We start from the raw sequence: 72,089 nt of genomic DNA, 5'->3' as shown, positions 1-72,089 counted from the left end.
GTCATCAACAAACTATTAACTATTAAGTACTACTTCACAGATTGCGGTAGTGTGGCCGAGCGGTCTAAGGCGCTGCGTTCAGGTAGCAGTCTCCCCTGGAGGCGTGGGTTCAAATCCAAATCCAAAGCCAAATTCCAGTACTGAAACTTCAACACTAGCTCACTCCACTGCTGAGTTACCACTATAGGCATATTCTGTGCCTGTGGACATAATCCATCCTTCTGAATAGTTTAACTCTGGGAACACCAATCACTTTTCCTGACATCCTCCTCAATTGTGGCCTTCTCTGCTTTCCCTGCTTTGAGTTAAGAGCAAAGAGTAGGCATCAGCTAAACACAGTATTACCAGGTAGTGTGGCCGAGTGTCTGTTCACATGTCTGGGACTTCTGCAGATGCCCAAGAGCTAGTCATAAAGTAACTAACCTGAGTTCCTATGCTTTTTGGCCACTAGGGGGGCAAGAAAGAAAGTCACTAATCTCTGGAGATGAATTCACCGTAATATCAGTTTGGTATTCTAGTTCTCAGCACTTACTAACCACAACATTCTGATTAGGGTTAGGGTTAGGGGTGGGGGTTCTTGACATGAAAAAGGTTTGAGAACCACTGACATAGAAACATAGGTTTCTGAAAACTTTAAGAATTTAGAAGACATTTGTAGAATCTAGTGTCAGTCAGGTCTAAATGGGTTAAGTAAAAGTATAAATACTGCAATGTAGACGTACTCCGTTACAGGTAGAAGTAGAAGTATTCAAAGTGTGCTCGAGTAAAAGTACAACCGTATTGGCATCAAAATGTAGGCTACTTGAAGTACTAAAAGTAAAAGTATACTCATATTGCAGAATGGCCCATGTATGGAATGTGTACAATATAGCCGATCTACAAGCAATGAGTTGCATCACAACGTATTGTGAGCTGGTAGATCGGCTATTTGCCGAAATGTACGAAATGCACAAAAGATTATACACATGAGCTTATATAGACAGAAATATCACACCCATGTGAAGTGAGGGTCGCTAATATATTAAAGTCTAACTCATGTTGATTAGGTGACATTATGACGTACATTTTCCCTTCATTGTCAATGTCGTTTACAAAACAAACATTGAACTAAAGACAAACATTAAACCCTTGTGTCCCTATAGGAGGGGCTAGTGCCAAAATGTCCTCTCAGTACAGGGTTGTGTAGCATGGAATGGCCTTCCTCTGCGTATAAGGGATTGTGCTACATTTCCACCTTTTAAATTCAATCTGAAAAAATGGTTGCTTGAAAACCATAGCTGCAACCATTCATGATTATTTTAGGTGTATTTCTTTTATTATGCTGTGTTCCCTATGTAATGTTATGTAAATGTTTTCCACTGTTTGCCTGTCCTGTGTTTCTTGTGAGGACTGTGGATGAACATTAGCAACTGTGCTATATCCGGTGTATTTACATTCATGTGACGTCCATTAATATGCATTGTCCTGTCCAAAAAAATAAAGTAAAAGTAAAACATTGGGAGTACATTTTTTTGTGAAAAAATTAAGGTTTTATGAGTCAATGAAAATTGCAGTTTCATGAAAATTCTTCTTCTGCCCCTAATACATCCATGCAGAGTCAAGTGTTTATGAAACGTTGCAGTATATGGTGTAGAGGGTCATGCCAAATAACGCTGAAACAAGTCTTGTTCAGAAGCACTTCAAAATGAACCGCTTCAACCCTATTAGGTATTAAAATCCTGGCAAAAAACATCACGCAGCACCTTTCATATGTATGACGTCAGTTAAACCCTGCACCTAGTCACATAGCCCACACATTTTCCATTCCTGTTATTATTTCCCATAGATTAGTCATAGATGCATCACCAGTTAACAGCAAGCCTGTAGGAGCAACCCTCAGCAATATCACACCACTCATTTCATCCCACCAGCTGCACCCATCCCCAAACCATGTGCCCCCCAGATCCATTAAAATGGCCCTATTAAATGCACGCTCCATCACGCAAAAATCATTCCTCCTAAATGATTTTTTCACCACAAATAGCCTGGACATTTTTTGTATCACAGAAACCTGGCAGAGGGCAGAGGATTATACAGCATTAATTGAACTGTGCCCACCAAGCTGCTCTTTCATGTCCACCTCCAGGCCAGCCGGTGTGAGTACCGGATCTCTGTGGCTGCCAAATGTCTGTGGGTCCTTCGCGCAGGAGATCGACGTCATCACGTATCACGTACACTCAAAACAGCGTACAGCACACAGACGTAATGTTATGTTATGCTTTATGCAACATAATGACTAAACGGATGTATAATGTTGTGTGTTTAATAGGCTCTATATGTTATGTGTTCATCTGATGAAAGAAATAGGAGCTAATCTAGCCAAACAGATGTCGTTGGTTAGCCAAACAGAGCTAACCTGTTAGCTCTGCCTTGTCTACATCTTCTATATTTAGCATAATCATTTCAGGAATTTAACATCAAAATGCAACGTTTGGTACTCCGATATCATGTATTATTAGTCAGTTAAATTAACAATGATTTTACAATATAAATTGTGGTCTCAGAGATATAAATGCCATTAAATGGGGCTCCGTAGCCTGTTGCATGTCAAACTGGGGGTGCTTCTTTGAAATTAAACTGGTTGAGAATCACTGCTACAACTGTAAATATCTTCTCTTATGGGGGTCCCTGCAATATATTTTAAAAATGGGGGTCCGCATGAATGATAAGTTTGGGAATCACTGGTCTTGAGAACCTATTGAATATATTTTCCCATAAATTGGTTATTACTGGACACTGCCAGAAACTGTGGCTTTCTAAACATAATTGAGCTATAGATAGTCAGTCAGTCTGGTCAAGCTGGTCAGATAGACCTATTTGTTACAGCAGATCTGCTAGCTCACAATGTTGTGATCTTGTAGATCTGCTGATTTCATATAGGCAATGTATGTAGGGTAAAAGGTTAATAATTAGATGTCATACTGTGCAGATTGTAGATTGTACTGCTGATTGGACTGTAGGCCTATTCACATGCAAGTAACTTTAGGCAAAAGTGTCACAAAGCAACAAAAAAAAGCACTGGTGGTAGTACTATATCATACTGTATGATATACAGAGTGCAACTCTCTGCGATGCTCAACCTTGCTGTGTCACTTTAGTCCTGATGCATGTTAGTTTACATCAAACGTCAATCACAATTTCAATAAATTAGAATGTAAAGACGCTGTGTTGAGATTACAACTGTGATATATAATGTTTATTTTAGGTCAGACAGCCTGCTGCTGTGCATGGCAGCTGATCATTTTACATTGTATTGTATTCAAGCCTGAGGAAGGTCGCAAGGTCCGAAACGTTGCTCAATAAAATGCTCTGAACCAGCAAGTGGCAGTGTGCGGATGTCCCTCCTTTCACATTGTATTGTATGTCATTGATTTAGATAGATGTCTTGAAGAAGTCACTGTTTTGGACTCTGTTGCTTACTTATGCTGCATTTCTTTTTTCCCCATGAATTTTTATCCCACGATTTTGTAACCCATTTTTCACCCCTGTGTCGATTATCTAATGTGATCCTGGGATCTACACACCCTCCACCAACCTGTAGTCCACAGGCCAAATGCCTCATTATCGGTTATGTTCAAATGTGTCTTGGAATTGCTTATGTTGTGAGTGATTTGTAGATTTAGAGATGAATTATGGATCTGTCTGTCTGGGTGTCTGTCTGTCTGTCTGCCTGCCTGTCTGCCTGCCTGTCTGTCTGTCTGTCTGTCTGTCTGTCTGTCTGTCTGTCTGTCTGTCTGTCTGTCTGTCTGTCTGCCTGCCTGCCTGCCTGCCTGTCTGTCTGTCTGTCTGTCTGCCTGCCTGCCTGAGTGTCTGTCTGTCTGTCTGTCTGTCTGTCTGTCTGTCTGTCTGTCTGTCTGCCTGCCTGCCTGCCTGCCTGCCTGCCTGCCTGCCTGCCTGCCTGGTTGTCTGTCTGTCTGTCTGTCTGTCTGTCTGTCTGTCTGTCTGTCTGTCTGTCTGTCTGTCTGTCTGTCTGTCTGCCTGCCTGTCTTGTCTGCCTGCCAGCCTGTCTGCCTGCCTGGGTGTCTGTCTGTCTGTCTGTCTGTCTGCCTGCCTGCCTGCCTGCCTGTCTGTCTGTCTGTCTGTCTGTCTGTCTGTCTGTCTGTCTGTCTGTCTGTCTGTCTGTCTGTCTGTCTGCCTGCCTGCCTGGGTGTCTGTCTGTCTGTCTGTCTGTCTGTCTGTCTGTCTGTCTGTCTGTCTGTCTGTCTGTCTGTCTGCCTGCCTGCCTGCCTGCCTGGGTGTCTGTCTGTCTGTCTATGTGTGTGTCTGCCAAATAGGACCTCATGAGTGACAACATAAGAGAAGTGTATCAAATAGGACCTCATGAGTGACAACAAAAGATAAGTGGGCCCACAAGTGACAACCTTTACATTTTTTAAAGTGAAAGTGCCACTACACTCTCCAGTTGGCGGGTCAGCAGTGATTGGCCAAGTCAGCTGCCCCGGGCGCATTACACTTATTACACTACACTATTACACGTATTACACTATGCTATTACACTACGCTATTACACCACTACACTTATTACACTATGATATTACACTACGCTATTACACTACTACACTTATTACACTATGCTATTACACTACACTTATTACACTACGCTATTACACTACTACACTTATTACACTATGCTATTACACTACTACACTTATTACACTATGCTATTACACTACTACACTTATTACACTGTGCTATTACACTTATCATAGTTCATAGTATCATTACACATGTCATAGCAGCATCCACCCACCTGGGAGGTACCAACATGGATCATGAATCGTTCAATAAATGAACGATTAAATAAAAGAAGCAGAAAGCCTGCACCACTCCATGTGTTTGGAACCAACAATTGTGCCACAACATAGTGAAAACCTTTTTTATTTATGATGTGTTATGCCTCATTCATACTTTGTCACACCACAGCGGCGCATGGCGACAATAGCCAACCTACAAGCTCACAACACCTCCATTTGATATGCATTGTGAGTTTGAAGGTCTGTTATTTTTGCGTGCGACAGAATACATTAGGCAATTATTTTCAACAGAAATTCAAATACATATTCACAACCCCTCCAAAGAATCTTGTGGTAAAGAAATATATCAGGAGGGTTAAAGAAACCTTTTTCTTTTTAATTAGACCAAAAATAATAATCCTAGAGCTGTTCTCCTTCCCCAACAAAAGTAAACTAGCAAAACGAGAAACAAACTTAAGCTAAAGAAGCAGTACCAGAACTGTTGTGTGATGAAACCATAGGATTGAGGTCTCTCTATTCACTTGGTGTGAGCTTGGTTTACTGAACCGAACTATAAAAGGCAGTATATTGTTAATATGAGATTAAGATATCTTTAACCAATATAAAATGCTGTCTGCAGCCTTGAGTGATTGCAGAGCTGTATTAATAAAAGGCAACCATGAAAAAACAACTTCACAAACTTTTGAACTCAAAACATGACAAGTTTTTATTTGGCAAAATGTAACTGAAGTACTGTACGTACACGTAACAGTATACTGTATGAGAAACTATGTGTTATTCTAATAAAGGCCAGACAGCACCAACTAGTCACAACTCCTTGCAACAAAACTGTTTTAAGGCCAGTCAATGCAACTTCTTGCAAAGTGGCATCGGTGTGGACTGGCCTTATAACCTCAGACTTACAACAGTAAAGCTCCTTTAAAGGCACATTAAGAGTTTTGCAGAGGTAGCAGACAAACAGGTCAGGACCTAGATATGGTCACCTTAAATCTTAATGTATATTAAAATGCACCATTACATACAGTCATTTGCAGCAGTCTGGGATTTTGGATAACGATCTTAGATTGTGTTATAGAGATGCATGCGATTAACAATCCCAAAGAAAGTAAGGCATGTTATTCAGTGCACAAAAGCCCTTTTCAGTTCAGTTTATTTCAATAACATAGTAGACACACGAACATTCATGTTGTCGGAAACCTCTGACATAAAAACTTCCATGTCAGCAGGATTATGAAATCCAAATACGAACGGTTCTCTGATTTCGTCTTCCGATTCCCCATCATCCGATTCCCCATCATGAATAAACCTGTAGTAGGCTGTCAGGGCCACCAGAGCGTCCTCCCGCCACTTGTGCATTATAGAGGGTCGACAGACCGGCCCCTGGAACAGGTGCCCGTTCAAGTCCAGCCAAGTCCAGGCTTCTACAATTCTCTTCATCACAGGAGATTCCTATTGAGAATTGAAATGTTCAGTCAATCACCCATACCTATAACACATTCTGTTGTATGTTCTCTGTCTTGCTTTTCCTCCTATTCTATGTGCAGTAGGGGTGTAACAATACATTTTAACAACAATACGATACAACAACAGCAACACTAACCCACACTACATCCTCTCTGCACTTCTTTGCGTAGCAGTGTTCTTCTCCTGTTGTCTAACAAAATCTCAATGCAGTTTGAGATTTCTTAAGAAAAGTCAAAATGCAAGACCTGTCTGCAGCATTTCAGGCCAATTGAAGCCCAACACACACCGGGTGCGCAGCGACACGGCACAGGCGTTGCCGCGCGGTAACGCCTGGAAAATAGAACTGGTTTCTATCGGAGCGTCAGGCGAGGCATCAGCGCGCGTCGGACGCCGCCGGTGTGGGATAGCCAGGGGGTACCCAAGCTGCCAGGGGGCTAGTGAATCATGGTGTGTGTGTGTGTGTGTGATGTGAAATGTCCAGTACCTCCCCAGTGCCTCCCCAAGTGCCACCCCAGTGTCTGCCCAGTGCCTCCCCAGTGTCCGCCATGGTGCCTCCCCAGTGTCCTTTTAGTGGCATTGCAAAACAACACAATACAAAGTCAATGTTGAGGTCTACATTTCGATTCTTGAAATTAATAGATTTTTCGATGCAGTTACTATATCGTTACACCCTACAGTTTGAAAAAAAAACCCACAAAAACAAACAATACCTTCAACATTTCATCTGGACTCTGTCCTGGTGTGCTCTGCTGGGACAGCTTCAAACACTGCAGGACAACAGTATCAAACATCAATACAAAAACAGAAACAAAAGGAGCATAGCTACTGTGCTTCAGTAAACAAAGTATGCATTTAAAGATGAATAAAAACTTCAGCATAGACTGCCAGTTTTCTTTTTTTTCTTTTTTTACGTGTATATGACGAGCAAAGTGTGCCTGGAGGGTGAAGGAAGGGAGTCAAAAATAGAGCAGAAGAATGCTAATCTTTTGCTAACAACCTTGGCCTGAGAGTGGTCGAGTGGACAGGGTGAGTTGGCAGGGATCACAGGAACGTTGGTGACACACACACACACACACACACACACACACACACACACACACACACACACACACACACACACACACACACACATTAAACCCGTAGACTATCTTGCAAACCAATAAATTACATTTAAATACTTTTTTGGAATGTCAGTGTGTGTTGCATTTCTGCTCACCCTCTTTTCAGCCCTTGGGAGCCTGTATATTGGCTGCAGCAACCCCTGCAGCAAGGTTGTGGCCTCATCGGTCCAGTGAGCGAAGCGCTGTCCATGGCTTTTGAATGAGATATTGGTATCACAATTAAAAGTAAACTAAAGCCCTAACAAATGGTGTTTAGGAAGTACGGTACATTTACATTTGTCTTACCCATCAATCTGGAACCGTTCCATCAATCGAATGCACCACCATTTCCGGACATGTGGAATGTCCCCTAAATGAAATGGAAGATTTAAGTTGAGTTCATTTTAAGTCACAAATCAGTATGTAGCCGGCTGGAATTGAACCGTAGACTGGCTGCCCTGCCACTTCCTGGTTTTCAATCAGTGTTACTATTTAAAGGCCTTGTAGTCTACCAAACAATAGTCTGCTTGGTGGTTACATGGCTGTGGGTCCTGAGACCTGAGTCATACACTTGGTTTGCTGGTTTAATGCTGTTGCCAGAGTTGATCAGTACCAAACCATTGCTGTGGCGAGAGGGAGTGTTATGTACAGACAACTGAAGATGCCACTGCTGCTTTGTTTAGTTTGAGTTAATACGTTGATTTTATTGCTTTTAGTATTTTGAGCCATTCCTGTTTTTCTGTTTCTTTGAGCTGTTTTCATGTGTTAACTTGTTTGGTTTTAATAGTCTACCTGGGTTTTAACGATATTGATCGCATGATATATTATGATAAATGTTTTGTACTCTTATCTTTAAATGTTTAATACATTTCCTGTTTGTGGAACACCGTCTCAAGTCCTTATAAACAAACTTGCATTTTGTGGGGAACCCAGTTTACTGGTCTAGTTAAGTATTTGAGCTATCTCAAGGTGGCGTAGTCATACAAAAGTAATTCCTTTGGTACACTTGGTTACAATCTGTCGTAGTCGGCAGGACGGAATAAGGCACTTGAGACATTTGTTCATTTTTTTTTCTTTTTGTTGGAAATGGCTCAAATATTTTTTTTATTTTATGTATTAACAAAGCAGCAGTTGGTGCCCCGTGGGACCAGTTAACTACTCCCATCCCCTCCAGTGCTACAAACAGAAGTGCTGAGGAATAACCTGCCTGTATTGACTGTCTTTTGCAATGGCTAGTGAGCTCCAGGACTTGGCGCAGCAGCTACTGGTCGAAAAGGAGCAACTACAGAGCGAACGGGCAGAGGCTCGCCCTTCCCAGCCAGCACTTTGTCCAACATGTAACGGCAACAATATGGACTCATTACCTCCTGAATATCACTTGTATGTACCTAGAGAGAGGAAGTGTCCTGTCTTTAGAGGGACCTCTGGGATCCCAGTAGAGGATTGGGTGGAGGAGATAAGGGCTACGATTAGGGCTAGGCATCTTGGGCCCATTGATCAGGCATATGTCGTATATGATCATTTGGCTGGACAGGCACAAGATGAGATCCGGTATAGGCCCAGGGCAGACCGAGAAGACCCAGAACGTATAATTGCAATTCTCCAGGATTTGTATGGCTGTGATAAAACGTATGTCTCTCTTCAACATAGTTTCCTTTCCAGGAGGCAGCTGGAGGGAACATTACAGCAGTTTTCCCATGCCCTGTGTGCTTTAATGGAGAGAGTTGAACGTTCTGCCCCAGAGATGCCTACTTACGCCACCCTGCTGCGTGACCAGTTTGTGGAGAGTGTCCGTGACTCTCACTTACACAGGGAACTGAAGCGAGTGATACGGGAACATCCTAACTACTCTCTCCTACAGGTCAGGGCTGAGGCTATCCGTTGGGAGCGGGAGGGGTGGACAGATGAACATAGGGGTAAGAGTTACCCTGTCCCTGCTTTATGTGGCACCCAGCGTGTGGCTAATGTGCCACTTAGTAGCCCAGCCACTGCAGAGCTTGTGGAACTTAAACAATTGTTGCAGCAGCAGCAAGAACAGATTAACAAACTTTTGCAGGCCTGTACCAGAACCCCGCTACCGGGTGCTGTCCAGCGAACTGCACATGTGAGGCAGTTGGCAGCCACTTCCGCCATTCCAGAATGTTCAAATTCTGAACTGGCTGCACTACAGGCTACTGATCTCTCTATAGGGGCCTTAATCCCATTTTGGAAAGAACAACGGATGCCAGGGCGCATGGAGAAGCAGGGCCTCCCTTCCGAAACCCTGGGGCTACTGAAACAGTGGCATCGTCTCACCCTGCAGGACGGGATTCTGCACAGGGTGTATAGACGGTCAGATGGAGGCGGTAAAGTCTATCAACTGCTACTGCCAGAGTGTCTGAGGGAGGTCGTCTTCAACCGGTTACACAACCATGGACGCAAGGGTGCCGAGCGAACAACTGAGCTGATACGGCAGAGCTGTTACTGGCCAGGTATGGGGCAGACGATCCAGCGCTGGTGCCAGCTGTGCCAACGATGTACCTTCTTGAGAGACACTCAGCCATCGGAAAGGACACCTACACTCCATCAGGTCACCCGGACCCCTAGGTTAGGAGGCGGTATGTACAAGGCTGTGGCACAGGAAGACTCGTCTCATCTATGCCATGTACGACGCCCCATGCCAAAGCCAGTACCATGTGGCAATGCAGTTTCACCACCAAAAGGGTCTAACAGTCCGGGAGATACAGATGTGGAGGAAGAGAGCGGTGAGTTCTACATCTTGGTGGACCCTAGTCACCCTACTGCCGCCACAAGGTCCCATCCAGATGCCCTGGTAGCCTCAGTCATTTACACACCCTCTGACCCATCAGGGGCGATGAGCCCTCCACCAGCCCCTCCCTGTGAAGTGGTAAGAAGGTCTGCCCGTGAGACAGCTGGCAGACATTCAAATCCCCATCATCTACCAGTGAAGATAAGGGGAGGGGTGTCAAGTGTCAGCAGCTCCACATCAGCACGATTTAGGCGTTGGTGGTAGGCTAGGTTATTGTCGGGACGACAATAAAAAAAAAAAATGGGGGTGAATGTAGCCGGCTGGAATTGAGCCTTTTATTGCTTTTAGTATTTTGAGCCATTCCTGTTTTTCTGTTTCTTTGAGCTGTTTTCATGTGTTAACTTGTTTGGTTTTAATAGTCTACCGTAGGTTACGTAGGTAACCACGGTTATGTGAGCGATTGGATCACTCCAATATATGATAGTTCCGTCCGCAGGCGGAGCGTCGAGCGGACTTACCGATGATCCCGTGCTAACAGCCACGGGAAAATGACGTGTGAGTGAGGCACCGCCTCCCGAGGTTACTTTGCTCGCACACGTCATTTCCCCTTCCTCGTACCCTTTCCGAGGCGCGATAGATCACCGCAACTATAATTGGAGTGATCCAATCGCTCACATAACCGTGGTTACCTACGTAACCTACGTTATGTAGCGCTATATTGGATCACTCCAATATATGATAGTACACTACCAGATCAGTCGGGGACCTATCAATGAGAACAAGAGCCAGGCCCTCCCGGTGGGAGCGGCCAGCCCCAGCTCAATCACAAAGAGGGGCCCACTGTCTCCGAAGGAGCAGAGGCCACCCCTAAAACGGCTTGTTCCAACCGGTTCTCAGGGACCACGTCGACGCGGTAGAACCTGGTGAAGGTACTAGGCGACGTCCAGCTGGCTGAGGCACAGATGTCCGAAAGGGGGACACCCTTAAGCTGCGCCCAAGAAGTAGCCATGCCCCGAACCGAGTGCGCCACCACCGCGGGCGGCAGAACCTGCCCCGCCAAGTGGTAAGCACAGGCAATTGTATCAACAAGCCAATGTGAGAGTCTTTGCTTTGAGAGCCCTTGGCCCAAGACTCTATCACCATAGCATACGAAGAGCTGATCAGTCAGTCTGACCGCCTTCGTTCGCACGACGTAGGCGTCCAAAGCCCTCACCGGGCAGAGGACGTGAGGAGCCTCACCCGAGCCCTCCCCACTCAAGGGAGGGACATAGGCAGACAGGTGAAGATGTCCCACAGACAGAACCTTCGGCAGAAAGGAAGAATTGGGTCGCAAAGTAATACTCGATTTACCGGGACCCATCTGGAGACACTCTGCGCTCGTCGAGAGCGCATGGAGCTCCCCAACCCTCTTTGCAGAGGTGACTGCCAAGAGAAACGCAGTCTTCCATGAAAGGTGCTGAAGAGAGGCAGTATCCAGGGGCTCGAAGGGAGGCTTCCCGAGTGCTGAGAGCACCAAGCCATGGTCCCACGTGGGGACCTGAAGAGCCTTCACTGGGTGGAGGCGCCTTACTCCTTTCATAAAGCGTGACAGCAATGGATGGTTACCCAGCCGTCCGTCAAAGCCATCAGAATGGCATGCAGAGATAGCGGCCATATACACCTTTAGAGTGTTGGCCGCCCTGCCCTCGTCCAGCAGTGACTGCAGAAAGTGTAGCACAATCTGAACATCACAGTGCTCCGGGTCAGCACCACAGGTCGCGCACCAAGTGCGGAACCGGCGCCAACAAACCTGGTATGTTGCAACCGTAGACGGGGCTCTGGAACTCTGCAACTTATGTAGAACTCCCTCTGGGAGACCTAGACCCGACCACCTGCGCTTCTCAGGGGCCAAGCCCATAGCTGGAGGCGACCGGGCGGGGGTACCACAGGGCTCCCCGACTCTGCGAAGCAGGTCGGGCCCCTGGCAACTGCCATGGTGTCCCCACGACCAGAGACCGTAGCACCCTGAAACAAGGGCGTCTCGGTCAACGTGGGTCTATCAGAAGCAACCAATGACCCTCCATCTCGACTCTGTCCGGCGTTGCCTGGATCAGAGGAATGGGGGAAAGGCATAGAGCCGTGTCAGCGGCCAATCGTGTCTCAAGGCATCCAGACCCCGGAGAACTTGCCAGTGAAAGCCAACTGGGGCAGTGAGTGGTCTTCTGGGAGGCAAACAGGTCGACCTGTGCGCTCCGAACCCTGGCCCCCAGTAGTTGCCTGACCGGAGGGTGGAGACAATCCCCCCCTCTCGGTCCCTCTCTGGACAGCCTGTCCCCCGCGGAGTTCTGGACCCCCAGGACCTCCGCAGCCTGGAGAGATGTGAAGTGAGCATGAGCCCACACTAGAAGCTCCCGCGCCATCTCGTGGAGACGGCGGGATCTCAATCCACCTTGATGGTTGAAGGCCACCACGTAGTGTTGTCTGACCCGACCAACACATGCCGGCCTTCCAAACACTGAGGAAAATCCCATAGAGCTAGGCGCACAGCTCTGAGCTCTAGGACGTCGACGTGTCGGACCATCCGTCCCAGGTGGAACCGGTGGAGAAAGAACAGAATACTTTCACTGCTCTGTCTGTCCTGGCTTGGCCGGCACCTTGGAGCGTAAAGACCAAGTGTGCAACATAGGAGCCCAGCAGCATGGCTGCATTAAGGCGGGCCACAGCGGCCAGGACATTAACGTGCCGTTCAGGAGCTGGTGACTTGTCGACTCGTCGCAGGTCCCAGCAACCATCGTACTTCTCTACGGCGTCTGGCAGCCGGAGTGCCCACAGCCGGGAGACTGCCACGGCCGGTGGGCTCTTGCCCATAATCTTCCACACTCACAGGTGGGAAGCGGCCATCCCGGTGCCGCACCGTCCCAGATGGGGGAGGCGATTGTCACCAGGGAAGGAGCCTTGTGGGTCGACGGCCTCTAGCCAGGATGCATAAAGCGAGCCAATAGAGCCCGTCAGGTCGCAGGCTCGACAGCGCAAGGGGAAAGGTTGACTACCTAGTCACCTCCCTACTAAGTCACGCCTAAATGTCGTCGGGATCGGACTCGAGCCCGCGACACGCTGTCAGGCCGGGATACCAGCCTAGATGCCTGGACCACAAGGCCGGCCCAGGCCAGAGTCCTGCCACCACTGGGTGTGCATGCTCTAGACCCAGGCAACAAAGCAGACACAGTGCCCGATGGGCTGTGGCCAGCTCTAAGCTAACAAGCAGCGAAGGCTATCGCCAAAGCTAGACTGTATAAACCTGTATCACACGTCGTATATCAGCCTTCGGCTTATACGGGTGACAGGACAGAAATATAATATGTACAGTATATTATATATAGAGCGTTATCGCACTTATTCAGGCGATAGGACAGAAGTATAATATACACCGTCACTTGTGTATTAATATACTGGTAGCAAAAGGCATCACACACCGTACCTTGGCCGTTGGGACATACGGGTGATGGAATACAAACCGCAGTTTAAACTGTGCAACGTAAAGAAAATATATAAGGCCGTATCACACGCCGTATATCAGCCTCTGGCTTATACGGGCGACAGGCCAAAAATATATTATATACACCGTCACCGGTGTAATGTAACGTACACATACACATCAGACTTCACCACACACCGTATATCGGCCCTTGGCTTATACGGGTGACAGAAGCCAAATATATAGCATTTAAAGCTGCATCAAACACCGTATATCAACCCCTGGTGTATACGCATAATAGGGTAGAAGTATAATACATAGTTACTGTGTAACGTGCAATATACTGGCAAATAAACCTCAGCAACCACCGTATATTGGCCCTGGCCTATACGGGTGATAGTCTACAGACAACAGTCACCTGTCAGCTGTGCAACACAGGAACACATAAAGCTGTATCACGCACCGTACATTAGCCTGTGGCTTATACGGGTGATAAGACATTATATACCCGGTTACCTGTGTAACGTATATAATATACAATATATGCTATATCACACACCATATATTGGCCTAGCTTTAGCTCATATGGGTGACAGCACGGAAAGAGTTAAATATACAGATAAACAGTTACTATTGAACTCACAAATGTATAAAGCTTTATCACACCGTACGTTAGCCCGTGGCTTATACGGGTGACAATACAGAGAATATTATATACCCAGTTACCCTGTAACGTATATAATATACAACATATGCTATATCACACACCATATATTGGCCTAGCTTCAGCTCATATGGGTGACAGGCAGCACAGAGAGATAAATATACAGATGAACAGTTACTATTGAACTTACAAATGTATACATAAAGCTTTATCACACCGTATATTGGCCCTTGGCTCATACTGGTGACAGCACAGAAAATATTATATACGCAGACACCCGTGTACGTATAGAATATATAGTATAACCATATCACACACCGCATACTGGCCCTTGGCTCATACGGGTGATAGAATACCAACAAGAGTCAACTGTGCAACGTATAAATATACAAGGCTGTACCACACAGTATATTGGCCCTTGGCTCATACTGGTGACAGCACAGAAAACATCATATACGCAGACCTGTGTATATATATAGAATATACAGCGTAGCTATATCACACACCGTATACTGGCCGGCCTGGGCTCATACGGGTGATAGAATACCAACAAGAGTCAACTGTGCAACGTATAAATATACAAGGCTGTACCACACAGTATATTGGCCCTTGGCTCATACTGGTGACAGCACAGAAGACATTATATACGCGGACCCATGTAATGATGTACGTATAGAATACACAATATAACTATATCACACACCGTATACTGGCGCTTAGCTCATACGGGTGATAGAATACCAACAAGAGACAACTGTGCGATGTATAAATATACAAGGCTGTATCACACGCCGTATATTGGCCCTCGGCTCATATGGGTGACAGCACACAAAGAGTTAAATGTACAGTTTCCATGTTAACATCATAATATGTGTAAATAAGTATAATATACAGTCACTTAGTTGCCATGTATAGTATAGAGAAACTGTGTCACACCACTTAGTAGCCTTGGGCTTTACAGGGGTGACAGAATACAAATAACCAGTTGCTCATGAAACTTACAAATGTACAAAGCTTTATCACACATGATAAAAGCCATATGATATACAGACACTTGTGTTAATGATATAGTATAGGAAGACCTTATCACACACCGTTTATTAGCCTTTGGCTTTATACGGAGGGACAAGACAGGACAAACCAAGTAACAATACTTTGTGTAGTGCTTGTGCAACTGCAATGTGAATTAGCACCGCAGCCAACTGAGCTCTCGATCTCAGCTTTGTGCCTGGTGTACTGCGTCATGTGATGATGTGAGCGGTCGATTTAATACCCGCGCTATTCTGACGGATTTAAATCACCACAGCTCCTCACGGAGAGCGAGTCACAGTAACGAGACGGGGGGAGCAGAGAACGCGTGGCGTCTCCTTCTTCCCCTGGGAGACGAGTCACTATAGCTGCCCAGTGGGCTAGCGAGACACGCTGCGCACAGTCTATAGGGAAGGCGTCCGTTCCCGAAAGTGAGAGCCGGGAGGGTAGGGACCGGCAAAACAGACAGACAGTACAGTACAACGAAAGACAGCTAGTCCAACAAGGGCAACCTCCTGACGCCGCGGCACGGCCGGGCGACCGGCCCGTGCCACCGTAGCACGGTGGTGTTTTTAGCTTTAGCCTCAAACACACTGATACAAAGAAGGCAACTCAGAGAGGAGCCAAGCTGGCTGCTCAGAGGGAGTTATACGCTTCTTACGGTAAATACTTCAGTCCTTACCAACCGACTTACCGACGTCGCCGAGGAAAGAAAAGAGGAAGGGGAAATGACGTGTGCGAGCAAAGTAACCTCGGGAGGCGGTGCCTCACTCACACGTCATTTTCCCGTGGCTGTTAGCACGGGATCATCGGTAAGTCCGCTCGACGCTCCGCCTGCGGACGGAACTATCATATATTGGAGTGATCCAATATAGCGCTACATAACTGGGTTTTAACGATATTGATCGCATGATATATTATGATAAATGTTTTGTACTCTTATCTTTAAATGTTTAATAAATGTCCTGTTTGTGGAACACCGTCTCAAGTCCTTATAAACAAACTTGCATTTTGTGGGGAACCCAGTTTACTGGTCTAGTTAAGTCTTTGAGCTATCTCAAGGTGGCGTAGTCATACAAAAGTAAATCCTTTGGTACACTTGGTTACAAGTAGTTTACCATTTGTCTATATTTAAAAATGTCAGTATTATATGCATGTCAGTGTCTGCAATGCAGAAAGAAGAGTTATAAATACATGTTAAATAGACAAACACAATATAGTGGTGTGTGGTTAACACTAGAGTTTAATACACTTCTATATTCTTCTTACTTTCTTATGAATATTTTAATTACTGAAATTTAGAAAAGAAACACTACTGTGACGGTGGATTTTTTTTTGAAAGATACTGACCTCAGAATGCCAAAATGGGACGCCTGTGCTCAGGCTGAGTGCATACTGTGAATGGCAAAGATCAGTGAACTTATGAGTTTAAAATAAAATAATAACACTTTATAAAATAGACAAAAGAAAGTTATTTACCATCAGCATGAAGATGCCACAACTATTTCCACTCGTCTGGCGAGGGAAACCCTGTAAAATAATTGGGAACAGCAATGCAGCATTAGTTCTTTTTACTGTGATATTGAAATGTTATTTCTTTAAAAAAAGATTTCTATAATTTGTCTCCCACGATTTTGCAACCCAGTTTTTTCACCCAGGGCCAATTATCTAATGTAATCCTGGGCGCTACACTTCCTCTGCCTACCTGGGGGGGGGGGGGCAGCGGACTGACCTCAAGCCTCCTATGCATGAGGAGTCCACTCCAAGCTGCTTCTTTTCACCTGACAAGGGGGAATTTCCTTGGCCGGACGTAGCGCGTGGAAAGAACACGTTATTCCGACCAGTTCCTTTCCCCTCCATCAGGCTGGCCAGGGGGAGGCAGTTTAGAGACCAGGATTACTGCATGTTTTTGTGAGGGTACCTACCCTAGGGGACACGGGGAGAACATGCAAACTCCACACCTCGGGTATGGGGCACTGATGACGCGGAGGGAACACGCCCACAGCATCCCCAGCGGGAATCAAACCCAGGACCTTCTAGCTGCAAGGTGACTACCGACTGTGCCACCGTGCCCCTATTCTTTTATTTATTTACCTGTGAATTTTGTCATGTCTATGCAAGACATTCATTGCATAGGGCCTAAATGTAAGACAAGACAGCAAGGACTTTTTTGGTGCTATCCCTTTTGGAGTGTTTGACTGTACCCCGTTGCCGTTTTTACATTTCTGTCTAAAAAACAGATAGACAATTTAAAGTGGACAAGAAAGACGTGCATGCGAGATGCAAGAGAAATGTACCTGAATGTCTGTCCCAAACTTGGTCGTCCATTTGCCTGGAGCAATTCTTTGAGCTAGGTCACTGTTAAAAATAAATCAGAAAATACAAATTACCCACTGCAGTGGTTTCTGAAAAAAAAAGGTGTAAGGAAACCAAATGAAATCCACTATCTATATCTATCTGATTGATATGTCATTTATCACTCTGGCAATATAATTTGCAAGACTACAGTACTACTACTGCACAAGAGATTTCATAATATTTGGTTCCCTTACATTCAAAATAGTAGTTAGAACTAGGGATGCACTGATGTATCGAACAGGTATTGGCCGATATGTGCCGTTATCAGTCAATATCTGTATCTGCAAATAACCTGACATTAACTGATGGCAGTAGCCAATATTAATCTGTTGTTGATAAGCATACATTTTGTGTTGGCTATGTTGGTTATCTGCAGCCTACAGTTGTAGATTCTCAACAGTTATTTTTTGTATTCGTTTCCCTGTCACAAAAGGGGGGAAATCAGTATCGGCAAAGTTGTTATTTTAACATCGGTATCGGCCAAGAATTTCAATATCGGTGCATCCCTAGTTACAGCCATTGAACAAGGCTCAAAGAAAACAAATGGAAATTATTTTATGGCCACAGAACAACGCTTACGTTTAAAACAGCCTTTGAACAAGGCTTAGAGAACACAAACAAATTATTTTATAGACACAGAACAAGGCTTATGTTTAAAACAGCCTTTGAACAAGGCTTAAAGAACACAAACAAATTATTTTATAGACACAGAACAAGGCTTATGTTTAAAACAGCCTTTGAACAAGGCTTGTTTTGGCCTTCCTGCCTTTGATAGTATCAAGTGAAGATGGACAGTAATGGACAGAGGGAGAAAGAGAGAGACATGCAGCAAAGGTCTTCATGAACAGGACTTGAACACGCGACACGCTGTCAGGCCAAAGCATGCGCCTGTACCACTTAGGACTCGAACACGCGACACGCTGTCAGGCCAAAGCATGCGCCTGTACCACTTGGCCATCGGGCGCCCTCTTTGAACAAGGCTTAAAGAAAACATCAAATGACTTTAGCCATAGAACAAGGCTTACATTTAAAACAGCCTTTGAACAAGGCTTGATTTCACTCTTGTACAATTCATAGTATTCTGCTGCAGTCTTAGTTGTGGATGAACTGTTTTGTAAATTTGTCATTTGACAAACCGGACCAATGACCTGTTTTGCAGCATTAGAATTCTATGAATCATTTTGAATTCCCATATTGAACAAGCCACAGAACAGGGCTTTAGAACAGGGCTGAACACGCCACAGAACAGGGCTTAAGGGCCGATTCATACTCCTATTTTACCGCTGTTTCGGCGCTGTAGTGCCGAAATTATTTCGACTCGCCAGAAATTTTCAGTAGCACCGAAGAGACGACTTTAGGACGGTACCCGCCCCCCCGAACCTCAAATGACGTCAAATTGTAGGCTCTACAGCGCCGAACCGACTTTTATTCGGCTCTAAAATAGGAGTATGAATCGGCCCTTAGACCAGGGCTGAACACGCCACAGAACAGGGCTGAACTGAATGTTACTGTGTTACGGAACCTAAAGATGTCACGGTAACGGCTATCACCAAATCCATCAGGTGAGAGTGAGTCCAGCAAGAGAATCTCTCTCTTTGCTGGTTTCAGGACCTGTCAACCATTTCCAATATACATGATACATAAATTTTCAACATACATGAAATGAATGTTAATTTTTTCAGCATATTTTGATTTAGTCTTACTCTTTTGAATAACACACATTTAGTCTTTAGTCCCATTTAGTCTTCTGAAATTATTTTTAGTCTTTTAGTCTTAGCCTTGTTTTTTTACTCTTTTACTAAGCGGGGGGGGGGAGAGTCTTAGTCGACGAAATTAACACTGGCCTAGAACAAGAAAATAGATGCACAGCACAAACTCCGTTCAATATTTCTTAAGACTTTTGAGAGGATTTTAAATAGACTCACACGAAGCAAATAGTGATCAGCTTGCTCTGGCTGTCGACTCCAGGCATAACGATGACCAAATCCTTGGACGCGATGTCACCCTAGCATTTTGCAGTACTACGGCATCAATCTCAAACAACACAGACTGTCACAGAAAAAGAAACTTACGGGCAAAGCAGCCATAGGATCCACAGACCGGGTCTTCCACGTCGGTACCACATAGAGGTCCACAATGTCTACATCTATGCCCTATATTGACATATTACATAATCATGAAGATTACACAACTGTTGGTTTGCACCACTCAGAGGCTCAAAAGCCATACTTAGACTGGAGTGGATGACAGTGTATTGTTTTATGATTATGGATAAAGCCTCACATGTCTTTGAGCGGCTTCGCTCACAAGGGTGAGGCATGCATTTCCAATCTGCAATAGAGAAAGAAAAAAGGTAAGTAATGTGTGTGTGTAGTGTAATTTGTAGAACACACACACCAGCATACATGTATGGTACTCCACAATTATTGTGTGTCGTTAAGATGAGGGTAAGATGAAGACACACAGCGTAGGCTAATAGAGATTCCTAGAAGAAGCCATACCATAACAGAAAGCCAGCTTGACCATAACAGAAAGCCAGGAACATAACAGGAAATTCATACCAGCTGGTTCAGAGTAAACAGTGTGTAGCGCACACACATCTGCCACGCCATACATAGACATTTGCGTTTGCACGCGCACGTAAGTCACATGTAAGGAAGAGGCCCTAGCAAAGTATGGAACAACAGTGCTGTGATTCTATTGGGTAACTCTAAAAGTGAATAACAAGCTAGGTTCACGTGCGATAACAACTTTGGACAGGAACTCGACGCCCACATGGGGTGTCTCCCCAATAATATATATGCGCTATATGGCACAAAGAAAGTTTAGTGCTGGCAGGGAGTGCTAGTGCGAGAGAGTAGGCAGTGCTGGGAGAGTGCTGTAGTCGAACCTGGGTGCTCATCATGTCTTGTTCTCCTCTGTTCTCCCAATCCCCATCATGTACTTTGTAACTTACAATAAATATACCATGTTAAAACCTTGAACTGCGGTCTTCATCCAATCCGACGGACAGTGTGTCCCATCACATTATTCGACATGTGCATTCATTTTGAATGCAATGCAATCCAAAGCACCACAGCCTGTATACCTACATTTGAGTCCATCCATCGGGGAGAGCCCAATGTCCAAAAGTCAGAGCGATGAAGACAGACTTTGCCATCCTTCACGATGACCTCTTCATCCCTTTTGGAGGCATCCAGTACATAGTCCAGCTGAAACAGATTGGAAAAACAGTTAAAAACAAGATAGTCAAATTAAAAGAATGACCACAAGTGAGAATACAGTAGATATATTCCGACCAACCAGCATTTGTTGACGTGGTTGCACCAGTCTGCACCAGACCAGAATGGTCAATCAGCGAGTCAACTGTTAATTGAAGGAAAAGGGACATGCATATGGAGAGGCAATTCAATATTTTGGCTATATTCCTTACTACCACAGCTTCAGGCAAAACTGCATTTTAATGTACCTTGGAAGCTACTTGCTTGAGGGATGTCCATTCCTGACTCTATGGAGAAGACTATGGAATTATTCAGAAACTACATACTGTAGATAGTCTTTACCAGTCATAATTGTATTAACAGTACCTCTGATATCAGGCCTGATGAACGGCTTCAACTGAATAACATTCATTTTTGTTTTCAGCAGGGTGCCCGTCTATGGAGCCATTTCCGGGCCAAATGTTTTGATAATTTATTAAAAACAGTTGACGAAAAAACATTTAAATTGAAGTGGAAAAATAAGAATTGAAACCGAAAGTCTCACATTTGTATCTTGAACTTTGAAAAATAAAAAAACGTATTCAAACGTTTTTTTCAGTTCAAATGTATTTTTGATTCGCTTCTTCAACAGTTTTGAATAAATTATTTATTTTCGTTTTTCACTGTAAAATATATTTAGATTTTTGAGTAAATTATTTTTTTCAGTTTCAGATCTTATTTGTACGGATTCAAATCTTTTTTTTCGGCTTCAGATTTCTTTTTTCGCCTCTAACTTTTTTCACTTTCAGGTCGAAAAGTTTTACGTCTTGTTTTGGCCCTGAAGTTGCCTGGGGGCGCGGCCTCAACCGAGAGGGGCGTGGAATCCTGATTGACAGCCCCCCCCCCCCCCCCCCCTGTGACGTCATCACCAAGCGTTGCGGCACAGGCAGCTACTAGCTAGTTCTGAATCTAGCAGACGGTTCCACAGTTTAGTGTTTGTTTACAATGGCGCAAGCACCAGGAGGAGTAGTATGTGTTGGTACCAGTGCCAGCGTTCAGGTAATAATATTATTATTAATAATAATAATAATAATAATAATAATGATAATAATAAGTATACTCTAGGACAAACATTACCATTGGGCAGACCAATGGAAAGAGACATTTACACGTTGTTCATGTATCATGCATCTTCTTCAACGCCCCTTATGAGGATTCAATGTTTGAAACTGTACTTTAGTTATTTATTTATGTGTGTATTTATGTATTTAACACGACAAGAATTACTTTCGCATTCTTGTTGTTGGCTATCTCTGGGCACAGGTGGTTTAGGCAAAAGGCTACATGTTTGAATAATATATGAATATTCTTTGTTTACAACGGAAGTAACTCATAACTCTCTGATATTAAGGGAAAATACTTTAGTTGCAGCCTTGCTGGACATCGGGTTTAGACTAGGTTTATGGTTGCCCACTAGACACTGTTAATGTTAAATTGTATGCTTTTTGTTTGTCAAATGTACAGTATGTGTAACTTAAACAATGATATAAGTCAGTACAATAATGTGAAATTCTGTTTTGTTGTTCTAGGACCAACTGAAAGGAGACTTTCTTCAGAGGCTGCTCTCTAAAGTTTCCCATGTCATGCATAGACTGCCTCTAGATGTGGACTTTTTGAGATTCGTTGTCAACCAGGAGATGGTTATATTTAGATCATTGTTAGGCCAGGTTGAGATGCCACAGGATGTCATCAATGCGTTCACTGAACTGTCAACACTTCTCAATGTACAGGACATCACAAATGAGTCCCATAGTCAGGTGCCACTGCCAGCAGTGTCACAAGGAGAAATGGGACGCCCCAAATATGTTGTGTCTCCTCAGACACTGCAGAGCCTGATAGAAATGTCCCTACCAGTGTCATGCATTGCAAGAACTTTAGGTGTATCTGAAAGGACAGTGAAACGCCGCATGCATGATAATGGTCTTTCCATAGCCCGGTCTTACAGTCACCTAAGTGATGATCAACTAGATCATTTGGTGAGATCAGTGAAGGCCAGAACCCCACACGTGGGATACAGAATGATGAAAGGAATTCTGCGGTCCATGGGACACCGTGTCCAGTGGAAGAGAGTGTCTTCATCCATGCATCGTGTCGACCCAGTTGGCGTACTGTCAAGATTGACAACGATGGGGTGTGTTGCAAGGAGGACATATTCTGTTCCGGGTCCTCTTCACTTGGTACATATTGACACAAACCACAAACTCATCAGGTATGCCATACATTTAAAGCTGAATATTTTATTTATTATCGCCTATGATATTTTAACACCCTTGCTTTGCATCAAACTAATCTATACAGATAATTAATTAAAAGTGATTTTATTCTCTCCCCAAAATATATGGCCTTGTTAATTTTGGAGGGGTTGATGGCTTCTCACGAAAGGTAATGTATTTAATAACCATTAATCATACATTAATTGAGATGACAGTTGAAAATTATACGTCTACTGCTAAACTTGCTATAGGTAGGACATTCTAAAAGGAATAGGCCTATAGGCTACTGTATCTGTATGCATATTATATTATACCACATAACTTAATATGTGGTGCATAAAAGCATGGATTTACATTTACAGGTTTTAAAATTATTATATTGCTTTCCACTGAATTATAATATTGACTGCTCCAGATGTACCTGGGTGCAGCAGCCAACAATAAAGCTTCCACTGCACTTGATTTCTTCTCAGAGGCAGTGCAAAAATATGGCGTTCCATTAAGGTAATCCCAACAAATATGTGTGGCCCACCATGTTAGTTATTGCTAAATGATTTGTGCATTACTACACTAAGTTGATTAATTGCCAAATTAAGCAAATCGTATACTTAAATACATTTTCAACATAAATGCTGCTTAAATTTATAGTATACAATACTTAATCACTCCACCATCTATTCTGGTAAATAATTAGAATGATTTGGCTCATACTATTGGGTATTACTTTTGTCTAATGACTATGTATTTTGAAAGTTGTTAAAGTTGAGTGTTGAAAGTTAATGTATCATGTATCTTTTTGTTTTTACTTTTTATGTGTGATATAGGCCTATTCTCTTTTAGAGTAAGAGGTGACCAAGGAGTGGAACATGTTGCCATAGCGCGAATGATGTTCACCATCAGGGGCTGCGGCAGGGGCAGTTTCATGTCAGGAAAGAGTGTGCATAATCAAAGGTGTATATATAATATTCAGATGTTGCCTCAGTCAACCGGAGTCATAATTTATGAAAATGATATTTATGATATATTTGATCATGTATTTGATAGGCTAATCCTTTTCTTTTTTACAGAATCGAGCGTTTGTGGCGAGATGTTTGGAACGGCGTTACAAACGTGTACTACGAGATTCTTCACAGCCTTGAGGATGAAGGTGTGCTTGATCCTGATGATAGCATCCACCTGTACTGCGCCCAGTATGTATTTCTTCCACGTCTGCAGAACGATCTCAATGTCTTCAGGATGGGTTGGGATAATCACCCTCTAAGGACCGAGCACAACAGGTCTCCACAACAACTGTGGGCATTGGGACTCCTCCACAATCCTGTAGATCCTCCGCAACTGGCAGAGGTACCAATTCAAGTTTTCTTTTAAGCAAACATATGAGCATTTGCGCCTGTCGTAGACATGCGCAGAGCAAGTTCAGTCAGGGAACCTCAGTCAGCGCGCCGGCCGTTAATTGGGCCACCACAGCATCATCACATGATTCACTCAGCCAATCACAGCTCACCCCATCTCTCATACCGGCTACTTGAACCAGAGGTTTGCATTCCTCTGCCTTCTTGTTTGCCCACTGCTGCTGTATCGGCGTGCTGCTGTCATACAACTTGCGCTCATTCTGCTTGCTTACTTGCTAATGCTTATTGTATACTGTGCGCTGCTGTATACAAGTGCGTGCTCAATTCTACTGCTGCTATATGCCACCAGTCTTGCCCCTGCTACAAGTGGCGTCTGTCTGGGCGATTATGCACTAAACGTTGCTTTCACGGTTTTCATACAATCCTGGTAAGTCAGTGCAGTCTAATTGTTTGGAAGAACGTGCACTGCTTTTGTTCACCGACGGAAATAACCTAGATCAAGTTGAAGCTGCTGCTTAAATGTTTTTTTTTTTCTGTTGCCATTTTATCGTTGTGCCTCGATCACACCGAGATCGCATTTGTTAGCCAATGTATTTCACGTCGGGTCCTGTCCTGCTCACAACACTAGTCAAGGAAGCAGCTTACCTGCCGTCAGCTCTGCTTTCTGCCGTTCTTCACATGTAAATCCAGGCCAAAGTTTTATAATCCGTTTTTTGACAGTGGTCACGCTTGGGGCGCATTCTTGTCTTGGCTGCGTAGTAGTATGCTACTAGTCAATATGTGGACGTAATATAGATTCAAGGCAGCAGGATTAAAGTATACACTGCGACTAGTTGTCCACAGTGCAGAGTAGGAGAGTGGCGACACGCTTTGTATAGTTCCACACATTGTTCCTTTGGCTGGAACTATCACATTGAGATAGAACGAGCACTTCCGCATTCCATTGTTGCCACGGGAATCAACACTGTCGCCACTATTACTAGATTACTCTGAGTATGCCCGCATCGCTTCTGTCAAGCATGTTGCCACGTCTGCACATTATAAGCGTCTTGGGCTTGTTTTATTAAAGTCACTTGCCGGGTGAACGTTGTTTAAACCCACGGTGCATTTGAAGCACCCTCAGTTTAATATGATGATAAACTTATTTGACGTTGTTGGATTGTTTTCATAATGATTCAAGATAGTTTGTGTGGCTTGTTTTCACGGACCTGGCTGCTTATCTCTTCCAATATGGCAACACAGTTCTCTGATCAGAATGAAACGTCCAATGCAGCATCAGTCGGAAGTAAATGGAGTTGACCAGAGCAACTGAGGGAGCAGTGAGGTTGCTCTTGGTTGCATAGGCCCACCTGGGTCCCAAGGGATATTTCAGTGTGAATTGTACCGTATCATGCATCTAGTGTTGGGCAGAGCCATGCTGGATATTTATTTTTTATTTTTGGCTGGAGGAATCAGTATCATGCCAATTGATTCATGCTAACTATCTATAAACTAATTGATCCTGCTGTTTAAGTAAATGATTTACCTGGCTATAAGGTGGATGCTTGCACATTCAGGAATCTCAACAATTATTTTAATTGGTAGTCCTATTATGAGGTATTTAGGAGGCTAATTGATAGGGAAATTAATGATCTGGAATATGTGTTGCAACTATTACCAGTTGTCAAGCACAGTTCAATGTAAGCGGTCTGCAGCTAGAGGATTAAAAAATGCCCAGAAAGCACTTTGGCTCGGTTACATTGGGGTCCTCCTTTTCAATGAATCAGATGCAGTACTCTCGATGGTTAGAATGTGCTCATGCTCATGAATGGAGAAACAGTCTATGGTACGGACGCACGGGATATAGGCCCTATGCGGGTGCGTAAGTTCTTAGAACGGTAGTGGGTGCCCCCGCCCCGCCCCCAGTGCGGGAGCGCACTCGTCTATTTGTTTGCATTGCACAGTGTGCTCAGTGCGCTATTTCCGAACGCGCCCATTGTGTCAGTGGGTGCTTCAGGCCTCAAGCACCCCCGACTCGATGCCTATGCCTATGCTTGGAGAAATGGCGGCATGGGTTACAGCAGAGCCATCTAATACTAGAAGAGTTACGATGAGCGGGCAGAAACCAAGCACTGTTCATGCAGCCTGAAAGGCGGACAAGTGGAGTTTGAATACATTGTTTTCAACAAGGGCGGTGCAAATAAGAGCTATTTAGGCATGTGTGCAACATGACAAATGTTTTTAAAGTATTATTCAGTGACGACTAAAGTCTCTGTAATGTGTTTGTCGTACGATTACTACAAACAATCTAAAATAAGGGATTTAAGAATACTAAAGCTGGGCTGTTGCCTGGGTCCATGCATTTCTGCCTACTTCTGTCCTTCTACCCATTTGTAGAAGAAGAGCCGCGCCATTGAACTGGCCCCATGAAGTGAACGGAGTTTTCGTAACTCTGTCTTACTCTATGGGTCTGTTTTACAGGTAAGTACATATGGTGTGCCAGGGAAGTGTTTAACATTAAATAAAACGTACAGTCTGTCTTTAAAGACAGGAATTGGCTCATTGCTAACATTTCTGCTATGCTTAGCCCAGGAACAGAGGCGTGGTGTTTTTCCTATGCTCAGCCCAGGAAAAGAGATATGGCGTTACTGCGTTGCTAACACTGCTGCTAAATGATTGATTTGAATTCTATCAGCGTTACGGCTTAGATGATACTACACTGTGACTGAAGCTAACTTGCTTTAACGTCAACTTTAGCTATATCCATGTAATTTTAAAGCCATCATAGCCTGTTCTCATACTGCTTCTGTTTCCATTTCCTGAGCGACAGCCCTTTATACTGATGAGATGAACCTTGGATGCCGGGAAGGTCCTCCCTGTGGGTTGCCGCATACAGTCTTCATCGCAGCTGCAGCCATTATCGATAGGCTCACATTGGTGGTATACGTGGATCTGCTGCTACTGAAACCATGAGGCAGGTCATCAGTTAATCAATCTGCATCTTCACCTAGGCTGCATTTGTTCTATTAATTCTATTCACATTAGGGCTGTCAGTTCACCTCTATAATCCAATTCGAATTTCATTGCTTAATTATTTGTAATTTTCGAATATATTCGAATATTTACATTGTATTTTAGCTCATATTTAGCCTATAATAATACACAGAATAACAAGGTTTTGACGATGCACGTTCTGTCCACTAGAGGGCCCCCCCTTCCAAACGACAAAGCAGTACTTTTAGAACATGTAATAATGGTTTTCGGCACAAAATAGCGTTTAAACTGTTGTTTTATTGAGCACAGTGCACTCAGCACGGTAAGATTGTTGTCTGTCTATAGTGCAAATGCATTTTACAGTGAACGTTGTATACTTCTGATACAGTATAGTCTGAGTAGTGAGTAGGCTAGTCAGGAATCATGAACTTTTTCTTTTTTCTTTTTAAACGGAATGCTGTCACGATGAACAGGCCATCATTAGTAAATAGCAATGAAGATATATAGAGATGCCTATATTTTGCGCTAAAGTAATTGTTGAATAACACATAAATGTAGGTTTTAACGCTAGAATGGCATTGTAGTGGACTATAGTGAGAGGCGAGCTTGTCTTTCCTTCATTGCGGGACTGCAGGACTAGTCTGGAGATATAGTCGTGGATGATCAGCTTCAGACAGTCGGTGTTTTGGTTCGTACCTGGAGTTTTGCATTATCTCCGCTGTGCACAGCAGCACAGGGGAACTGTCTTTAATATATCCATGGTCGTTTTCAGTTGCTTTCCATGTGCAACACAAAAGTAGCCTACCATGTGTTTGTTTTGGTAATAGCCTACTGCAGGCGCAGCCATGCTGATTCACGTAATCGCGTAGGACAAAATGAAACCAGCCGGACCAACGTTAATGGTTTAATGTACGTAGGACCCGCATTTTCAAACTGTCCACAATATGCGACAGACTCGACGGTACTAATAAAACATGCGAGTGATTCTTCTTAGTTGCAGCGCGCTGTGCGACTGCGTGTGTGCATGCGTGCAGAGGAGGGAGGAGGTGACGAGGCGCGCGTGTGACCGTGTGTGCGTGCGTGCAGATGGGAGATTTCACAGCGGTAGATTCGTTACTCAATACATTTAGTGAGCGGATAAAATAACATAAAACAAAATAAAAATATTAAATAGAATTAATAAATGATAAAAGCTCCATTCGAATGGCAATTTTAGCTTTCGAATATATATATATTTTTTAATATTCGAATTTCTTTCATATTATGAAATTCGTTCTGACAGCCCTAATTCACATGCAGTCGCTCAGCCGCTTAAGTAGTGTTTCGGTTGAAACATCTGTATCCTTGATATGTTGACATGAACGCAGCTCCTTCTACGGTCTTGGGGGAAGAGTACGAAGGGAGATGAGTTGCAGATAAATGGCTGAATTTAATACTTGCCGACAGATGCAAGTCTTCCGTGTTATTTGAGATACCTTATAAGCAGCGGTGGCATGCTTTTAGTCGGATAAAACCTGGAATGGGAAACGGATCAGTCATAATGAAGGAATCTGCATCACCCATCAATAAGGACGCTCCTCTGTTCCATCTATCGACACGTTACTCAGTGGTATAACTATTGGACCTGTGTTATGGATTATTTCATTCTAAGAGCTGTTCTAATTCCAGGTTCGTCAACGTAGAGATGCTTGTCCTGTTTAATTTCATGTTCTAGCTCAGAGGCCATGCTGATGGTTTCGAAGTTGCCTGGAAACCTTCAATCAAACCATGCTAAATTATTCCTGCCTTCTCTTAATTGCAGCTGCAAGCTCATGAGGTTACAGTATGTTTGCCAAATCGTCTTAAAACCTATGACTCTGCAGGGTCCTATTCATCTTTCCAAGTTGCTTTCTGTGTATCCTATCATAGTAGTGCTTTTAGTTAATTGTTTTAAATCTCAAAAGGCATTATAACTGGCGTTCAGCTTTACTCCAGATCCTTCAGTGAGTAATCTACTGGCAATCCTATAATAGTTTTTTTTTTTTTTACTTCTATGTGGTGAATCCTATGCATGATATTTCCACTTCTGACTTTGCTTGGATGCCCACCATAAATCTCAAAACAACTAATTTCATTAAAGGGACACTTCACCCTTTTAGCAAAAAAATATATATCAATGACCTTTCTAAGATTTACTACACTTTCCTGGCGTTATTTTTTGTGTAATCTCTGGTTTTAGATATTTTAGATTATCCGACTGGCACTTACGTCAGATACAACGTTTTCACTACACGTCCGGACTACAGGGTGTTTCGTCAGACTGCAGTCTGACCAGCCCCCAAACACAGCCGTCACGTACACCGGGGTGTCCCTAATATTGTTCCACCTCCTACAACCTCTGATAACCCCACCCCTACCGCACCGCTGCATTCCTCGCATTGTTTACAACATGGCGTCTGCAGGAACACCAGAGAGTGAGCGCTCCATGGATGAAGAGGACTACTTTCAAGTCATTGTGGAATCGGAAGTACAGCAGGGTTATTTATTTGAACCCGTGTACACAGAGGAACAACTCCGGCGCAGAGACGAGGAGGAGGCAGCTGCTGCTGCAGCCAGGCAGGCAGCAGTAGTTGCTGGGACGGACGTGGAGGAGCAGCGCGTCGGGAATGATTCGTGGTGCCTGTGCACCAACTGCGTGCCCATGGACACTGAAATTGCTTCGCTGTGTTGTCACGAATTCCCCCGTGCACAATTCCTAATGGATGAACTGTTGGATGAGCGAGATGCCAGGGGGGGGGGGCACCAGGGCTGCCGATATGTGTCACTCTCCACGACAGCTTTGGGAGAGACAGCGAGATCAATTCGTGGCGGTGACGACTCGCCACGACCTATTTTTTTACGCCATGACGTATTCTTCATTATCCGCCATGGCAGAACAGAATCCGCCGTGGCGAGTACAGAATCCGCCGTGGCAGCGACTCGCCACGACCTATTTTTTAACGCCATGGCGTATTCTTCATTATCCGCCGTGGCGAGTACAGAATCCGCCATTGTTTATTATTTTTTTGCGTGCCGTGGTGCAGGTTTTATTGTCCTAGTAGTACTATTCTCGGAATTATTTCATCCTCTTGTAGCGTAACGGTGTGTGTGCGTGCGTGCGTGCTTCATCGTATTTATTATTATTACCTGCATATTAATAATAATAATAATAATAATAAATACGATGAAGCACGCACGCACACACACTGTATACGCACGCATACACGCACGCACACTGTATACGCACGCACGCACACACACTGTATGTACGGGTAAAAAAAAAACTTAAAAAAAAAAAACTTTGCTTTTTGCAAGAATCGAACCTGGGTCGGCACAGTGCCTTGACTATAGGGGCGAGAGCGCTAACCGTTACGCTACAAGAGGATGAAATAATTCCGAGAATAGTACTACTAGGACAATAAAACCTGCACCACCGCACGCAAAAAATAAATAAACAATGGCGGATTCTGTACTCGCCACGGCGGATGCGTGCGTATACAGTGTGTGTGTGCGTGCGTGCGTGCGTGCGTGCGTGCTTCATCGTATTTATTATTATTACCTGCATATTAATAATAATAATAAATACGATGAAGCACGCACGCACACACACACACACTGTATACGCACGCATACACGCACGCACACTGTATACGCACGCACGCACACACACTGTATGTACGGGTAAAAAAAAAACTTAAAAAAAAAAAACTTTGCTTTTTGCAAGAATCGAACCTGGGTCGGCACAGTGCCTTGACTATAGGGGCGAGAGCGCTAACCGTTACGCTACAAGAGGGTGAAATAATTCCGAGAATAGTACTACTAGGACAATAAAACCTGCACCACGGCACGCAAAAAAAGAATAAACAATGGCGGATTCTGTACTCGCCACGGCGGATAATGAAGAATACGCCATGGCGTAAAAAAATAGGTCGTGGCGAGTCGCTGCCACGGCGGATTCTGTACTCGCCACGGCGGATTCTGTACTCGCCACGGCGGATAATGAAGAATACGTCATGGCGTAAAAAAATAGGTCGTGGCGAGTCGCCGCCGCCACGAATTGATCTCGCTCCACCTGAGCTTTGGAGCGCAAATAGACATGTCCTGGAAACTTATTTCAGGATTCCCAAAAAAAACTGGGCGGAACAACCCGAACCAGCGGGTGTGGATGGACTGTTGACTCACGAGTAAGTTTATTGCTATTAAATAGAAATGTAGCATTGTAGCCGCTCTTCAACTTCTTACGTTGTGTCTTTTCGCTTTGGGTATGCTAAACCATGGAGCCAACTAGCCCTGGTCCAGTGTCTAACGCACTGGACCAGTGCTAGGAGGCAACACGAGTCCTGATCTGAGTGAATTAGCCTGTTTTCTAAATACAATATCCTACTTGAGCAACACAACAATATGGCATCAATCTATTTATTCTTGGATTTCTGGAGCCACAGGCAGCTGGAATTGTGTTATTGTTTGTCTGACTAGTGGTGGCTTGCATTCCTTCTTCTAGACCAGTGGTTCCCAAACTTTTTCATGTCAAGGACCCCCAGTTTGACATGCATTAGTCTATGGACCCCCATTTTAATGGCATTTATATCTCTGGAAACCCCCATTTATATTGTAAAATCAATGTTGTACACATGGAACAGTTACAGATCAAGGGTCCATTTGGTTCTAAACTATCATTTAGCCCCGGACCCTACCTTGGGAACCACTGTTCTCGTTTTACATGTCAATATAAGACTGTGTATATTTACTGTAAGCATTGAAAGTCAATTCTATTCAACTGCTATGTATTATTTTCGAGCTGTCATATTCCAGTCTGTGTCTGACATAGTTGTATCTAATCACTTATTGTTTTACTGTCAATTATATATTTCAGTCAATATCGCTTGGTAGCCTACAGGCATTTCTTGGAGTGGATCTTACAAGGCGAGAGACTTGGTGCTGACAACCGTATTGTCTTACCAGCTTGTGTCATAAAGGCCATCCGGTCCAAATTTCCCTCTCCAACGGGACAGTCAATAAAAATTTGAGCTTCACATTTTGGTTGCAATATTCATTGAATGTTTGCCTATAATAACACTGAACTTTGGGTGCAATATTGTAATAAGTAGGCTACTGTATTTATTACTTGACCAGTAATTCAACTGTTTCATAACCATTTGATAGCATTTCAGCTGTGACACTGTAAAGTGAAGGGTCCTTTTGAACATCATTAGAAATTGGCCCAGGATTTATTTGACAATGTCTGATAAAGAAGTATTGCTGTCCATTAGTCAGATAACAGTGAAAACTACCCAAGAACATGTGAAGAGTAAAAAACATAAGCAGAGAGCTTAGAGTGCTTTCTAAGCATTCAAGTCTACTACCCTAGTTCAATATGTATAATGTATCACTATTATCAACTTCAAAGGCTGACAAATAATAATTGCATCTTACATGACATAGCTTGGTATATGCTAACAATGGGAAAAGGACACAGTGATGCAGTAGTTTTTTTTAACTTCAACATCGGCACATACAAGAATGTTCTCTAAAACCAGGGCATTACAATTACAGTATGCAAAATCACATGCCCTCACGGGCCTCACTGCAATGAGACATTCCGTGCAGGGACCGGCCTCATCAGCCATCTTCGCACCCACAAGACGTGTAGTCAATTGGCCATCTTCGCTTGCGAAGGACGAACATGATGGATTGTTGCTGATTCAATAGGCACACCTTGATTGACAAATACATAAGCAATGAGAAACAGGTAAAAAGTTTGCATTGCTGCTTGATTCAATAGGCACACCTACTGTAGAAGTAATAGTAACATTGTATGCTTTGTGGTTCCTCAAATTGCATTCAGTAAGCTGTAGAATAAGCATGAATGCACACAGACATGTTCTGCCAAAACAGTATGGGTATCCAACACACTTTCCTTGTACTCCAAATATATAAATATGATATCTAGTCCAGTTATTGTCACAAGTTTAGAGGAGTGAAAATGTGTGAAATTATTTGCTTTTACAAAATATAGTAATACAGGAAGATAATTCCTGTTTGATGTGCCACATAGCCATGCAGCAGCAAGACTCAACACCCAGCTTGATGGATCATGGGAAGTGTTCTGCCTTTTTCAGCACATGCAGTTTGTGGACAATTTGGAGGTCCTCGTGATGTGTACTTGAACTTTGCCAAACTGCCATTTTCCATTTCCTGCAAATGAGAGCCATAGAAAACAAGAAAATGGTCAGATCAAATGTATATAGTTATATACACACACACACACACACAATACTGCAGGGTTCAAGTAATGACAATGGAATGAGGCAGCATGACAAGGAACTTGAAATTGCTGACCGTCTCCACTGCTGCAACACAGTAGATTCCCAGCCTCCTGTGGTCCATAATCAGCTCCTTGAGTGTCCTTCGTTGAGTTTGAGGTTGTCATGACACCACTGTACAGTCTTGCCGTCACTGAAGAAGCCCATCAACGTTGAGTGCTCTGCATGGTCCCCGGCAGCAACTGCATCAGGAGAGGAGAGGTGTCACGGTCACAATCAAGGAGAAGACTTTTGGTTTCTCATCATGTAGGACTTACCTGTTAGAGCCGACTCATATGCCTGGCCAGTAATTCCTGCAATGGAGGTGCAGGTGTCGGAGCAATGTTGGGGGGAAGATCTGGTTGAGGCTGATGGAGTGAGGATGTCGGGGCTTTGTAGCGCACATCTGGGTCCTGACGGCGCTCATACACCATGTCCATGAGCCGGTGTCTGAAGTTGGTGGTGCGACGCTTGTAGATCTTTTTCATGACCCATTTGCCTGAGCGCCTGCAGGCGACCCTCTTGTGACGTAGTGCACCTAAAATGAAGGAGAAAAGAGTTTTGAGAAGGACTCACCATTGCAATTATGCTGCAAGTGTAACAAATAAAATGTGATATTGTAGGAGTGCCGGTGTAGGGAGAGAAAAGAGAGATTTATTCTCGTATTGGAAAAGCCAACAATGGTGGCACTCCGTTTATTTTAACAGAAGAGAGAGACAACAACAAACTTGTCGCATAGAAAAAACGTCAACTTGTTACTACGTCAAAGCTCCTAAGGTAACACACTATGCCTTGCATTAAAGTGAGAGGAACAACCATATATAACATGGACAGGAACGCAGTGAATTATAAATGTCATTAATAACTGTTCAGTGTGTGTCTATCCACCACACACGTCCCCCCAGAATTCACAAGAACTGGCCCAGTGAAACGACCAGGGACCCGAATGACCCGCCCAAAGCTATTCCGAAGCTCCTGGGCAGGCAGAGGGGGCCGCAGCGGGAGGGTGACCGACGGGTGCTGACGGCAAGCAGGCGCCGGGCGGCCGTGTGGGAGATCCAAAGGTGGTCGGACCCGTTCCAAGGGAGCCCCACCCGGGGGACGACCGCGGCGCGGTGCCTGAGCCACTTCAACCGGGCGGCTCAAATCCAGGTGGGCTGGCTTCAGCCGGTCCACTGAGATGCGATCCAACCTGCCCCCAACATCAACAACAAACGTCTTGTCGCCAGCCTCCACCACCCGGTAAGGACCATCGTAAGGCGGTTGCAGGGGTCCACGATGGGCATCATGGCGGATAAACACATACCCCGCCGCTCGCAGGCAGTGGTGTGAGGTCGGGACGGGCAGGAAAGTCTTAGCAGCATCCAGGAGAGTACGGCGTTGGTCAGAAGCAGACCAGGGGACAGTAGTGCAGGGAATAAAATCCCCTGGGACCCTGAGGGTCTGGCCATAAACTAACTCCGCCGAGGAAGAAAGGAGGTCTTCCTTAGGCGCAGTCCTAATCCCCAGCATCACCCAGGGGAGTCTGTCAATCCAGGTGTCGTCCTGGAGAGTAGCCTTAAGCGCAGCCTTCATGTCCCTGTGAAAGCGTTCACACATGCCGTTGGCCTGGGGGTGGTATGCCGCCGTGCGGTGGAGCGAGACACCCAACTGATGAGAAACAGAAGTCCAGAGTTCGGAAGTGAACTGGGGGCCACGATCGGAAGACAGATCAGAGGGGGCACCGAACCGGGCGACCCAGGTACCGATGAAGGCCCGTGCCACATCAGCCGCTGTTGTTGCCGACAGTGGGACTGCCTCCGGCCAACGGGTGGTCCTGTCCACCATAGTCAGGAGGTGAGTAAATCCCCTGGAGGGAGGAAGGGGTCCCACAAGGTCAACATTGACATGGTCAAAACGCCGTTCAGGAACAGTGTAGGGCTCCAAAGGGGCCTTAACATGACGATGGATCTTTGCACGTTGGCATGCCACGCAGGTTCTGACCCATTCGCGAATGTCCTTCTTCATGCCATGCCAGACAAACTTTGCCACCACAAGACGTTGTGACGGCTTACTTCCTGGGTGCGAGAGCCCATGTATGGCGTCAAAAACAGTCCGCCGCCAGACCTGCGGCACCACAGGACGTGGTAGCGCCAGAGACACGTCGCACAGTAGCGTCGTGCCGTCATCGCCAAAAGGTACGTCGGCCAACTCGAGGCCAGTGACTGCTGTCCTGTAAGCCTGAATGTCAGGCCTGGTCCACAGCCATCCGGGTATAATCGATCCCTAGATGCACAGCTCCAATGACTACACGAGAGAGGCAGTCAGCCACGGGATTGTCCTTGCCTGACACGTGTTGGACGTCCGTGGTGAATTCAGAGATGAACGCCAGGTGGCGCTGCTGCCTGGCCGACCATGGTTCCGACACCTTGGCCATGGCGAAAGTCAAAGGCTTGTGGTCAACAAAGGCAGTGAACGGACGAGCCTCCAGTAGGAAACGGAAGTGGCGAACCGCTAAATACAGGGCGAGGAGCTCACGGTCAAAAGTGCTATATTTCTGCTCGCTGGAACGAAGTTGGCGGCTGAAAAAAGCGAGCGGTTGCCAAATGCTCTTGACCAACTGCTGGAGAACAGCACCCACAGCATAATCCGACGCGTCCGTGGTGAGAGCAACAGGAGCCCCCGGCACTGGGTGAGCCAGCATGGTCGCCCCCGCGAGGGCATGTTTTGTCGCAGAGAAAGCCGCCAACATCTCTGCGGACCAAGAAATGGGGTGCTTAGGAGGGTTTTTCCCCTTGAGAGCGCTGTACAGGGGCCGCATCAGGTCGGCAGCACGAGGCACAAAACGGTGGTAAAAATTTACCATGCCACAGAACTCCTGTAGAGCCCTGACCGTGAGAGGCCGTGGGAGCTTCAGCACTGCCTCCACCTTCGAGGGCAGTGGAATCGCTCCGGCTGTAGTGATGTGGTGGCCCAGGAAATCCATAGCAGAAACTCCAAACTGGCACTTCGCCGGGTTGATGATCAAGCCGTGCTGCCTGAGACGACTGAAGAGAAGCCGTAGGTGCGACAGATGCTCCGCTTTCGACGAGCTGGCCAGACAAATGTCATCGAGGTAGACAAAAACGAATGACAAGTCGCGCAGAACCGTGTCCATCAAACGCTGAAAGGTTTGGGCAGCATTTTTTAGTCCGAACGGCATCCTGAGAAACTCAAAAAGCCCAAACGGGGTGATTACCGCTGTCTTTGGGATGTCCTGAGGATGCACAGGCACCTGGTGATAGCCTCGGACAAGGTCCACTTTTGAAAAAATAGTCGCACCCGCCAGATGGGCCGAAAAGTCATGGATGTGTGGAATAGGATAGCGGTCAGGCGTAGTGGCAGCATTAAGGCGCCGGTAGTCGCCACACGGGCGCCAACCACCATTGGACTTGGGCACCAGGTGAAGGGGGGAGGCCCAGGGACTGTTTGACCGACGCACGATTCCAAGGCGCTCCATTGCATCGAACTCCGTCCTAGCGATGGCGAGCTTGTGTGGGTCAAGACGACGGGCCTTGGCGTGCACAGGTGGGCCCTCGGTGGAGATGTAATGCAACACGCCATGTTTGGTGGAGGCGGACGAAAAAGTAGGCGTGGTTATGTCTGAGAACTCGTCGAGGAGGTGAGAAAAGTCATCAGCAGGTGAGAGGGCACTGGACAGCCTTGTCGGGGCAGTGCCACTGTGCTCACACGGAAATGAGCTGAACGTCTCGGCATGGACGAGGCGTCGGTTCCTCACGTCGACCAGAAGTTTATTGGCAAAAAAAAAATCAGCGCCCAAGAGGGGGGTGGAGACTTCCGCCGACACAAAATCCCATGTGAAACGCTGACCAGCAAAACACACCGTCACAGTGCGTGTGCCAAAGGTGTGGATTGTGCTGCCATTGGCTGCCACAAGGGGGGGGGGGGGGCGCGTGGCCCTGTGCGAATGTCTGTGGCTGAAGCTGGCAACGTACTCATGTGGGCGCCTGTATCACACAGAAAACGACGACCGGAGAGGGCGTCAGTGATAAACAACAAGCCGCTGGTATGGCCGTCACCCACGGCTGCTAATAGGTGGCGGCCGGTGCGTTTCCCGACGCACTGAATGTACAGGGAGGAAGGCATTTCTTGGCTTTATTGCCAAACTTGGCATGGTAGAAACATAATCCTCCTGACTGCTTTGCACGTCGGGGCATAGAGTTAGTGGCAGAGATGGAGTATGGCTGATATGCATTGTCATCACTGGAGGTAGTAGTGGGCGTGGCTGCAAAACATTTCTTGCCGGCTGAGAAAAATGTATCTGCCTCCCTGGCCAGCAGACGAAAATCAGTAACAGCAGAATTTGCGAGTGCCAAACGAACCTGGTCTGGAAGCTGTTGCAGGAAGAGTTCCTTGAAAAGAAAACAAGGCTGATGGTCTCCCAGCAGAGCCAGCATGTGATCCATCAGCTCCGACGGCTTACTGTCGCCGAGACCGGGAAGCGAGAGGAGTTGGCGCGCACGCTCGGATTCATTAAGTCCAAAAGTCTCCAGTAAATGCGCCTTCAAAGTGCCGTATTTATTCCTCGCCGGAGGACGTTCTAGTAGACTCACCACTCTCCCTGCAGTCGCGCTCGTAAGAGCCGCCACCACATGATAAAACTTTGTTTCATCAACTGTGATCTCTTTGATGGCGAATTGCGCCTCCGCCTGTGCGAACCAAGCGCTGGAATTCTGTTCCCAAAAGTCGGGCAATTTGAGCGAGGCTGACATGTTCAGTATATGATAAAACTCTGGAAACGTCCAAGAGTATCGGGGTCACCAATGTAGGAGTGCCGGTGTAGGCAGAGAGAAAAGAGAGATTTATTCTCGTATTGGAAAAGCCAACAATGGTGGCACTCCGTTTATTTTAACAGAAGAGAGAGACAACAACAAACTTGTCGCATAGAAAAAACGTCAACTTGTTACTACGTCAAAGCTCCTAAGGTAACACACTATGCCTTGCATTAAAGTGAGAGGAACAACCATATATAACATGGACAGGAACGCAGTGAATTATAAATGTCATTAATAACTGTTCAGTGTGTGTGTCTATCCACCACAATATATCTGCTCCCAAAACACACCTGTACAAGTAGTGGCTTGCCTCCTCTTTACAATATTTTCATTGTGCTCCATGATGGCTAGGTGAGCTCTCTCCTGCATCCCCATATAGGAGAAGTGTTGGCGCTTAGGCATGTACTTCAGAAGAGCACTGTGGAACACCTCCAGCTCACCTGTGTGTTGCAGCCAGAAAGCACATAAACATCTAGGGCTCCATCTTGCGCCACCCTTATCCCCAAACTAAACTAAACTTTTTACTATTTTAAAAAACATTTTAAAATAGTTCAACTAGCCATCTACATCGAAACATTGTGAGCTTGTATATCGGCTATTTGAACTATTTTAAAAGGTTTTTTTAAATTAGTTTAGAGATAAGGTGTTGTGCAAGCTATAGCGCCTACTGTAAAACAGTATGTATCATTTGAAAATTGGAACTTACCAGTATGCTTGAAGTGCCCCATTTGTCGAAGGTCCTTAAGCCTACCGTCCTGTACCAGTGAGGCCAGCGTCCTGAAGGATGCAGAGTCACTCTTGAGCCACTTTGTCATCCGCCGCTGCTCTGCACTGAGTGGAAGATGACAACACCGGTACGTGTTGCCGTCCTCTGTCCACGTGTGCTCATCACACACATGGTGCAGGACGGACAGCCAGCGCTGCTGCAGTAGCTACAGTAGTGTGAATATCAGTTACACTGCTTGGTAATGACTGGCACAATGGAAAGAAATTGCAACTGTCTGAGAACAATCCAGAATATTACAGATGCACAGATCACTCACCTCTGTGTCACCCTCACAGGTTCCACAGGAAAACCACATGTGGTTATAAATGGACCTTTGAAGAACATACATCAAGAAAAAGTGATTAGACATCACGAACAAATGACATGTTTGAAATGTGTCTACTTTGATGAAACACTCACATTGTCCAACCGCGCAATAGCTCCATGCATTTCTTCTGGCTTCTGGATTTCAACTTCTTCAGGAAACCTGAACACACACACACACACACACACACACACACACACACACACACACACAGTGCACTGTATTGCATCACAGTATATAAGCATAAGCATAATATATAAGCATAGTATATAAACAGCTTTGAACCCATTATTTTCTCACTGTTCTACAAGTACGACTACACCCGCCATAAATATAGCTAACCTTTAGCAGTATGCCATATATCAAACTCGTGTTTGATCTCAGGGTGCTCAATCCTCATCCTCTTCCTAATTGATGGAGAGCGGTCTGTGGTCATCACCTCCACATCTAGCCCCATACCAAGCAGTGCTGCAAGTATGGAAAATGTATTTATGAAGTGCCTTTCAAAACATAGTTACAAGGTGCTGTACAATTATCAAAATGAAACAAACAAGGCAACATAACAGCAATAAAGCATAATGAGGACCTGTCATTCCACGCTTGAAGCCCTCTGGTTCCATCATAACGGAGCTGGATGCTTCGGTGACCTGGAAGGAGGAGCAAGAAACAAAACGCAGCAGAACAGAAAGTTATTTCAATAACGGCATGCTACTACACATGCCGACGATCCTGCTGTGAACACAACATTTAAAAACCTCAAAATTACCTGTACTAGTTCAGTGTGAAGGATCTCCTTTGTGTCGTCCAACATGAAGGAGTAATGGCAGTATTTGGCACTGAACCCAGGTGTGTCACATCTGGCATCACCATTGAGTTGGGGCCGTTGTTGGGGCTCATCATCGTCTGGTACCTGCTTCAGGAAGACTCGTGCTAGGAGTTCATTCCGCTGTTCCTGATACAGTTCCTCAATGGCAGGGTGTAGATATGCCTTTTGGATGGCATGAAATGTTGTGGTACCAATCATATGCAACTTCATTGCCTTACACCAGTTTGAAAGCTCAGTGAAGGTGCCCCCCGTGAACAGAGCAGAGGCAGCAGCTTGCAGGTTGACCTCTGGCATTCCCCTGACATCCGGCGATGACCTCCATATGTCCTTGTGGCCACCATTGCACTGCCACTTGACATTCAGCTGTGCACCAGTATAAAACTTGTGCACATTTGTGTCAAGGAGTGCTTCTCCACAGAACTGGCAGAACCTGAAGGGGGACATTATTCTCTCCTCATCGACAAGGACCTTCCCAGTACATCTCACGCCCTCTTCCTCCTCCTCCTCCTCCTCCTCCTCCTCCCCAGATGAGGTATCGGGCTGGAAGCTGTCATCTCCTGGGTCATCAGCCTCCACACTGGTCTGAGAAGAACTCTCAAATTCACTCGAACGATATCCTGTGGTCTGCATGAAAAACAGAATTTGATAGCAATCTCTTTCATATGAAACTTTTAATTACATATGCAGCTAGAAATGGATGAGACAACCCGAGTATATATTCTCAAGTGAGTTTTCTTTTCACACAGCAAGGCTAACTTACAGATTGACTTGGCCCTGCCACTGCCACTGGAACGCTATACGACGGTTCCTCTGCCACTACCACTGGAAGTTCTGGACTCTCTGGAGCGCTGTGCACTGGTTCCTCTGGCACTGCCACTGCCACTGGAACGCTGTGCACTGGTTCCTCTGGCACTGCCACTGCCACTGGAACACTGTGCGACGGTTCCTCTGTCTGGGTGAGAGTAGAAACAGTTACTACAAAAAATTACTACATCTGGACAGCTGTATGAGGCCTGGTGAGGAATGGTTTAGTCTAGGGGTAGACAACCAAGGATGGTGATCACTGGCACACTGGCAAGTGTGAGAGACAGGCTTTTTGGTAAACTATAAAAAATAAAATAAAATAAATAAAGTCCCTCACATTTGTATGTAAACTATGAACTCCGACTGCATGGGGAGAGTCGAGTTATTGCTCTGAATCTAATGATCATTATAACTAACAATGTGAGACAACATTTTTAAAATGAAGGGAAAAGGTTATATTTGTGTACAATCAAAATATGTTCTATCATATTCTGTCATTAAAATTAACGTTGACATGGCACACTGCCTATTTAGAAAATACAAACATGGCACTTTCTAAAAGGTTGCAGACCCCTGGTTTAAAATAGTTTCTCAGACTTGTAGTTTCTGAGTTAGTTGTCCAAACAATTTACACATTTGTTTTATTTTGTATTTTATTAATTGGACTTGTTTCTTTTCCTGACTAACACTAATCATGTGAGATATTATAGAAGTGTAAGATCACAATAAATGGCATTACAGCAGTGCTGTGAAACATCTGGCCCAGTCTGTGACCAGTTTGGAGGGAGGGAGGCATTGTGAACTATATTTTCCAACGTTGAGAAGTGAATTTGAAAGGAACGGACATGTTCCTCCAAATGTTTACAGTTGGGGGTTTTGATAGCATGCGTTGAAAAAGACGTTTATTAAAACGCCAAACAAACAACAAAAAGATGGGCCACCATGGCATGGCAGCCAAATAGACCCATTTATGCTACCATATGTTATAGCCATGTTTTCTCAATGTACTCGGATGAAGTCATGTTTCATACTGTATACTAAATACTATCACGATTCGATCAAAACAGTACTATGACAATTACTGTAAATAACGTTATATGAATACCTCCGTTCGACTCCTTTTCGCTGGCGGAGGTTCAGCGGCCTCTGCTTGTTCCTCCAGGTTGATGGAAGGAACAGCGGTGGTCGACAGAACGGCTCCAGGCATTCTACCACCCATAAGACGGTACCTCGTCATGTCGCCCCGTTGAAACTCCTCCGGTTGGAAGTGCAGACTACACACACGCTCATTCTGTAGCTCCATGAGTGCCGTGTTCTCATTGTACTTCGGGTTCCTGATTGCTCTGACCCATTCCCTGCAACGCGCTGGGTCGTTGACTGGGAATTTGAAAGAGCTAAGTTCACCAGGATGATCCCTCCGCTTCCGAAATGTACACGGTGGTACCGCGCAACGCCAAACAACTGACATAATTTAACTTCCAAAAAGTCGCAAATACTCAAGAAACAAGTCTGATAAATCAAGACTGCTCTGAACTCCTACTCTACAAAGTGAATATGGCGCTCCTGAGAATTTATACCCAACACCTGGGCGCTAAGCATGCCCAGCTGTGTTGACACGTGATATGTGTATAGCCGGTGATGTTATTGTCTATTGGAACCAGTGTGGTTCACAGGGTGGATGTGTTTGGTAACCGCGCCCCCTCGGGGAGGTTGGCTGCGCAAAGCATTCTGGTAGTTGAAGTTATTAAGGAAGTGACAACATTGTCTCTGACGTGAGTTCCAATCGGAAAATCTAAAATATCTAAAACCAGAGATTACACAAAAAAATAACGCCAGGAAAGTGTAGTAAATCTTATAAAGGTCATTGATATATATTTTTTTGCTAAAAGGGTGAAGTGTCCCTTTAAGGTATATCTGTGACAGCAACTAACACTAGTCTTTGTCCTTTCTCTTCCATGCCTCGTTTTCTGCCATGCTGTCCATCCGCAATGTCATGAGCCCCTATTCATGATGGATTCCGGGAAGCCATGGCCGGTCCTGCAAAAGCTGCTTATTCTGTGTCAAGGCTGTGGGCTGCCTCCTAATCTCTACACGTCACTCTTTAGGATCGGCGCAGCTACCACAGCAGCACCAAAGTTCAAAATGCTACACTCTACAAGCTCTGGGCTGGTGGTCTTCTGCAGCTGATGAAAGCTATGCTCTGCTAAACGCAAATGCATTTTTCTGGCTCAGAACTAATGAGCTCTGAATCATGTTGGTTACGTTGCTGCTGCTGCATATATTCATTATTTTTGCTCCTTATGCTGCAGGATATTATTAATACTCTTAAAACTGTTTCTGCATGATCTTTCTGTTTCTTAGGCCAGTGGTCCTCTGCTGCTTACGAAAGCTATGTTAAACTAGTCTTGAAAGATATTTTGCAGGCTCAAATACTAACTAGTTGCGAATAGTGTGTTTGCTACTGATTTTCTTTGCTTACTGCAGAAGTGTATAATTAATTCTTAAAACTGTATTTTGTATATTACTGTGGCAGAACTCGCAGCAGCAGCGTTGCCGCATCATGATCATGCATGCGATCATGTTGCCAATTTGCAGCTCCAGGTGGTAGACTACTGGGTACTGATTTCAGACATTAATGATAATGATAGAATGTCCTTTTCGGTGATCCTGGTTGGGTTGGGTTCATGTTGGTTTGCTGCGCAGTGGCAACCAGGACACCGTTTAGGACCCCTGAATTTCAGGGATCAACAGGCGCTGTACTGTTGAACACATTGACCTAGTCATCACATAATGCTAGAACAGGCGCTGTACTGTTGAACACATATATAGCTTAGGGTTGGTGATGATCTGCTTTTTGGGGGATTCGGATGTTTTGCGCTGTTTGGGGGATTCGGAGTCCCTATGGTCGGGACTGATGCGCTTGACCTGTACCTAAAAAGCAGATCCAATACATCGCCAAACCATAATAAATATATTGCATTGATTATCTATATTCAATAAATATATATATTACATCCTCCTTGAGTTGTCTGACTGAAATGAGCATAGCGCCTGTCGTAGACATGCGCAGAGCAAGTTCAGTCAGGGAACCTCAGTCAGCGCGCCGGCCGTTAATTGGGCCACCACAGCATCATCCACATTCACTCAGCCAATCACAGCTCACCCCATCTCTCATACCGGCTACTTGAACCAGAGGTCTGCATTCCTCTGCCTTCTTGTTTGCCCACTGCTGCTGTATCAGCGTGCTGCTGTCATACACTTGCGCTCATTCTGCTTGCTTATTGCTAATGCTTTATTGTATACTGTGCGCTGCTGTATACAAGTGCGTGCTCACCCACCTCCACCCCAGCTACCACCTGTCGTTTTGGATCTACTGTTTTAGGTACGGGGGATTCGGAGTCCCTATGGTCGGGACTGATGCGCTTGACCCGTACCTAAAAAGCAGATCCAATACATCGCCAAACCATAATAAATATATTGCATTGATTATCTATATTCAATAAATATATATATTACATCCTCCTTGAGTTGTCTGACTGAAATTTTCCCCCTGAGGAAAAATGAGCAAGACCGCACTGAAATTATCCACATTTGATAAATTAATGCAGTTCAGTCTGTCAAATAATTTACCATCTTTTGACGGACTGATTGATCCATCAGTAACGATTCTGCCTCATTGAAGTCGTGTTCGGTGGCGATTGGCAGCTGGAAGGGGAGCATAAAATTTGTGGTGGCTGGTCCTCGGGTACCACCCGCTGTCACATTGCCCTCAGCCAACTCCTTCATGAACTGGACATCTCTGGACAGATCCTTTACCACCACAAGTACTTCAGCAAGCATTGAAGTCATCTTCTGGATGGCAAGATCTTCAGAAGAAAATTGAAAATCATGAATTGAAAATAACCTGCAAATGACACATTAGGAATTACATTATGTCCAATAGACTTGCCTTTCATAAGCTGCCCGTCACCGCCGGCCATCTGTGTGGTTCCATCTGTAAAACACAAACATTCATGCAACTTAAAAATCACTGCACACATTTGGAAAGGTTAGACGTTTGTGTGCGTGTGTGTATGTGTGACAGCAATTTATTTTTCTTTAGTAAACAGAAAAGGCATTTTCAGTATCCAATCAGGAGAGAGAACTCATACAGATGAATTGAATACACAGGACCACAATGGAAACAAGCTCTGAGGGCTTTTAAACATTGTATAACTGTACTCAATCAATCATAGAGGTGGACAAGAAGTGAACAATGACCATCATTCGAATAGAGATCCAACCTGTCACACATAGATTGGAAAATGTCTACAAATATGTTACATGACAGTCTTGTTCACTTACCATTGCAACCGTGATCAGCCACAGACATTGGATCATACTGGTGGTAGAAGTCTAGAGGGAAAAAATGCAATTTTTTTTTACATTTGTATAAATGGATCACGTTACATTTCAGTAGTAAATTGCAGGGTTCCTTAGTGAGGAATACAATGACATACCATTCTGTGCACGTCGTTGAAGACCAGGGGGTGTGTTGTACTCCCCTGAGCAGTATCCCGACATACCTGTAGAAACAAAATCAGTACGTTTCACTATAGCTTGACTGCATTGGATCAAACTGGTGGTAGTTTCCTCTAAAGAAGTCTAGAGGGGGAAACAAATGCTGTAACATTTACACAAAACATGACACTGACAGTGTGATTTAATTTGTATACCAATGGATCACGTTACATTTTAGTTATGGGTTCCTTAGTGAGGAATACAATGACATACCATTTTGTGTACGTCGTTGAAGACCAGGGGGTGTGTTGTACTCCCCTGAGGAGTATCCCGACATACCTGTAGAAACAATTAGTTGTATTTCACTATAGTTGGAGTAGAACCTCAACCTGATGTGACAGCATATTATGTCGTCAACTATAACCCCGGATGACTGACATGTTAGTATGAATTACAATTCAGATTTATGAATTACAATTCAGATTTATGAATTACAATTCAGATTTAGAGTATTCACTAAGGAGTTATGTGTCCCTGTCTCTCAAAACATTACCGTTACTGAAAGAGTACAGTATCATACCAGTACTTTGCCGCTGTGGCGCTTGGAGCGGTGGTGTATGCAGCTGCTGGACATGCAGCGGTGGTGTATGCAGCTGCTGGACATGCAGCGGTGGGGTATGCAGCTGTGGGGTATGCAGCTGTGGCGCTTGGAGCTGTGGGGTATGCAGCTGCGGGGCCTGGAGCTGGTGGTATTGGGCATTAGGCATCCCATCTGAAACCATAGGAAATTCACAAAGCAGTGAAGTTGTTAGCATATCCTATATGTGAGAAAATGTTTGAATTCCTTTCAGCTGAATTCTCTAGATTGAATGCATTGCTCTGACCCAGGGATACAATATAGGGAAAGTGAAAGCAAATGTCAAAGTAATGCAAGGTAATACAGATATTATGTTAATGTGACCGCTTGCTGGTAGTTGCCAGTAGCCATTGCCAGTTGCATGCATGAGGCCAGCTAGCTCCTCACAAGATTCACTTACTGTTATTTGGATCAGAAGACAGCAACTCTTCTAAGTAGCCGTAATCATCCAATGAATCTAAAAAAGGCAAACAAGGGTGAGAATTGAAGATGCTACAAATTGTGTTTAAGAGTTATCCAGTTGACGTTGTAACATTCATATCAACATACCATTCATTGCAGGCTCTATTGCTAGGGACCGCACAACTGAAGACTTGCCGGATTTTGGCATCTCAGACTGGCTCGATTTTGGAGTCTGTCCTACAACATAGTTTAGTTGGCATGTTATTCACAATGTATTTATTTTGGGCTATATAAAATGCAAGAAATGCACAAGTTCAATGTTGTAATCAAAATTAAAATGCTCAGTTTTAGTTGGTACAGTGTCAGACAAGGATAATTTATTTTTAGCTGTGTAGCAGTGAGTACATAAAATAAACTCATTGCATCAATACCTGGGAAACCCACATCAGGTGGTTTGGCAAAACGTTTTCTTTTAACATCGCCACTCGAGTGGTCATCAGAGTCGGAGTGCACATACTGTTGCTTTGGCCTAAAAGAAATGCAACAAACAGATGTAGAATCATACTACGCTTATTAGTCATGTTTTAAGTCTGAATACATAGGACCATAATGGAAATAAGCTGTGCTGTGTGGTTGGCTGAATGCATGTTGTAGCATAAGCCGAGCTGTGATTGCGTGGTGATGGAAATAAGGACTCTGAGGGGGCCAGCTATCTAGTGTTAGTACCTCTGACTACTAACCCTAGACAGCTGGCCCCTGCTGGGGGGGGGGGGGGGGGGGCATCACTTTGCCAAAGTGAACACTGTACCTGGATCTTCTTTTCTGGCGGAGATCTCCTTCGTCCGCAGATTCAATTTCAGAGGTTGGACACATAGTTGAGTTGTACTTGGCCTCTCGTTTTTTGGCTTCATCAAGGGTCTCTGGAAAGAGCAGAGGGAAAATGCCAATGAACATATATCTGCAGTCCAGTGTTGAAGCAAAAAAAAGAAAAAAGTCACCAATTACTCACCACACGTAGTAAGGACACGTACATCCTTATAGGGGATCCATTTATCATCTGGTTGCATTCCATCTCGAAGGGCTTTTGTGAGCTTTATGTGTTTAGGGGGCCATAACAGAGTCTGTTCTTTAGCTTTAAACCAGCTCTCTAGAACTACTGCTGTCCCACCATTTGGGAACTGTACAACTGACCACACCACCTCACCATTCATCTTCAAAGGGCTAGGGATGAAATGAGAATTACTCAATGATCTCTCCTTACAAGCCATTGACCATACCGTCCTACAAAGCCAAAGTGCAGTAACTACACACACACACACACACACACACACACACACACATTACAGATTGTATTTAATTGGCCAGGCAAACATGTTATATGTGCACATGTGATATTGCACGAATTGTGTATTCATTCATGAGGTAATGTATGCCCCCGGAAACTGACCTTTGAGTCAGTGTGTTAATATAGTTAGTTACTGCACTTGGCTTGGCTTTGTAGGGCAGTATGGTTATACTGCTAAATGAAGTAGCGGTATTGCAATGGCACCATCTCTGTCTGGAGAGAGAAAACATTTGCGCTTGATATAGCGAAGTTTACCTATCCCTATATCTTCTTGCAAGCCACTAACCTTGTATGTACCAATGTATGACATGTATCACAGGGATACATGTAGTATGGCTGTTTGTGTCTGTACTTTCTGTAAATTATATATACATCTTCCTCTGATTTAAGAATATTCTCTACTAATGCAAATCCATCTCCAACCTCAATACAATTGTCTCCTTTCTTTGTGGACAGAGTAAAGCGATGAGTGGAGACCTTCCTGTACTGTTGTGAATCAGTAAACTGGGGGGGGGGACAGGCCCATCAGTGTGAATGTTACTCAAAATTGGATCATCAGTGGGACATGGGGACCAAACATGTGGAATTTCAGACAACCTTTTCACTACCTGTTGTAGAGGCTGATGTGGCTTGCGTAGAAGATGCTTAATTTGTCCAAGATAGTTCTCAAAAGGGAATCCTGAGATATTATCTAGAGTGCCAAACTTCCTGTATTCCTCAGCCAAATGAATAAGCTGATGTACATTGTACACAAGTTGATCTTTTCCATACAACTCCCCAAAGTGTTCAACAAAAGAAACCATCAACTTGTGTGCAAAGGCTAACATTTCCTCAGAAATACTAGGGGACAGCAACAAGTACATTCCAACAGAAAACAACATGAAGTTGTCATACAGCTCACTGGGGAGGGAATCCTTCAAAACCACAGGACCCCAATACAACATGAAGGATCTCAACTCAGTAGCTTTCCAGCGATCTAGTTCTGACAGCTCCCTTGGTTTACGATTAAATTCACAAGGCATGCAAGGACGTAGCTTTAGCAGTTTACATGAAATGGCTTCTACAGTTTAGGAAGGAACCCTTGTTGCCAAATTCTTCCCCTTTAACCATATATTAAGCAGTTTCCTTGTAACTCCGAGACAACAGAGATGCATGTAATCAGTTGGAAACATAGAAACCATCTTCACTAAACCTGTTAAAGGGCTTGTCCCATTGTGATGGCCCTCATCAACCATGTCTGAGAAACTAGAGTCTGTCCTAAGTCTGACTTTTGTTTCAGGATATGTCATTTTATTTCTCCATACACCCTCCTGAAAACACTTGTCACAACCCGAATAGCCATTAAATGCCTTGGTCTGCTTAATATAAGCTCTAGCTGGGGCATCACAAATGAAGGAAGAAATCTGTACATCAAATTGCTTGTCATTATAAATGATGCCATTAGACAGTACATTCTGAAGATCTTTGACAAACTGTTCTAGGTACTCCGAAACACTCTTTGGCTTGCTTAGACCACAAAAAATACCAACAACAAATGGACACTTTGTGTAGTCACATTTGAGACATCCAAGTATGGGCCAAAACTGCAGTTTAGAACTTTTGAATAAAGGTAAACCATCTATATTAAACTGTAAATTAAGAGTAGTCAGAGTTGCTGGTAAACGCAAACATGCCAACCGTGAAAGCACCCCTTTGACTAAACCAAAATGATAGTATTCTCCCCCTTCAATCTTAGTGGTAGGCACCTTTTTTTGTGTTCCAAGCAATGTTCTTCCATCTTTGGGAAGGGTGGGGTGAAATATCTTCAAAATGTACAGCAAAGAGGATAGTGCAACCAGAGAGACTGAATAGGATGTTGCCCAATATTTTAAACTTGTCATGAGGAAATCGTCATTATGCTCATCACTGTCAAAGACATGTCCAGGTTCAATTTCATCATCCCCAGCTATACTTTCAAAATGTGCATCTGGATCACCTGGTGAGTCAATATTTTCACTCTGATCACTGATAGTTAGTGGTCTGTTTAGTGGCAAGTCTGGTGTGGTTGGTAAATCTAGTGGCAAGTCTGATGTGGTCGGTAAATCTAGTGGCAAGTCTGACTTTGGTAAAACTAGCAGGCACTCAGAAGAGGCTGCGACAGGATCTGCTCTCTCTGAACGGTTTGATTGTGAATTAGCAGCAATAGTTAAATTATACTCAGTGAGGATTTCCTGCTCTGTTTCTCTCACTAATTTCTTGATTTTACGTCTTTTAGCCCAATAAGACATCTTAAGAGTGTTAAGGAGCTGTAGTCAGTGTACATAAATTGTGGCCATTTACTTTGCTGCAACAGGCTGAGGAGTCTTCTTCAATGCTGCTAGTCTTGAAACTGTTATGTGATTCTGTAAGAAGAAAAAAAGGGGGGGGGGTCCTGATTAATGTGCTGCATTCCAATGTGAAACAAGCTGAAACATTGCATAATTGTACATTTGGATCAACATCAAGCTTGTTCATTATTATAATTTAATAGTATTGTTAATTATAAAATACCAGCATAACCAAACGTCTAACTATAACACCAGGACGAATGCAGTCTGACTGAGACTTCTCTATAAAACACAACGTCATTCAATACAAAAGCACGCGATTGGTCTGTTCGTTTTGGCGCAACGCCGGTTATAAGAAGATAAAAACGTTTCAAAAGTTTCAAAACACATCGAAATATTAAATAATGTACTGGTTATAGGTCTGAGAACAGACACAGGAACCGTACGGTTCCACTTGTACACACTCCCGAGTTAAATTAATAAGTACACGCCAACAGATATTAATTTATCTTAATGTTACGGCCGGGCTACACCAGGCATTTCTCGCGCGTTTTGTGTAGCCCGGCCGTCACATATTCACCTATCAAGCTGCAGCATATGCACAAAACAATGCAGTTATGTCAGTGTCACTAAAGACTAAACACAGTTAATATAAAAGTAATATCGCCAAACTTACTGCAAAAGCGCTCAAAGTAGAATCCGGGGGACAGACGAAAGCCAGCCAGTAACCAGAGCGGAAACGGAGTGTGGTTGGAACATACCACTAGAGCTCGTTTAAGTAGGGGGGACACCGCTCCACTCCTTGTATAGTGACTTGTAGATGTTTTGTGACTGCACATTATGTACAAACCGCAAGTAAGAAGATTTACAGACAAGTAAGAAAATGTACAGAAAAATGTCATCAACATATGGTGCTTAATTCAGAACGTGAGATGCCCCTCGCCCAATGATAAAATGCTCTCACCCAGAGTTCAGAGAGGGGGGGTGGGGCTGGGCGGAGGGGCGGGTTTGGGGTGACAAACGGCATACGTTGATTCAACATTGCTTCGATATTGGCATTTCAATCATTAAAATTCGACCACAAAACAACATTGATTCAATGACATCTTTTCAACATTGGTTAATTGGCATCAATTGGATGATCGGTTGATGGTTGATCCACCATCAATCATCAACCTTAACCAAAAATCAACCATTTTGACCATAATTCAACATTGAATTAACATCTTTTGCTATTGAGAAGGATTTTCCATAGTACCATGGTAATTGAATACACTAAATTAGTCTAGACGGGCCTTGGAACACTGAACCATGCTGTGATCTGTGAGGACAACATTTGGCGGTTGTCACTTAGATCCTCTCCACACCTCCACCTCACAACCCCCGTCTCTTCCTGTCCATGATGGGAGAGCAAGTCCCCCCCTTCCCTTCTCACCTGTTCCGTCCCACCCCCCCCCCCCCCCCCCTCTTCCTGTGTCTGCTAGCAGATGGTCACGGGCTTGTGTTGACTTCTACGTCCTGCCCCTGGGTCCACCTTGTGGGAGCCTCTTCTCACCTGTCCTCCCCCCCCCCCCCCCTTCCTTTGTGTGTAAACAAATGGTCCTTCCCACTCTCTTTCTGCTCCACCTTGTGGGTGGGACTAAGACTGTATAAAACTGTACCTCTGTGATTTGTATATCATGCTTGCTTGGGAGTACCGGCCTGTGAGCCAGGAGCATCCGTGTATACTGGAGTGTACGTTAATAAAGAATGATCTACAAGGGAACTTTGTGCCTCACGCGTTTAGTGTCAGAAATCCTGCCACATCACTATCTGGGTGATCATTCATTGCAGGCAAAAATGAAAACATATGAGCACACAGGAAACCTACCTTCTCTCCAGGGAAAATGATTCTGTTCTTGCCAAGCATGGCCCTGAATCTATGCGTTAAGTACTCCTTGAAACAGCCCTTTATAACATAAAATAACATTATTATAAAAATGGTTGATGTTTAATAATACAAAGATTTCATAGAATATGGCTCCTTCATTGTGGTATCTTGTTAAATTTGTTAATATTGGAAAAATATGTATAAAACCAACAGAGACTTATCCACTTTCTTCTTCTTTTTGTTGTCAAATAAGCATTTATTAAGAACAGGTTATCAATGATTATATAATTGGTACAGTATACATGGTTTTCCTTTTATGAAAAACAAAAGAGACTTATCCACATTCAACCAGGTGTTTCTGTGTTAGGCATGTCATTATAGAACACATTTTCCAAAAATAGCAGTTCTACAAGCTTAGCATTGTGAGCTTGTAGATCAGTTAATATCACTATTTTTGTGTGAAGACTGTAGTAGTGATAGTACTGATATAGTACTGATAGTAGAAACACCATCTCTGCCCTACAGCGATGACTTCCTTCAATCATTGTACATGCCCCAGAGCTTCTTACTCAAAGTCTTACCTGCAGAAGGCATCTCCTGCCCTGATGACCAGAGCTGCTGGGTTTTCTTTGCATTTGACGCATATCTTGACAACACTGCAAAAAGACAGAATGTAAGCCATCAGGGAACCAGGGAGACTCACTCATGTGCGATTGTGCATTTTATTTTCAACATGCAAATCTGTTCTGTAACAAAATATTAAAATAAAAGATGCAATTGAAAAATGAAAGGACACCAACAAGCCCACCACCACATAGTCTGGGGGTTCTAATCCACTGTGGTGCATGTTCAGGAAAGGAGAGATACATAGAGATACAAAATATATTATAAGCAGGACTGTTGTGACAATTTCCTGTTAGATTATTATGGACACCCGAACTCTTATAGAAGGTAAAGAAGCTACCAATAAGTCAAGCAATCACTGTCCTTGGACCTTTTAATATAAGCCCAGTCCACAACTATGCAAGTTGCAGACCCGGGGTGCCTTTGGGGATAATTGTTACAACTAGTACAGTAGATGCACTGTGAATTGTGGTGGACTGGGCGTTAAGGGGAATGGAATATTTCACACATAATATACACAAAGTGTGTAATGGATTCGTAGGGACCTATAGAAGAAGGACATAAGACTACTGAAACAGCTATAGTGTGTGTCTCATGTGACAGTGACCAAGCATTATCCATGGCAAACTTATTTGCAGTTTTGGCTGCTTCTTTAATGTGTATTTTGTGTATTCCTGAAGCAAGGTGGAACAATAATCTGGAACAAGTGAACGCGTCAGGGTATTAAGAGAGCAAATGACAACAAAAAAATGACAACAATCTTCATCATCATAACATTGCCGTGGCTGTTAAACGAGGCCAATGCCACCTGACGAAACGTTGTCATCCTTATACCTAATACAATTCCTGTGGGAGCTACAAACAGTGTGCGGACTACTTCTCCTTCTCCTGTAGCCTACATATCCTTATGGAACCATGAGGGAGAGGGGGGAAAACACCACGAGAGTGACGAGTGATCAGTCAAACATGTGTTCTCTCCGCAGTAAATAAAACATCTGTCTGTATGCGATGATCTGACCATTATTATTTTGATTACACTGTCATGCTCGTTTGAGGACAGGTAGAGAGCAGAGCATAGTAAAGTTTGAGGTAACACACCAGTGAATCACTGATATCTGATAGGTTTGATGTATGTAATTTCCAGCAGAGCTACGCCCACGCGTCAACATCACCACGTGTTAAAAGACCTTCTACCACTGGTGAATAGTGAAGAAAAGTGGGGGGGGGAAGCAGAGCATGGTCTAAAGTGCAGCAGGTAGATATATTTAATTATGAGTGAATAAATAGATGTGCAGCAGAAGCTGTCCCTCAGTCTAGTCTGTTTAGCATGCATGTGATACTCAGAGTAATCTAGTAAGAGTGGCGACACGCTTTGATCTCGCCGTAAAGCCTGGGTGCCTATTCTATATAGTTCCAAACATTGCTCCTATGGCTGGAACTATCCCATTGAGATAGGACGAGCACTTCCGCATTCCATTGTTACACTTACAATGGGAGTCAACAGAGGGTCATTACTCTCCTACTAGATTACTCTGGTGATACCAGATTGCGCCTGCCTCATGTTCATATTCTTCCTATTACTTATGTAAGGATGGGGATGTCTCTTGTTGCTTTGTCTGTTCACAGTTCATTATGCATTATATACTGCATGTCATGCTGTTTACAAGTTTGTCCACCAGGGGATGGTCATGTAACACACTTCTAGGTTTAGCTCATGATCAGTTTAGCTGTCATGTTAGCACTAGCAGTAGTCTCTCAACAGACTGTTGACTGGCAAAGAGGGCGCTGTTTTTCCTTTATTGTTTGACGATGGGTTCTCAGATTGTGTTAGCAGAGACAGTGGTGACCCTGCTCATGTTTAACTTCTACATAAAATAGAACCAGAACCTACTGTACATTGTGGCGTCTCGCGGCGGGACCGTGCGCCACAGCGGCGGCGCCCCGGAGAGAGAGAGAGCGAGCGAGGCGGAGCAAAGCGCCGAGGGCTGGGCAACGTAATCGAAGGCAGGTACTTCCCAAATTACGTGAGCGAAACCTTTAGATGAGGAACACCTGCGCAGCCTCACAAACAAATATAAGAACTCCGTCTCGCTGCTCTCACGGACAGCTCTCTCCGGTGATGGTGGCGTGCGGTTCTAGCGGTAAGCGAGTCCACATTTCCTCACTAATATTGTACTGACATATTGCACCAGACTGACTGTGTGTTTCCTACCTCGTAGGCTATACTATGATGCTCTGATGTACGGATGCCGCTGGGCTCGGCTGGATACAAGGCGTGCAATCGCAGCGTGTGTTACCAAAGACTGTAACAGTAACCCCCCCCCCCCCACTGGGAAAAGGGATCCCAAAGTAAGGCTTATAATATATTGGCGGACTCGGGGAAGGACCCTACCCGCCCCCCTGTTTATGAGAAAGGCCTGAGATGAAAGACATTTGAGTTAATTCACATGGAACAGTCTTAGTTATGGTTTGCCCCTGCCCAGCTGCCTGATTGATGAAATATTGTTTTGCCTGTTTAAAAAACCTCTGTTTAAATAAACGGGTGCCATATTTGGGCTCAAACCCTGGTTCTGTTTCCCGCTGTTGGCTTCAATCCTCACATATGGTGGAGAATGTGGGTAGTTTGATTGAGCCAACACCGAGACACAAGCCTGATTATAATCATGGATCCTACACAGTCTTTAAACCTACTAATCCAAAGCCAAGCAGACTTACAAAATGCCGTACTAGAACTTGTGAGGAAAATCAGTGCAGATGCAGAAAGTGGCAGGTCCCCAGCAAACATATTAACTAAACTAGGCCCCGAGGATGATATCGAGGCCTATATCGAACTGTTTGAAAGAACGGCCACCCGGGAGAGGTGGGCCCTGGGGGAGTGGGCCTCCATCCTGGCACCTTTCCTAACCGGGGAGGCACAGAAAGCGTGCCAAGACCTCTCCAGTGCCGATGCAAGAGATTATGCCAAGTTGAAAGCCGCCATACTCACCCGCCACGGGTACAGCCTTCCAGCCCGAGCCCAGCGGTTCCACAACTGGACGTTCCACCACGGACAGCCACCCCGCCCCCAAGTCGCCGCTTTGACACGCCTAACACGCAACTGGCTCATGACACCAGGGGAGCCAGTGTGCGTGGACCGCATCGTCATCGACAAATGCATCAGAGCCCTTCAGCCAGAAGCTAGAAGGCACGCCGGGCAAGTGAGCCCACACTCGGTAGATGATCTCCTGGTCCTCCTGGAGAACCTGGAAGCCTGCAACGATATGATGAAAGGCTCCCGACAGGAACCTGTGAAGACCCGGGGCGATGAACGCCCTGGACGTGACCGCAAGCGGACACCGGAGGGACCCTCGTCATCCAACAGCCGTAGAGAGCCGGCGCATGAGAAACACAAGGGCCCTCCGCCCCGCCACTGCTATATATGTGGGAAAACCGACCACATTTCGTGGACCTGCCCAGAGAAGGACAGAGACGTAACAATGGCCAGTGCGGCCTCGGACACCAGTCGTCCCTGTCTGTATAGTCCTGCCGATGGCTTGCACAAGTCCAATGTGCCGGTCAAGGTGGAGGGGAGGGACACCAGCGCCCTCATTGATTCAGGCAGTGCCGTGACGCTGATTCGAACCCCCCTGGCGGGAAAAATACACACAGAGACGGTGCCCGTGACGTGTGTGCACGGCGATGTGAGACACTACCCCACCACAACCATCTTGGTCCAGACACCCCGTGGTGACGCGATGGTGACTGCCGGTGTCGTCCCCAACCTGCCGGTCCCCCTCCTCATCGGTGCCGATTGTGTCCTCTTTGACCGCTACTGGAACCCCCATACGACCTACAGAGCCCGAGAATCACGCCGCCGACGCCGCTCCGCCGGGCGACCCCGGCGACCGTACCCAGCGCTCCCCGCCTTCCGGGCCAGCTCCGCAGACCCAGGGAGTGACAGCTCGGGCTCTGACCCCCCTCAGAGAGAAGTGAGAGACGAGGAGGAAGGCAGCGGGTGGCCCGGCGAGGAGGAAGAACCGGGAGGCTCTGAAGAGTCCACGGCTGGCACCTTCGCCGACTTTCCACAGCCGGAGGGGGGACACCCGGAGAAGACGGGAGAATATGCAACTGCACAGTGGAAAGATCCAAACCTGGAGATGGCCCGACAGCAGGTGGCGATGATAGACGGAAAAGAGCACGGGGTGAGTGACCATACTTGCCCTTATTTCTCTGTCAAAAATGGCTTGTTGTACAGAGTGGTAAAAGATAAGGGGGGGGATAAGGTCGAGCAGTTACTTGTCCCCAAAGAATATGTGTCTCGGGTACTGTATTTGGCCCATACCCATCAGTTAGGGGCACACCTGGGTGTCCAGAAGACCTATGATAGGATATTAATGCGCTTTTATTGGCCTGGGGTGAAGCGAGCTGTTGAGGATTTTTGCAAGGGCTGCCCTGAGTGTCAAAAAACAGCCCCCCGGCCCTCACACAGAAACCCGCTTGTTCCAATGCCGATAATTGACATTCCGTTCGCCCGGTTGGGAATGGATATCGTAGGCCCTCTGCCGAAGTCTGCCCGAGGTCACAAATACATTCTAGTGATTTTAGACTACGCCACACGTTACCCTGAAGCCATTCCGCTCCGTGCAGCCACTGCCAAGGCTGTTGCGCACGAGCTGATAATGTTGTTTAGCCGGGTTGGCATAGCAACGGAAATTTTGACTGATCAGGGAAGCTGCTTCATGTCTAAACTATTAAAACAACTCTACGAATGGTTGAAGGTGAGGTCCATCCGAACGTCCGTATATCACCCACAGACGGACGGCCTAGTAGAACGTTTTAATAAAACACTGAAACAAATGTTAAAGAAAGTGGCGGAGACAGATGGGAAGGATTGGGACCGCTTAATCCCATATGTGCTATTTTCTATCAGGGAAGTCCCACAGGCCTCTACCGGTTTCTCTCCTTTTGAACTAGTATACGGCCGCAGCCCCAGAGGCCTCCTGGACCTGGCGAAGGAGACCTGGGAGAGCCAGCCGGCCCCACAGCGGAGTGTGGTGGACCATATACAACACCTACAGGAGAGAGCCCGGAAAATCTGGCCATTAGTAAGGGAGCACATGCAAAAAGCCCAACAAGGCCAAGCCCGCATATACAACCGGGGGGCAGTCGTTCGAGAGTTCCACCCAGGTGAAAAGGTACTAGTCCTAGTCCCCACGTCCGAATGCAAATTCTTGGCCAAGTGGCAAGGGCCTGTTGAAATAGTAGAAAGAAGGGGGCCCGTTGTCTATAAAGTCAGACAACCGGGGAAACGTAAATCTCATCAATTGTACCACGTGAACATTCTGAAAAAATGGCAACCCCAAGTACCGCTCCCCGCAGTAGCGCTGCTGGCCGAGGTCACGCCTCCTTCGGTCCCGCCCGTTCCTGTGGGCGAGGACCTGACCCCCAACCAGTGTCAGGATGTAAAAGAATTATTACTCCGCAATAAGGACCGGTTCTCAGACCTACCCGGGCGCACACACATGATTAACCATGACATAGATACTCCCCCAGGAAAAGTGGTCCGACAGCGTCCCTACCGGATACCCGAGGCCAGACGCATAGCCATCCGGGAGGAAGTCCAAAAGATGCTGGACCTCGATGTGATCGAGGAATCACATAGTCCCTGGGCCAGCCCCATAGTGATCGTCCCGAAGCCAGACGGTACGTTACGCTTTTGCAATGATTTCAGAAAATTGAATGAAATATCACTATTTGATGCGTATCCTATGGCCCGAGTCGATGAACTGATAGAACGGCTGGGACCCGCACGGTACATCAGTACTTTGGACCTGACCAAAGGTTACTGGCAGGTGCCTTTGACCGAGCGGGCCAAACAGAAAACTGCCTTTGCCACCCCTGATGGTCTGTTTCATTACAAGGTCCTGCCGTTCGGGGTGCACGGTGCACCGGCCACCTTTCAGCGTTTAATGGACCGGGTCCTCCGGCCGCATCGGGCCTATAGCACGGCATACCTGGATGACATTGCCATTTTCAGCTTGACCTGGGACCAGCACCTGACCCACATCGAGGCCGTGCTGGGTGCCCTCCGCGAGGCCAACCTGACCGCCAACGCGAAAAAGTGCTGCATTGGTCTGACTGAAACAGACTACCTGGGTTTCACTATCGGGCGCGGATGCGTGAAACCACAGACCAAAAAGGTAGAGAAAATACGTGGCTGGCCGAGACCGGTCACAAAGAAGCAGGTAAAATCCTTTTTAGGATTAATGTCTTATTACCAAAAATTTATAAAGGGGTATTCGATGGTGGCGGCATCGCTATACGACCTGACGGCACAGAAGCAGCCACAGCAGGTGAAATGGACGGAGGAGACGGAAGCTGCTTTTCAAAGTTTGAAACAAGCATTATGTCAAGAGCCTGTCTTAATATCACCTGATTTTGACAAACCGTTCATTTTACACACAGATGCTTCAGGAACCGGAGTTGGCGCTGTACTCGCGCAGGTGATAGAGGGAGAGGAGCACCCCATCACCTACATCAGCCGAAAACTCCTGAAACACGAACGAAATTATGCCACAGTGGAAAAGGAGTGTCTGGCCATAAAGTGGGCGTATCCTATGGCCCGAGTCGATGAACTGATAGAACGGCTGGGACCCGCACGGTACATCAGTACTTTGGACCTGACCAAAGGTTACTGGCAGGTGCCTTTGACCGAGCGGGCCAAACAGAAAACTGCCTTTGCCACCCCTGATGGTCTGTTTCATTACAAGGTCCTGCCGTTCGGGGTGCACGGTGCACCGGCCACCTTTCAGCGTTTAATGGACCGGGTCCTCCGGCCGCATCGGGCCTATAGCACGGCATACCTGGATGACATTGCCATTTTCAGCTTGACCTGGGACCAGCACCTGACCCACATCGAGGCCGTGCTGGGTGCCCTCCGCGAGGCCAACCTGACCGCCAACGCGAAAAAGTGCTGCATTGGTCTGACTGAAACAGACTACCTGGGTTTCACTATCGGGCTGTACGTGGCTGGCCGAGACCGGTCACAAAGAAGCAGGTAAAATCCTTTTTAGGATTAATGTCTTATTACCAAAAATTTATAAAGGGGTATTCGATGGTGGCGGCATCGCTATACGACCTGACGGCACAGAAGCAGCCACAGCAGGTGAAATGGACGGAGGAGACGGAAGCTGCTTTTCAAAGTTTGAAACAAGCATTATGTCAAGAGCCTGTCTTAATATCACCTGATTTTGACAAACCGTTCATTTTACACACAGATGCTTCAGGAACCGGAGTTGGCGCTGTACTCGCGCAGGTGATAGAGGGAGAGGAGCACCCCATCACCTACATCAGCCGAAAACTCCTGAAACACGAACGAAATTATGCCACAGTGGAAAAGGAGTGTCTGGCCATAAAGTGGGCCGTACCCTACCTTCGCTATTACCTGTGGGGGAGGAGGTTCACATTGATAACAGACCATGCCCCCTTGAAATGGATGGCCACCAACAAAGATAAGAATAGCCGTGTCACCAGGTGGTTCCTGGAGCTCCAGGACTACCACTTCAAGGTCGAACACAGACCGGGGAAACTGATGGCCCACGCAGACGCCCTGTCGAGGATGTATGAGGATGAGATGTCTGATGTCTCCCGGCCCACCGGTAGACATAGGGGGGGGATATGTGGCGTCTCGCGGCGGGACCGTGCGCCACAGCGGCGGCGCCCCGGAGAGAGAGAGAGCGAGCGAGGCGGAGCAAAGCGCCGAGGGCTGGGCAACGTAATCGAAGGCAGGTACTTCCCAAATTACGTGAGCGAAACCTTTAGATGAGGAACACCTGCGCAGCCTCACAAACAAATATAAGAACTCCGTCTCGCTGCTCTCACGGACAGCTCTCTCCGGTGATGGTGGCGTGCGGTTCTAGCGGTAAGCGAGTCCACATTTCCTCACTAATATTGTACTGACATATTGCACCAGACTGACTGTGTGTTTCCTACCTCGTAGGCTATACTATGATGCTCTGATGTACGGATGCCGCTGGGCTCGGCTGGATACAAGGCGTGCAATCGCAGCGTGTGTTACCAAAGACTGTAACAGTACCCCCCCCCCCCCCACTGGGAAAAGGGATCCCAAAGTAAGGCTTATAATATATTGGCGGACTCGGGGAAGGACCCTACCCGCCCCCCTGTTTATGAGAAAGGCCTGAGATGAAAGACATTTGAGTTAATTCACATGGAACAGTCTTAGTTATGGTTTGCCCCTGCCCAGCTGCCTGATTGATGAAATATTGTTTTGCCTGTTTAAAAAACCTCTGTTTAAATAAACGGGTGCCATATTTGGGCTCAAACCCTGGTTCTGTTTCCCGCTGTTGGCTTCAATCCTCACAACATGCCAACGCATGCATAGGCTACTAACATTATAACATAGACACAAATAGCCCTGTCTATAGTCCAGAAGACTATATCTCATTTGGCCAGGGGGACTGAGAACGAAATGTATTTATTATCAGATAGAATGAACACATGTTTTGCATATATTTTCCAGTGGCCCCGGCCTCAGTGCCAGGGACCCCCCTGAAGATGATGGAGAAGTATTATGATTATTTATGATTCTTCGTTGTTATTTGCTCTGGTGTAACGTGTGCGCTATTGTGATGTCTTCACTCTGCATTCATTGTTTCCGTGTTGCTTTGAATGAAAATGTGTTTGACGAGGCTCTTTCATGGCCAAATCCCTCTTGAAAAGGGTTAGTTTTTTTGCCAATAAAGTATTTAATCTATGTTAAAATGTCAGTTTAGTTACCATAGCAGCTTGTCTTCTGCTGCTGCTGTTGGATGCGTTTGTGTTCATGGTAACCGATGGGAGCTTCCTCTACTACACACAACACATTGTGGAGAGAACATTCTTCATTTTCAGGACTTTTGTCTTTATTTCAAAAGGCACAAAGAAAAAAACATTACATTATCTCATCAATTCAACTGTTTAAAACTGTATGAATAGTTATAGTTAAGTGACAGCCGTCGACTTTACAGTAATGAAGGTGCATTCAGTTCCAATGCGCTTTGAATGGGTTTCATGCCTTCATAATGGACTATATGTACAGTATACCAACTTCAATGAGGTGTTCATCCAACAATAGAGATAAGTAACACAAAGAAAAGGATACAATACAAAGTAAAGTTGCTTAACTGTGATTTAAAAAAAATATTTCAATCTTTAAATCTTAAAAAAAAGAACAAAAACATGGTAATATATCACATACATCATTTTTTTTGGAACAATAACCTCCTATTTACACTATGGCTTACTGCTCATAACAAACACTGTTCTGTAAAAAAAATATATAAACAAAACACAAAGCAAAAAATGGAGGGATTACACATTAGCTTGAATGACAAAGCAAGATTATTCATATTAATACCCTAATCGCATAAAATATGTAAAAGTAACAATTGTATAGCAACCACTGACTATAGCCCTTCATCAAGTTGACTATTTTAATTATCCTACACGACTATTTACGTGTTGCTGTTGCCTGCTTGGGATATTAATTCTCGGGGCATGGTTCCATAGAGGAACCACAGAGAGCATCCTGACTGGATAGGCGACGGTTGAGCCTGACGTTTGGGACGGCTAATATTTGTAGTATTATACAGCGCCAGCATGGATGACTGACCGTGACACTACATACATTGATTTAACCATGCCCCCATAACAAGCTAAATAAAAACGCAACAAGGCTTCCGTTTCAAAATCACATCTTCTGTCTGTCCTCGTTTAGCTATGGTCTGTGTGGACTGGGAGGAAATATTTCTATTTACAACCACAAACACCAGGTAAAGTACAGTACTTGTTCTTCTGTCTGTCTGTTCCTGTCAATCGTTTTTTTCTTTATTTATTATTTATTTTTTTGCCCCTTTTTATCCCCAATTTCTATTTACAACCACAAACATCAGGTCAAGTACAGTACTTCTGTCTGTCTGTTCCTGTCAATCTTGTTTTCTTTTATTTTTTCCCCCTTTTTTTGCCCCCCCACACACATTTCTGTACATTGTCACAAGCTCACCTGGAGATCATACCGGGAGGATGTAGAGCCTTCATCTTACTACTACTTAGGATTATGTGCAGTGACTATATATAGCCAGATGAGGTGGATTCGAACCCCCCTAGACTCCGCAATGGTGGGCACAGCTACTTTACTGTGCCACCCGAGCGTCTCAAGTGTCTATGGGGCCTGGACTCCTGTCTCAGCACTGGGTCCAGCTTCAACAACTCCTTGTTGATCTATCTCTTCATACTGGTGGTATTCTGTCTCCTCACTGGGTCCAGCAGCTTCAACAACTACTTGTTGATCTATCTCTTCATAGTCTGAGTCGTCTGCCTCTTCAATGGAGCCAGATTCAACAACTACTTGTTCATCTATCACTTCATACTCGATGCCAGCTTCAGAATCAGAACCAACAACATTATAATACTCGATATCAATGTTCTCATTTCCGACATTATAATGAACCGTCGCAGTGTCCCACACTCCTGCATTATGTCTTCTGCTGGCCTGGAGAAACACAGAAACACCCAACGTTAAGTCACTGAATCACATCTGGCTGAAAACCCTCCTATCTCTCTCCTAACTCTGGTTTAACTGTCATTTATACACATTCCAGTCTTGTGTTGTGTAAAGATGTATTACCTGCCAGAGACAATAGAGGGCATGGATGGGTACCAGCAGCACCAACAGCAGCACCAACAGCAGCACCACCACAGTGACTGTAACTCTGCTGCTGTCGTCCTCAGGTGTCAGAGGGACTGTAGGAGGGACTGTAGGAGGGACTGTGAAAAATAAAACATCATCAAATCATGTAAGAACATTTGATAAACTTTCATGTTTGATTGAATCATGCCTGACGGAGATTCATATTGTGAGTTTAACCCATTTAGACCTGAGGCCGATTCTAAATCAGATTTCTGAAAAACCTGTGTTTCTATGTCAGTGGTGCTCAGCCTTTTTCATGTCAAGGACCCCCCTCCCCCTGCCACCAGAAGCAAAGATTTGAGTTAAAAACATTCACTCTGAAAGAATATATATTCAAAGAATTGAGCCACATTTTCAAGATTCATCAAAAATAGCAGACCTGCAAGCTCGTAGCGTGGCACTCGGTGACGCGCTACAAGCTTGTAGGCCTGCTATTTTTCAACAGCTAAAGTATAACATTAACGCTTAAAACACCAAAAGGGGTTCCCGCCCAGAATGGTTTAAAGGTAATTTCATTCAGGTTACCTGTGACGGTGAGAGAGAGGATGTCGCTCTCAGAGGAGACATTGTAAGAAAACACGTTGGTGTGATTTATAACAACGTCGACGTGATAAGCACAGCTGTAATTCCCTTGGTGGCCGGGGCCTGCTTCGAAGAACAGGAAGTTGGCAGAGTGATTGACAGCTGGCTGGGTGTGGCTGTGTGTGCTGTTGGCTCCAGTGAAGGTGAGGTGGAAGGAGCCGTCTGGGTACTGTGGCAGGATGGAGCAGCTGATGCTGAAGTTGGAACCTTCCAACACCTGCTGCCCCTGCTGCTGGCCCTCAGAAACCCCGTTTAGAGACACCTGATGCCCCTGCAGCTGGCCCTCAGAAACCCCGTTTAGAGTGGGGAAGATGCTGATGTTTGGCTTAAACAGAAGATCTGTAACAAGACACGAGTGATTGAATTATAGTACAGCAGATATTTACATTTACAGTATAGAGTAGCCAATGAGATGGAACCAAGATTAGAGATCCAACATATTGTATGGCTTTTGCTGAAATTAGACGATGCAAAAAAGTTATTTTAAATTCATTCAGAAAAAGAAACATCCTGTTTCTATGCTGTAGATAGGTATAGGTTAAGTGAGTAGGCAAGTAGACGGACGTCACTGTTTGTGTTACCTGAACATATCACCTCCAATGTGACAGTGGAATTCTCAGACAGTGTCATTACACACTCCCTCAGTGAAGCCTCGGTTCCAACACAGTCAGCTGTGATCCACCACACAGGTTGAACCGTTGAAGCAGGACTCCTTTGTGTTGAAACGTCAGAGCCACAGTCCATCTGCCTACACACGACAGAGGATGACTTCAGGTTCCAGTCGGACTGACCATCCACGGCTCTCCAGTCTCCCTGGTGTTGCATCTCCAGTACACCACTACAGTTACTGCTTCCTCCCACCAGCCTGACGTCATCAGGCTCTGTACAGAGACAAGACCGTTACAAACCATTTAGAGCAGACATGCCTTGTGAGCCGAAAGTGTTCAGTTCTCCCACTCCATGTTAATGGATGGTGGTGTTCTGTTGGGACGCATACTTTGTTTAGACTGTAGTCCGTGAAATAGTGGATTAATTCAATATGATTAATCAGCAATGATATTCTAAAATCATAATAAAATGACTCGGGAATATTCAAGCTATTTCAGCGCATCACATCAAAAACGTCTCGTCTGTAAGACGTGAGTTGTTGGACCGCTTGAATAAATGAATAAGCGACATACAGATATACAGTAAACCATGAATCAAATAAACTGCTCCAACAAAATAGATTGTACTATCAAAAGGAGTGTTTATTAATATCGATTACTGGTTACAATGACATAAAAACCACATAGCAATGAGCGAACACGTCATGAGATTATTTCCATTTGGCATGAGCCACAAGGAAACAATTAAATGCGTATTGTTTTATTGCGTTAGTCAGGCCGGAATGCGATTTGCTGTTGATATAGCCTGCACAGAAGATGTGTCAGTATTCAAGGGCAAACGCATTATCTGGTCCCGTCTGATCGAACGCAATACACAACTGGAATAGGTTCGCTTTTAAAACATGTTGCATGAATGAAAGAAGGCTACAGTATACGCAGCACAAGAATGGAAAAGAGGGTAGGAGGAGGAGAGTAACGCCTCGCAAAGAGAGAGAGAGGGCGTGTAGGCTTGGTGGTGCAGGCTGCAAGGCCTCAGTGTATCATCATAGTCTAATAAAAGAGAGCTCTTCTTTACAACTAGACTACACTATACACCTAAGATTCCTATTAAACCAAATGTCGTTTAGAGGCTGGATGTTCAATCAGTCCGACCCACCTGATTGTAAATCAGCCTTTCCACGGAGGTCCTCAAGCGTTCTGCATTGCCAGGAAAAGTTCACTTGGTCCAGATGCAGTGCGCGAGAATTTACTTTTCTTCTTAAGTTAAAGTATAACAAGTCATCACTGTCTCAGAGTAAAACTCGCATTAAACTGGTATATTAACAAGGACTGCTCTTAAAGTCCTATAATCGCCGTTTAGACTAGGCGGTTGTCCTCAGGCCGGCTGCCTGTCTGTTGTCCTGCGCGTAGGCCAGCTGGGTGCTGCCTGCCGGTTGGAGTGGCCTCTCCGGAGAGCTACTGCGTAAAAGCGCAATCGACTGCATGTACTCGGGCCAGCCGTGCGTTGATTCGATCTGCTCGCAGAGCTTCGCTAGAAAAGAGCCATCCAAGTAAAAGCTTAGCCAGCCGGTGATGTGGCGACCTGCTCCTTAGAGCTATCGCCGTTCAAGAGCATCGTGTCTTAGTTGACACAACAATATATTGAAAAAGGGGTCTGACTATTTTCTTGTCTTTCTCAAAACTGGTTTAAACCGGTTCTTAAGCTACTAACTTAAAGAACACAGTCAACAGTTCTTCATTAACAGTTTTACCACACGGGGAAAACATCCTGTGGTCATTATTCATTCTTATCTCCGTTGACCATCTCGCCTTACACTTTTACACTCCTCTGAGTGCTAACACAGATGCGCGCGTCGCGCACACACACACACGCACATACACACACACACAATGCACACAAATGTCCACACTCAGCGTGCATGTCTGTTGGTGTTCGCGCTAGTTGCATGTGCCATGTGGCAGAGGGTCTCCCTGTTAGGGTCAGCATTTGGTCAAAAAGTCAACCTTGTGGTCACTTCAGATAGCGTGACAAATTGTCCGGTCTGGGTTTTGTCATAAACCTGTACTCAGCAGTGTTAACAGGAAAAACGGGTCTTTGGTGCTATGTCATCCTTTCATTGTTCAGCACAAATTGTGCCTTGTCAATTAACACCCCCCTCCTCACGCTACAAGACATAGCATTGGTTAAGGTTGGTGAGGGGTGCGTTAAGACGACCGGATTAAAGTTGGTGAGGGGGGCGTTAAGGGTTGGGAGAGGGTTAAGGTTAGGTTTAGGTGTGCTGCACCAGCTCAGTGGCCTTGTGGTTAGAGTGTCCGCCCTGAAACTGGGAGGTCGGGGTTCAATCCCTGGCCGGGTCATACTAAAGACTGTAAAAATGGGACCCAATGCCTCCCTGCTTGACACTCAGCATCAAGGGTTGGATTAGAGGGTAAGTCCCTGCGACATACTAGCGTCATGTCCAGGGGGTGTACATCAAGCTGCCTCACGCTACAGAAACAGGAGTTAAGCTCCTGCCCTATGGGCCTCATGGCTCGGCAAGGCTACTTACTAGGTGTGCTGCCCCGTGGGAGGTTAGGGTGAGAGGGTGAGGGTTTGAGATATCCGACCAATGGTATGTCTAACCAAAAGCATGCACCCGTTCTGTTAACAGATGGTGGGGATCTATTCAGATTTCAGATTTTTATTGAAGGGACAGCCTCTTGAGATGCAGCATCTCATTTTCAAGAGGGACCCATAAAACCAAATACAGAAAAGCATACTTTCCTAACACTGTCTAACACTAACACATGGTGAGCTGTCACTCCCAAGACGGCAAACGGGTGACTTCTTGTAACGGAAATGACCAAACGTCAAACTCAAAACTCAAAGTTTGAGCACGGAATATCACACCCGTTACGCCATGCTCAGCCAATCACAGCGCATAATGGGAATAACGGCACAGCTTCCAGCCAACCACATCGCCAATGTCGGCGCCATACATGGTTAATTTTGCTGCAATTCCGTCCTCAAATTTTGGCGGCATAGATGGTAATTTTCCCTCCTCATATTTTGAGGACATTACTAAAATGATTAGATTATACCTGAGCAGGTGAGTCCAACAGTCTTGTCAGGTGAGCAGGTGGTGTTTCTAGTTGAGTCTGAGGTTCTACAGTCCAGGAGAACAGACTCGTTGCCTTCACACTGGAACTCTTTGGTCCACATCGAAGCATTCAGGCCTCCATAGAGCGCCCCCTGGAGGACTGAAGGAGCCCCGCAGCCAAGATCCCTACAGACCACCTCTGCATCCTGCTGGTCAAAGTCATCTTCACACACTGAGACCCACGACTGGTTAGACTGCACCTCCACTCTGCCTGAACACACACTTGTCCCGTTCACCAACCTCACAGAATCTGGAGAGAGAGAGAGAGAGAGAGAGAGAGAGAGAGGGGGGGAGGAGGGAGGAGGGAGAGAAGGGGGGTGTCAATGTACATGTATCTTATTAAACACGCATGTGCATGCACGCACACACGCAGAGTTGTGGAGGTGAAGTGGAGGTCACTGTTTATGTGTTTTACCCGAACAGAACACCTCCAGTCTCTCAGTGGAATGACGAGACTCCTTTGTTCCACACTCCCTCAGTGAAGATTGAGATCCAACACATGGAATCTTCCACACAGGTTCAACGGTTGCATCAGACCTCCTTTGTGTTGAAACAGCAGAGCCGCAGTTCAGCTGTCCACACACTACAGATGATGACTTCAGGTTCCAGTCATAAATAGAACCCGCTGGTCTCCACTCTTCCTGGTGTTTCACCTTCAGGATACCAGAACAGTTACTGGTTCCTCCCTCCAACATGACGTCACCAGGCTCTGTACAGTGGCAAAAAAGAAAATAAACTACTATTACTTTCATTGTTAAATAGGAATGCGAATTACAAGTATAGTTGGTATTTTACTGTTTTATCTCAGGCTAGCAATGTCATTTTCATGTTTTAAACTAGAAATATGTGCTCCTCTGAGCACAGGACAATATAGTAGAGGTCAATCTTATCCAATCAGGATGACATGTAAAATATTGGACAAGTCTCCCTTGATGACATTACTATAGAGGTAATCAGGGCCGCTGCTGGCCATTTGGGTGCCATAAGCATAACATATTTGTGGTGCCTTGTGCTTTGTGGTGCGGTGCTGGATTACTTCTTCAATTCGACCAATTCCACAATTCAATTGGACTACGGTGGCAGCAGGAAGTACAAGGTAATAGCCTAAATAGCTCCAGTTTTTCCACCTTGGTGATTCACAACCATATGCTTATATTAGATGTGATTTCTCATCCCATCAGAATCAAAGTAATCACAGACATGACAGTGTCTGCAGCTAGAGTATACATTCCACTCACTGCACAGGGAAGTGAATGATGCCAGGCTGCAGGTGACCACAAACCAGTCACATTATGTGAAATGTTCTTTTCTAGTTATGATTATTATTACCTGAGCAGGCGAGTCCAACAGTCTTGTCTGGTGAGCAGGTGGTGTTTCTAGTTGAGTCTGAGGTTCTACAGTCCAGGAGAGCAGATTCGTTGCCTTCACACTGGAACTATTTGGTCCACATCGAAGCGTTCACCTCTCCATAGAGCGCCCCCTGGAGGACTGAAGGAGCCCCGCAGCCAAGATCCCTACAGACCACCTCTGCATCCTGCTGGTCAAAGTCATCTTCACACACTGAGACCCACGACTGGTTAGATTTCACCTCCACTCTGCCTGAACACACACTGGTCCCATTCACCAACCTCACAGACTCTGGAGAGAGAGAGAGAGAGAGAGAGAGAGAGAGAGAGAGAGAGAGAGAGAGAGAGAGAGAGAGAGAGAGAGAGAGAGAGAGAGAGATCATTTTAATCATAGAACATTACACTTTTCCAGGACTGCTCCACTCATCTCTGAAATGCCATTTTTTTAAGAGTGGGGATCTTAGTTGAGATCATTCAAGAATACATTTTCCAACATCACTGCGCACAAATAAGGAGTTGTCTAAATGTAATAACTAACTTTTGTGTATTCATAATTCCTAACATGTCTCTGTAATGGACAGTCAGGACTCGGTAACCTATTCATATGTGAGCATTTTGTTGAACAGGTGTTACCTGAACAGATCACCTCCAGTCTGTGGGCTGAAGTATAAGACGCATTTGTTCCACAGTCCTTCAGTGAAGACTCAGAGCCAACACAGGGAGATGTTATCCACCATTCAGGTTGATTTGTAGAACCAACCAGTCTTAGTGATGAAACAGCAGAACCACAGGCTAGCTGTCTACACACTACAGATGATGACTGCAGGGTCCAGTCCGAATCATCCACTGGTCTCCACTCATCATGGAGTTTCATCTCAAGTTTTCCAGCACAGTTACTGGTTCCTTCCACCAACCTGACATCTGTACAGAGACGAAAGTAAGCAGTAAAAACAAAAACAAAATTAGAAAATGCATTACTTTCATTTTAAGTAATCGACACAAAAGATGCTACACATACTCGTAGTCGGATCATATAGGATACCGGATAAGTTTGTGAAAACTGTGGCCGAGTCTTACACACAGTAAGTCCTACAGGGGACACAGAAAGCACCACCGGTACGTTCCAAAAATGTCTGTCAACCTAAATCAGAGTAAGTAAAGGGGCAGTGGATCAGGGGTAGAGTGGCCGGTAGAGTAGCCGGTTCGATGCCGGGTTCCCTCAGAGTTAGTGTAGGTTCTAAGTAGGTTAGACTAAAGGTGGTTGCGGTGGTTGGAATCGATAGAAACGCAGCTAAAAATCCGAAAAACACGCTCGGTGTGTGGGGACCTTAACTCTGCCATCGGTGTGTGAATGTGTGTGTGAATGTGTGTGTGAATGTAATGCACAATCTATGTAAAGCACTCTGGATAAAAGCACCATTTACCATAAAGCAAATCACACACATGTTGAAAAGAATGCTAATTAAAGTGATTGAAATGATGCTTCATGTCTCTGCGGCCCATCGTGGTCATGCCAATGAAATGATAGTTTTTGTACTTTCAGTGTGGGGAAAGCATTTGCAATCGTGATGAGATTCAGCTGATATAGGAAAGTGACCTGGTATCTGTTCTATTCTATTTGATGTTGTTCGTTTCATTAATGTATTTAAGTATTCTTTTTGTTTGAGTATATATTGGCTTTACTGCATCATTGCACTGGTTACAATTTGTTCTAGATCCTAGTGTTCATTTAAAATGAGATATTCCTCTAAATCTGGGTAGTAAAAAAGAAAATAATCAGGACACAGCCCTGGCTCTCCTGGTCCCTCTGCACGTCCCCGATTACCTGAGCAGGTGAGTCCAACAGTCTTGTCGGGTGAGCAGCTGGTGTTTCTAGTTGAGTCTGAGGTTCTACAGTCCAGGAGAACAGACTCGTTGCCTTCACACTGGAACTCTTTGGTCCACATCGAAGCGTTCACTTCTCCATAGAGCGCCCCCTGGAGGACTGAAGGAGGCCCACAGTCAAGCTCCCTACAGACCACCTCTGCATTCTGCTGGTCAAAGTCATCTTCACACACTGAGACCCACGACTGGTTAGATTTCACCTCCACTCTGCCTGAACACACACTGGTCCCATTCACCAACCTCACTGACTCTGGAGAGAGAGAGAGAGACAAAGTGTGTTCAACATTCTTATTCATTAAAGGTAGGCTACAACAGATGAAAACATGAGGACACACACACACACACACACACACAATTTATAATGTAGGCATTTAGCAGACGCTCTTAACCCATTCAGGACGGGAACCCTTTTGGTGTTTTAAGCATTGTGTTATACTTTAGTTATTGAAAAGCGCAGCACTAGCTTGTAGATCTGCTTTTTTTTTATCGTGAAAATGTGTGCAAATCTTTGGATTTAAATGATTTCAGAGCAAACGTTTTCATTTCATATGTTCGCTTCTGGGGGGTCCCTGGAACAACATATTTTCAGATATGCCAGCCACATACATATAATTCTGGGGGTCCTGAAATAGTTTGAGAACTACTGACATAGAAACGTAGGTTGTTCATTTGTAAAATAGTCCTCAGGTCTAATTGGGTTAAATTAATCCAGAGCGATTTACAGTAAGCAAGAACAACACGGTAATACAGCAAATACATAACACACACACACACACACACGGACGCACACAGATAGACATGAATCAACGGATGGACAGACGTATGGGGACAGACAGACAGACAAGCCAGATCAAT

At 45.2% G+C, this 72,089-nt stretch overlaps 1 protein-coding gene and 2 long non-coding RNA genes across 4 annotated transcripts; all 3 read right to left on the bottom strand.

Annotated features, from left to right (window-relative positions):
• Window positions 1–6,172: 6,172 nt before the first annotated feature.
• On the bottom strand, window positions 6,173–17,634 carry LOC308329121. The gene is made up of 7 exons (XR_013965366.1): window positions 17,551–17,634; window positions 16,733–16,783; window positions 16,604–16,648; window positions 7,664–7,727; window positions 7,474–7,570; window positions 6,968–7,024; window positions 6,173–6,242 (listed from the first exon to the last, which is right to left on the bottom strand). It is a non-coding gene; the product is annotated as an uncharacterized lncRNA (long non-coding RNA).
• Window positions 17,635–39,729: 22,095 nt separating this feature from the next.
• LOC308329576 lies at window positions 39,730–40,527 on the bottom strand. Of its 2 annotated transcripts, none has more exons than XR_013965411.1 (4): window positions 40,401–40,527; window positions 40,221–40,281; window positions 39,952–40,102; window positions 39,730–39,764 (listed from the first exon to the last, which is right to left on the bottom strand). It is a non-coding gene; the product is annotated as an uncharacterized lncRNA (long non-coding RNA). The 2 variants fall into 2 exon arrangements; XR_013965412.1 differs by having other exon boundaries at window positions 39,730–39,796; window positions 39,977–40,102.
• A 22,550-nt stretch (window positions 40,528–63,077) lies between these two features.
• Window positions 63,078–68,699, bottom strand: LOC308329883 (uncharacterized protein; the record flags this gene model as incomplete). Its single annotated transcript, XM_080784389.1, has 4 exons — window positions 63,078–63,476; window positions 63,612–63,751; window positions 64,200–64,595; window positions 68,420–68,699. 4 exons carry the CDS (start codon window positions 68,697–68,699, stop codon window positions 63,147–63,149), a joined length of 1,146 nt encoding a protein of 381 aa, XP_080640515.1. The 3' UTR covers window positions 63,078–63,146.
• Window positions 68,700–72,089: the final 3,390 nt, after the last annotated feature.

Source organism: Protomyctophum bolini (assembly GCF_963924005.1).
Source record: "Protomyctophum bolini genome assembly, chromosome: 15".
NCBI lineage: Eukaryota > Metazoa > Chordata > Actinopteri > Myctophiformes > Myctophidae > Protomyctophum > Protomyctophum bolini.
Note: the sequence above shows the minus strand (reverse complement) of the source record. Positions and strands in the feature narration are given on the sequence as shown.